This window comes from Tetrao urogallus (assembly GCF_951394365.1).
Source record: "Tetrao urogallus genome assembly, chromosome: 1".
Lineage (NCBI taxonomy): Eukaryota > Metazoa > Chordata > Aves > Galliformes > Phasianidae > Tetrao > Tetrao urogallus.
This window is the reverse complement of record NC_136813.1, coordinates 162,010,764-162,082,852: the sequence shown is the minus strand read 5'-3', so window position 1 is coordinate 162,082,852 and position 72,089 is coordinate 162,010,764. Positions and strand designations below refer to the sequence as shown.

Genomic DNA, 72,089 nt, shown 5'->3' with positions numbered 1-72,089 from the left:
TAGTATCTTTGCTCACTGTGTCACACAGGGCTCCTAACTCCTAGTCTTCCATTATGCATACTCTCTTCCACTCTCAACTGCTACTAAAGGTGAATAAGGGGACTCAGTAGCCCATGAAGTCACAACACCAGGTTTTGGCAAAAAATGATAAAAACTTGCATATTTTGAGACCTCTGGGTTGTATATTTGGGGAAAATGAGAAAAGAATATGCCATAATAGTCAGTAATGACAAAGCATGAACCATATATTGAAGCATAGAGACATAAAGGCTTTATTCTCATGTTTTTCTGATGTAGTTATCCAAACGGAGATGTTTTGATGTTATTATACTGGATATATGAGTGCTTTATTTCAATTTAGGTTAATTCTTTATTCATACATAACAACATTGCAGCGGCCATAAATGGCCTCTTTTGGTTTTAGCTCTATTAGAACAGTGAAAGAGGTTTATAAGTGAAGTTAGTGAATGTAAGGTCCAACGTCTCATATAAGGCTGAGAAATCAGGGAAGGACATTTAAAACTGACATCTGAACATCCTGTGGTGTTTTCTGTCAATTATGTTCAGAGATGCACTCAAAGAATATGACAGTACTGCTAATTGGCATTTCTGTTTCTGTGACTCCAGTTCTGTATTTCATCTCCATACCCTCATGTAATTCACTGGCTTGCTCTTTGTTTACATACATTAAGGGCTGAGTACACTCTTTTGATTGCTTTCAAAGACTTTTGAATCACTGTCTTTGACTTGCCTGATTAGTTCAAATGAAAATTATTTCTCTTAATCATTATCAAAATGATTTCTGTTTTGAAACAAATACTCTCATGTGTCCTTCTATGTACTTTATTTCCCCTCAGTTCTTTCCATGAGAGCATTTTCCACCTTTATTAGAACAGGGGGAGATATCGAGGTAAATATTCTGCTCTGCTCATCTAACCGGTATGCTGTATTTTCCGTGCTAAAACTGGAAACTGTTATACATCCTCACTTGTAAGATAGCTTCTATATAGAGTAGATGATGCTCCTCCATAGTAATCAGTATGTATGTTACCTTTAGACTTGCAAGTGTTTACATTCTTTACCCCTAGTGTTTTATCTATCTATCTATCTATCTATCTATCTATCTATCTATTTACTATTTCTGCTTTTCAGATCTCAGGGGAAAGGAAAATATGTAGCGTTAGAAGAATGATAAACTGAAGAGGTGAAAACAGATTAGAAGTGCAAGAGATGTCATTATTTTGAGGGATTTCACAAAGGCTAATGCCTTCAAGCCACCAGAAGCAGAATGATGGATCGTATTTTCACAGTAGTTTTTAGTTGTCTTTAGATTTTTATTTATTTAGTTAGTTAGTTCTGAGAAAGTGGTAGAAAGAGTGTTGTCTTTAGCTTTTATTATATCTGTGTGCTAACTGTACGCCTTAGTAACATTTTTGTTGTTGATGAATTGCGTTATCTGATCACAAAATGTTACACTTTTCTATAACAGAATTTCTTCCAAACATGATGCTTATAAAAGAATAAATACCAAATATGTTATGAGGAAAACTAACCATTAAATAATACCATTCTAAAACCTTAGTACTACAGTCTAGAAAGTAAAAGTTAGACGTTGAATCTTACAGTCATTGTTTAGCCCGTGGTTGAGAATATCTTGAGTTCCAGAAGTAGTTTGCAAAAAGACATGTTCAGAACCATTTAACTTAACATTACACTTAGTGCTTTAATCTATTAAAGATTATACCTTTTGGATTTCCTTGAGTAAATACAGCCTGTGACTTCAAGAGAGGAAGACATGGACTCTGCAGTATAGATTAGTTCCAGAAGTTGCTCCCCACTTACTGATTGTACAGCAGTGTGAACTCATCCTTCAGTGCTTTCTTGCAAAGTTCATCTAGACAAGCATAGATGAATTCCTCTCACTTGGATCATTAAAAAGGCACTTTGACATAAGAAATGAATATGTCATGTGTACATTTCCACGTTTGGTACTGTCCAAATGCATAAGGATGTTTTGATTCACCTGTAGCTTTCCAACTTAGAATTATTTTTGTGATTAAAAAAAAAAAAAGATAAATTGTTTCCACCATTCTGTTTAATAGTAAAGCTGATTGTTTTATGCAACCTGCAAAAATACGTTCATGTATGATCAGATTTAAAGGCCTGTTCTTTCCACAACTAATACAAGTTCTTTTTCTGACTCTGACAGCATAAATAGCTGATAATGTAACAAGACATTCTTTCTTAACTAGGTAATCAGCTTGCACTTCTAGATGTATTTAAGTATTGCTGAAATGGCTGTATATTGAAAATAATGATTTTAATCCTGTTCTTGCTCATTAATGTGTTTCAGCTGCAACACTATTTTTTTTTTCTTACACCAATTTCCTGAAAAAAGTAGCAGAATTAGTTGATATGTGCAAGTTTATTTTTAAAGTATTACGTGGAAATTGCTAGTCTAGTAAAATAGAATTCTGAAAGAATACTGAACAATACTTTTCATTGAGGACGGAGAATATATCTTTAGCCCTAATAAGTTAGTTAAGGATTTTTTTTCCTTTTTTTTTTTTTTTTTTTTTTTTTCATTTACCAGCTTTATCTCAGGTGAAGAAATACTTGAGTTTAAATCCTACTTCTCAATCAATCCTCTCATCTAACCAACAATCTTACAGGATAAAATCAGAAATTACAACATTAATCTGAACAGCATATAAGTGCATTGAACTACAGATACAGAGGTTTTATAAGCAGAGAACCTTGCATCTTGATGTAGTCTCAAAAAGCATCTTCTTGTTTTTCATAGAGGCAACTGAATCTATGTAAGTCAGGAGATTATACTTTTCTAATAGAAATAATGTTGCATATATACAAATAGCAGTTGACAGGAAAAAGTTGGAAGAAATATGCAGCATGCTGTGTACCAGGAGATGAATGAACAACATAGGAAAGCACTGAAAAAAGAGATGTGAATAAAGTTGCTTGAAGTTTCAGGATGCTTGGGTGTTTCGATAAAGTTTAGAACCTATATTGATCCACTGCAAGTGTCAAATATACAGAGGAAAGTGTTTTCCTTAAGATTTTTTTTATTTCTTTGGACCATTTCTATGACCAGGTTTATAGGAGGAATAGTATATACTTATGGATAGAAAAGGAAGACTATTTCTTACAAGAGCAGTGTGAGAGATGGTATGGGGGTGATGGAGGGGAACTTGCATGCTGGCAGTACCAGAGAGTGAGGAAGTGTAGATTCCGGACCCAGTAAGAATGCAAAAGCATTGAATACTTTAAGACGTTTTACTGCCATTACTTTGCCTTAGCCCACAAACTGCCAGAACAGAACAGATGATCTTTTAGATAGTAAATTTAGCCTCCTAAAGACTGAAGAACTTCAGTAATGAAGGAAATTTTTATTTATCCTACCAAAGCAGAGCAGATTCTGTTTTTCAGTGCAAAGTGGCTAGTGTTACTTCATGTGTTCTCACTGCTCCAAAGGGGAGGTTGAACTGTTTGGTGCGTCTCTGCTGGGTTCATTAATTTTATGTTTGTTTCTGTTACCCCAGTTGAGAGGAGAATGGTTTGCATTTATGTTACTAAAAGGCTGGACCTGAATTATTTAACCAAACCCCACAGAGCACAGAACCTTTTGTATTAGGTCAAACTTGTGCTCCCAGGGTCATTTTTATCTGCCCCTCTGACCTTGCCAGAGGGAATCGTTGTTTGTTTCTTCGCATGGTAGACAATTTTATCTGAGTCCTGCTAAGGAGAAATGGGCTACCTACTTTCTACTGCAGAAGGAAATCAAGAGAAACTGTTCTCTTTCTTTAGTCCAAAAGAGAAAAAAGCTTATGTAGGACTTCTATTTTTTTTTTTTTTTTTTTTTGTCTTGGAGATTGTTGCAGATACTTCAAATAGGGGTAGAAGACTGGTGACAGTAATGAGAAGATGCAAAGTTTTGAAAGTAGAGAAAGGGAGGAATGGTATAATCCATTATAACCTGCTATAATCCATTAGGCTGCTAGATTTTCACTCTCTGGCAGTCCAGAAATTCGTCGACAGACTCATTTGCTGCCCTGCTCTTAAGGAAAGCCACTGTAGCCCAAGATACCTAAAAAAATCCATGCCTCAAAGGGAAGGGATGAACAGTACTGTCAGAGCACTGGCTTTAATTTAAACTCTAAAATGCAGCAGTATAAATAGAGACCAGATTGAGCGTGGTTGTGAACCAGGGTTGACTTTTGAGAGGCTGTGCTAAGTTTACCATCTTTAAAAAAGACAAAACAGCTGCTGTAGATCCACAGCAAACTAGTACAGTGATTTGAATCTTATACCTGTGGAAGTTAAAGCTGTTAAATTTCTCTCGAATAGACATACTCAAGGTGGCTGATTAGTTGAGAGAGGAAAAAAACTGAAAGAGAAAAAAAGTGAACTGTGAGGGAAAGGTGCTGCTGAAGTGGCATTCAGGCCAGCTGGGAGCTGCATAAAATTTGTATCTCTCTTGAGGTGTCTGTTGGCAGGATTTGTGTGGATTTTTGCCCATAAAAATAAACCGGCTTTATGTTGGTAGAAACTGCAGCCAAGAGTTATCCCTTGGGGGTGAATGCTTCTGCCAGAACAGCTGCCCCTCTAGGCAAAGGAAAAAGATACTACACTACACCCCTTAATCACTACAGGGTATGTCTCCTTGTCTTTAAAGAAAATTATTTCATCACTTTCTGGATATTTTTGTCACTGTGCTTGTGTATTGAAGTACTGTGTACCCAAGCACAGCTGTCATGTTGCCACTTTAATCTATGCCTGAACTTATTGCTTATTTGTTTTAAATGCCTCCCTTAATCATTTGATGAAATGGATGAAAACCAAGTGAAATTCCAACAAAGATAACACATGTTTAAAGTTTTGTGTGTGTAAATCATAACCTAAAAGCTGGAGACTTTCTTACAGGCAGGAAACAAACATTTTTTGCTTAGCATAGCTATGAAACGACAGATATTTAATACGTTAAAACTAAGAGTTACAGGAGACTTTCAGAAGACTGATGCCATTAGATACCAGAAAAGGTAGCAGTACCACTCCATCGAAGCTCGTTCTCCTTTTCCCTTATATTTTGCAATGTCCTCACAGCATCCTGTCTCCTCTGGAGAACACCCTTTCTTTTCTAAAACTCACTGAGTTTCATGCACACACACTTATTTCTACAGAATTGATCTCACAGACATGATCTGATATGACTACAGAAATGTATTTTTTTACTTGTCTGCAAACACAGAAGTTCATGAAAGAGAAATGAAGGAATTTGGTATCAGAATTAAAATTGACCTAAGTAAAACAGAAAATTTGCAGGCATATGTTAGTGATTTGAGCATATTTTGTCCCTCATGAGCTACAGTTTTTTTTTTTTTTTTTTTTTTTTTTTTAAACCAAGGAAGTTAGCCACTAGGTTCATATGACTTTCTTTAAGGCATTAAGTTATATTCAGATAACCACAGCCGCTACTTCTGCCTTCATAGAGTTACAGTCATCTGTAGCTATAATAATAATAATTTTAAAGATAATAACTCTTTTGTGTGTGATGGTTCATACAGCAAAATGTAAGATAATGAGGAAGACTGAGGGGAAATTCAGGTACTGGAGAAGCATGAAACATCACTCCTGTGGCAAACAAGCCTCAGATCAGCTGTGAGGTTTTTCCTTACCTTGGACTTTGTATCCTGGTGTGTGCTTGAACTGTTTGAGCTGTAACAGTGAGAGGGTAAGCTTGGCAGTCTTGGAGGCTGGTGGATTAGGGAGGCAGAGTGGACATAGGGCTATCAGCAAGGGGCAGGCAGGCACTGCTGGGAAGGGCTGGTAGACTAGTGGGAAGCATGTGTTTTTGCAGCACTGCCATTGCAGTCAGTGCCAAATTACAGGTAGCAAGAAGGAAACTACTGATATTTTTCTTTAGCCTGAGATTCGCAGCTTGTGCACAGGCACTCACAGTCGTCTGTGCTTGCTGCGGCTTGTAAGTCACCAGTGTGTCTGGCTCATTCTGAAGGATGGTGAACAAGAGGGAAACATTACTGCTGCCTCTTTCCCATCGCTCACCTTGGGGCAGATAAAAAATCTTAATGCCCAAGGACATCAGGTCAGTCTCTTGTTACTGTTGTCTCTTCATGATTCCTTGTGTTATTTTCCTTTGAGTCCTTAATGTTAGCCACTGCCAATGAGTGCCTACAGGAGAATCAAACAAGAGCCAGCCCCAAAGGTTGCAAGTTCACACAGTGTTAGGTAATGTGATGTGCAATATAACTTTCATATTTGCATGTTCTTCATACCTAACACACTGAAACTTGTTTTTAATAGGCACTGTCATGCCTTATGACATGTCTTATTACTCAAGCTCTTGCGTATATGCAGTTATCTAAGCCAACATTATCATTCAGGCCTGAATGATAACACCTTTTACATAATTCACGGAAAAAAATTTTAAATGAATATTATACTTTTTTTTCTGCAAATAGATTTACTAGGAAATTCTTGAGCTTATTTGAAAAGTCTTGTTACCGTATCTGGCAAACAGTTGTTGTCCTGGTTAGTAGTAAGCCATCCCTGATACATATCCTAACTATATCATCAGGATCAGCCTTAGCTATTTTGTTGCCTTGAGCAAAATATATTCTTCTGCCTATCCTCCAACATTTGTAAGAAATCATTTTTAATACCACTCCTTTTTTATAGACTTTTAGAATGCTACGTATTCAGCTATTACAAAGTATAGTCTCAGAAAGTTCCAGAAAAAAATACGAGACAAAGTGTCTATACCTTATAAGAATTAATGCCTTATTAGCAATTTAATTAGTGCAGTCACAAATTGGCTCTGAAAATGCTGCATCTCCAATTCTGCAGCTCTGGGCAACTGTCCAGTCTTTACATAAGGTAAGCTGCCCTCTGCATTGTTCTGTAAGGCACTGAACATCATTTCAAGTTTTAATTGGTGTTTGGATGGTTTATGCAATGATTTGGTTGAGTAAATTGTGAATTAATACTGCACATATGAAATCTGCCACTGTTTTCTTTTTATAAAACGATGGCAAGAGATTTGCTTTTACTATATAAGACTTGAAGATTTACTTTCAAAATGGATAGTATTAGTTGCCTATGGTACGCACATAAGGCATGAGATAGTTTATCTTCCATAAATTTTCCTCTACACTGCCATGATAGCCACAAAAATGTTAGTAATACAGTATTTCAGTGTTACACGTTTTACAAACACAGCAAAAGAAAATCCTGTACAAAATATGAGTATTGCAGCACATGCTGTTCAGAGACTCGTTGCTCAGCAAAAATGAGCTTATTTTTCACAGCAATAAAGAAAAGATTGCAAAATTTCAGATTTCAACACTGTGCTGTTGAGTTGTGGATCTCTTTCAAGGAAGATCACAAGAACCATTTTTTTGGAATTCAGAAAATATATTTTTCAATTTCATATTTTATTTCGGGTTAAATAAACAAAAAGAAAAGTCTCTTCCTACTCAAATAAAACTTTAGATTGAACAGGAAGAGGCATCTGAGTCATTAATGTACTATTCCATACTGAGAAAATGCATTCTGGACATACAGAGGTGGATTAACCTGACCAAATGCAGAGCTTGGCAGCATAGATATGTATAATTGAGCTAGTTATCTGTCTATGTTATATAATGGATGGATATAGCCACGTTTATGTTTGAGATCATTTAACTGTAATTCAGACATGTGTAAAGGTGATATAGATCTCAGAAGTTTATTTCTGACCACTGACAATAAATGGAACCAAGATACTGAAATCACATGTAGATGCCAGTACTCTCAGTGTCAAAAGATGGCTGTGATGAATCCCTCCTTTAAATCAGAATGAATCACAAATGGTCTATAAACCAAAGAATACACTGAAGGCTTTACACAAACCTTAATATTTCCTAAAATGTGAAAAGCTAAAATTACATAGTAGGAGGAGAAGCAGGAGATACAGAGATTCTCCCCTAATATCTGAGATGATGAGCCAAAAAAAATATTCATGCCAACAGAAAAAACAGTGACCAAATTCTAAAGCAATGTTTAGCTTAAAACAGTTGCCACTGCTAATGTAAAGCATTCTTTCAAGAAAGAAAACATCCTTAGACTGTGATCAAAGGACAACTTGTTCTGGAGTGTTAAATATGGCGCTTGGCTGTATGCAAAAGAGATTATTTTTTAGGTGTCTGTTAATAAGCAGATGTGCTGAAACAGACATTAGTGAGTAGCAAACCTGAGCTGGAGTTCTGGTGATCATCCAAAGTAAATGATTATTGTGAACCTACCTCAATTTTTTCAGTTTAAGCTTATGATCTGAGAAGAAATTCTCAGCCTGTTTCTGGTGTCTGGCTCTCTTCCAGGAGTCAGTGGTTAAATTTAATGAGCATGTGCCTGCGTATGAGTGGGCAGCAATGTGCAGTAAAGAAGCTACATCTAGGCATCCATTTCAGAGAAGTTCTCAAGGAGCTAGATCTGTATTATACTTAAAAATCTACTGCTGCTATTGGTCACAAAATATGCTGGTAGATTAGTCTTGTATACTGAGCTGTGTAGTAGCCCCTGGTATTTCTGAATTTTTGTAGACAATAGACCGAAACAGCATTAACTTTATTTTTGTGAAGTTTAAGCTGACAGTGAACTGCAGGCCAGGTGCCTGCCACCTGCGTGCCCTGCACCAATTAGCTCTGTCACTCAGAAGTGCACTTTAATGTGAGCTCTGACCTTTTACTTCATGCTCAGTTCCCTGTATTTAGAAAGTTAGCCTCAGTGTAGGCACAGATTTAAGCTCTTCTGTTTTGCTATCTGAATTGTGTGGACGCGCTCCGGCTCTGATCCACTACCATGATGCCCAGTTAGAGCTGTTCTGGGCTTGCTGGTGTTCACTCCATGCACTGTCCCCAGAGGACAACTATGGATGCACCTTCTAGGGTGTTTCTGCTATCCTGCTGTTATCCTCTTTCTACAGTTGCTGTTTGTGGATGCAGAAATCTTGAGGCCACAGCTGATCTATCTTCCCCTGCCCCTCCCCGGGTGGGACAGGAGCCTGTGAAAGGAAGGGCCTCTCCTGAAGGCCACAGCGGGGGGAACATCTTTGCTGACACAAGTGAGAAGCTGCACCCACAACTACGTACAAGTTGTCAAAATCTAACAGAGCGTGCCCAACACAAACAATAGCTCGCTTCCTATTTTTTCCCAATAAAAGGAAACGTGCTATTGTTGTTACCGCATGCTCTCTGTCAGAGTTCAACAACCCGTGTTTACTTCCTTTTTTTGCTCTTCTTATGTGCATATGTCAGCAAACTTGTTCCCTTCCTGTCGTTGTACTGGGACAGACGCCCCTTGCAAAGAGCCCTCCCTGCAGTTCTACATCAGAGGCTCACCTATTCCTGCTACATATTATCTCCACTATATTTCATCCTTTCTGAAGGAGCCATTTCAGCTTCAAATTAAAGTTTTAGACAGTACAGAGATCAATTAAATGATAATATTTTCTCATGATTAGGTTGGTATTTTTCTTCAAGCAGTGCTCACACTGGGCGTGCTTATAGGAGTTCTAAAATTCATCTCACTTTCCGTGAGAGATTGTCACAGCTTTTTTAAATGCTGATCACCATTGGCATCACTTTTTTTTTTTTTTTTCTTTTCTTTTTTCCCAGATAAATAATAAAAAATTGTGGGAATTGCTTCTTTCCCTGTGAATATTCCAAGTGCTGGACTGTGAAGCAACAGCCATTTTCTCATGAAAACCTGCCACAGAGACTGTCTGATATTCCCGAACAATGCACTTCTAAGACCATTAAGGCTTTAATATCAGTTACACAGTGGACAGGGAGAAGTTTCAGTTGTTTTAATATGAGTTGGCAGAATGTTTTTCCATTTCATTTGGTCATGCGGTTTCATCCCTTCCAGCCTTTATTGGGTCAAGGGAAGTATGGTAAATGAAGCTGGTGAAAAATGACAACTGTAAGAACACATACACTTTGCTTCTCCAACAATATAGTTAATGTCTTTTTTGCCTTTAAAAAGGTAGGGGTTCTGATGTTAAAAAAATAATGTGCATTTTGCTCAGAATTCCTGAGGGAAGTTATGATTTGATCTAAGGTACAACTTGCCTTCTATACATATATGCATTTATTTTATCATCAGTATTGCAAATAATTAGATTCTTTTTCCTATACAAAAATGGTGAATTTTTGTATAGTTAAAGAAATAATGTAAAATAAATTCTGGAGTTCTGAAGCAAATTCTACATTATTGTCAGAAAAACACAGCTTTTTGATTAATATAGTAACTAGCACTGCTTATTAATTCAAAGAATTTTCTATTTACTATACAAAGACTAATATGGAATTTTACTATGTCTGTAATTGGAACAATCTGAAAAAGTCTACATTCATTGCATGTTCATGGTTAATTGCTGGACAATTTTCTTCAAATGAGAAAAAATATTAGACTTCTGGAACTTGTTAGTTGGCTGAGTGTCTACATTTCGCTTTTAGGCTTCTGCGTGTGATTGCCAGATCATTTTGTACAAAATTTTATTTTGTTGAACAAAATCATATTAATGCTCAATATTTTAGAAGGCAAGTTCACACCCACCATCTCTATAAATGCTGAATTCCTGTAGTATTAGGCATACACTATGCTCAGATGTCCCAGATATGTAGCATTTAAATGCTCTTTTGAGTGTATACATTTCTACAGGCAATGATAAAAAAAAGTCCTGTATGACAGACAAAGAAACAGAAAGAAACCCCATGCACTGTTCATAAACGAAGGATGACCTTCTGTGGGATCACGTTCTGAGCCTTGAGCTTCACCATAACCTCTCTTGCCTCAGCAATTTGAGATGCTTGTTGATTTGGCAATTGGTCACATACAATAAACAATCCAAACATCATGTGTGATCAACATCCAATCGGGTCTCCAAAGAGTCTTTAAATGTTCAAGCTGAACAAAGGCTCTATATCTATCAAGTTCAGATAATTGTCTTGGACAGCAGCTCCCTGACAGGTAATATGCTGTTTTTCTATTTCCTTTTGTCCTTGCTTAATGTAAATAGATAGTTTCAGATTACTGTGTTAATCCATACAAAACTAGCTGACTAATTAAATGCAAGATAAGTCAATGCACCAGCACAAGTTGCACAATATTTGCTATTGGCTTTTTAATGATTTTGTAGTATATATTGACAAAATAGTGTGAAATGCTTTCAAAAAGAAATCTTACACTTTTTCTATATCTGAAGAGTTTTAGCAAGGATTAATGTGAATAAATGGTGACACTCTTGACTCTTGACAGGCTTTTTAGATTCGATTGGCGTTTTTTGTCTTGTATTTTGCCAACATTTCTGACAAAATTAAGAATTCAAAGATGAGACTTGTGAAAAGGAACTTAAAAAAGAGGGGAGTATCAGTGAAGCTCAGGTCAGAGTGTAGAATTGGTGCACATGGAATATAAATGTTAGAGTGAAGAATGTGGTGGAAGTTATTTGGTTTTGGATTGAAATAGGGGCACGATAAGACAGTGATAAAGAGCACAAGCAAAATGTTTGGCAGAAGCACAACTTTGAGGAAGCTCAAGAACCTCACAGCTGATGTGGGAAAAGATGAGTGAGAGCAGGGAGTAGATTTGAAGACAAATTGAATGTGGCTAAGGCAACAGGCAAAGTAGATTATCTCTGTGACAGTAGGCATAGGTGACAGGGGGAGTTAATTTCATGTGTTCTGAAGTAACACACAATTTATAAACGCAATATCAATTTTACTTACAAGACAAGTCTGCATGATATGCATCTTATTTTCATAAAGATTTGGGAAGGCAGCAAAACCATAATACTTCTGCATGAAAGCAAGCAATGGAGTGAAGTCTATTCCACCTTGCTGAATGCTTACATGATTCTTCTGCCGTACCAGGGGTTTTTATAATAAAGAATGATGGACTGCTTTTAAAGCAAGCACTGTAGGTGTATATATCATTGAAACAAGTAGCTCTGTTTCAGTCTTTTGCAACCTCAGAACTCAATGTGCTATGACTGGTTTTAGCTGTAGGCACTTTAAAATCATTAGATTCCTTTGACTGAAACAAATGCAAGAGTAATTTCCAATTCTGTTTTTCATATACAGCAAGTCCCTCTTTCCCTCCAACTTCCAACCAACTTTTGCCAGTGGTTAATACTTCTAAAAATTTTTACAGGGGCTGTTTATACCTCATTGTAAACAAATATTTATTGAGCTTATTTCATGGAGATAACCTGGTGATTTTTAGTGCTGATTTTGTGTCACCTCTGCTATCAGAGTTTACAGCCTTAAGGTCTAATTCTGTCCTTACTGAGCTCAAAATACAGTTCAAAACTGTCACTGATTTCAATAGAGTGAGTTAATGGTTTAGAGATCATAGTTTTTCTTAATCATGTTCATGATTCTTATGATATCAGAAGTACTCTGATGGCTTACCACATATTAAGACAAAGTAGGTCAAACTACAAAATCAAAAATGACAAAACTACTCAACTGTTACTGTTTTCACACTTCCACTGAGCATTTTTATACCTTTTTAATATGTTTTTTATTTGCATTTTTTCACTAATTCTCATTAAATCTACATGAAATACTATACATAAACTGTTGATGAAAAAAAGAAAATATTGAGAAGATTAGAAAAAAATTGTTTTTCAGCAGGCAGTGGAACTCAAGTGTTTATTCACATAGTTCCACCCTGATGTACAACAGAGGTACTGTATATCTCCAGAGTAAAATCAGCCACTTGCTGTTAGTAAAAATAGAAGCAGATAACAGAAAGGTATTCTGTATATAGAGAGTATAAAGGTAGAGGGAACATTGAATCCTTACATAAAGGAGTCATGTTTGAGCAAGCATGATGCAATGTACAACCTTAGCCAAATTTGAATATGATAATTACTTCTGCTTTAATTTACCTCCCCAAATGCTTTTTTTTTTTTTTTTCAGATTATCACACAAAATTGATTTACGAGTAACCCTCCCTGTTCCCTTAAACAATTAAAAGATGTAAAGAAATGGAGCACTATAAAAATCTGTTTGTCTTTTCTTCCAAAATTCATGGAGAAGGAAGTACTGTGATCAACTCACATAACAAAAGGAAGTAAAAGAATGAAAAAGATGTGTGCAATGTAGTTACAGACATAAAACAATCACTGCTTGATGCTTAAACATCACTTTATGGTATTTCCACTGATATTCCATGTGATGGTAATAAATCATGATTGTAATTTACTGAGAATTCTTGCCTTGACTGCATACTTCTCTTAATTTTTTTTTTTTTTTTTTTTTTTTTTTGTTCCTGTGGATTGCACATGGAAAAAAAGGGAGAGAAATAACTTGAAAAGATAACCAAAATAGAAGCAGCAAAATTACAGTGGTGCTTAAAAGCAGACAAACTTTTCAACACCATTTTATTTCAATTTGTCAATATTGCTTTATTCAAGTGCAGCTTTAAATATAACTTTTTTAGGAAATGAGAAAGAATGCCTCTAAAAAATGGCCCCAGGGAGTACATACATGTGGATTAAAGTGTTTGTTTGTTTCTTCCGATTTTCCATTTCTGTAGACATAGCTTGTCTACATCAACTAATTTGAGAAAGAATATTCTGAACTAAAGAGGGAGATTGAGATATGTGGTTGGTTTTTTTTTTTTTTGTTTTTGTTTTGTTTTTCTGGTAAAGTACTCAAGTTCTATAAAGAATTTCAGTTCTAACTCCTACATACTCAGATGGTGAGTCTTTAGAGCAGAGAAAATGCCATCTGGTGATTCAAAACAGTACAACACTGATGGAATCAAGTTTGTGCAGATGACGAATGGAAATGACCATCAATCTGAAATAAAATTGCAATATGTGATTCATGGTACTGAAGATTCTGAAAGCTAGCAAAACACTCAACTATCTCCATCATCATGATTCTCTTTAAAATTCTGTACATTCATTATAGTGCAACAAATTACTATTGCAGGTTTAGCAACAGTGAATCATCATAGATGCTTTTCCTTGATCATAAAAGTGTCAGTGTATGTGATATACACTGCTACAAAAGCTATGAACCATACATACCACAATTAAATAAGGTACGAGAATTATAAACTATGTAATTTCATCTATACTTGTGATTTTATATTACACTTTGAACTCTGATATGGGGATTGTGATTTGCATGGATATTACATAATATATGCGTGTAAAACTAGCAATAATGTCTGGTATATGAAGAAACTAGAGCAGCAATTTAAGCTATTTAAGTAGTAATAACAGTGAATTGGTAGCTAGTAAGCTGGTAGTGGGTAAATTGAAGGCTTCGAAGTGTAGAAAGATCAAAACAAAGAGAAAGGGTGCACTATGACTTTGAAGAGAAAGAAAAGAGATAGAAAAGGCAAAACTTTGTTCCATAAATTAAGTTCTCTCTATTTGAGCTATGTTCTGGTTTGTGATGAGATAGATTAATCAGCAAAGGGAGTAAGGTAAACTTAACTGTAGCTCACTGCATTTGTTTAGAGGCTCCCATGTGTAAACATTTAGTCTGAATATTAATTTTATTCATATTCAGTTGTTTCTTATAGAGCTTATATTGTGAAATTCTGGAATTTTTTATCAGGACTCCTGATGAAAATGTGTAACACTATGTGTAAGCACTCACTAAAACTGCTCCTTTAGTTCTAAAACTTAAATATTTCTTGATAAATGCTGTAAAACATGTATCTCTGTTTGGCAGAGTCCCTTTGAAATCAGTAGGCATTCCCATGAACCAAAAGGGTCAGACTGCATATATGTTTGTGTAAACTGATTCTTCATTAATAAATAAATAAATGAATAAATAATACAGAAATAACATTTAATGACTACTATGCAATGTTTTCTAATTTTTTATTTGTGTGTTTAAAAATAATTTACTGTTTATACATTGCTATTGATAAAGATCTTTTTTACTTGAAAGTCATTTTATGAGAGGAAAAAGCATAAAGAAAAAAATGTCCCACTGAACACTTGTGGATCTGCATGTGATCAGTTGCATAAAATTTCTAAAATCTACTAAATATGAGCTTAAGATGTCTTGTCATATGCTGTGAAGTTATAACACTTTTTGTACAAAGACTCAGCGCTGCAGACAGTAATGCAACAAAGCAATATTTCTCAGCCAAATCCTGTTTTGCAGACCCTTTTGACTTGCTTGTTACATGTTATGTATTCTCATCTTTTCCATTAGTATATATCAGCGTCTGGTAATTTAAACCTTGGTGTAATTCTGTCTTTATGAAGGATTACTGTGCTCCAATATTGTGTATATGACTTGTACAGGTAACTTCTTCCATAATAGACAGTATCTACATTTTAAGGCAATAAGACAAGGTGGTGATTCTTTAAATTGGCATTCAATGACTGGTTGGGTCAGAGTGAGTTTCCATGGAGTAAGAACCCACAGTTCACCCTGATAAAGAGAACAGACATAGATGTTTAATTTATTCATTTCTTTTTGCTTGGAGGGTCAGAATGAACTGGTATCTTCATTTCTGCTTCTATGAGTTTTCAAATGAGTTTCGCTTTTTGGTTTTCAAATAATATTTAATTTGAAGTATCAAAAGAACAAAATTAAACCCTAGGTGTCTATACAAAGTTGAGAATGAATAAAAGATAAATTCTGTTCATTGTAAATTTCAATAACAACAGTCTAATTTGAATGCAGCTTAACTATTTCAGAAGTCAGTTGACGGTCAAAGCCAGTATAACTATGAAGTCTGAAGTGAAAGCAATCATCTTTGTTGTAACTAGGATAGATGATGACCTTTTTGCATTTCTTGTGATTAGAAGAGCAAAGAACTTTCTTCTCAAAGGCAAGTAATCTTAAACCAGATGTAGCAAGTCCTGTTAACAGAACGGGAGAATTCTATGGTATGCTTTCACCTTGTCTTGAACCAAAAGGCATTTCAAGATCTGATTGATTAATTTCCAGCACAAATAGCGGACCTAAACTTTGCCTGACTGGAACTATTTAAGGAGTGAATAGGAAATTTAGGGAGAAATTCTAGGACTCAGTGATCATTTAAAGCCAGGTCCTCTTTGGAAAACCCATACTTCATTAGTTAGGATTCCTTCTGGATAGCATGTCCTGCAACAGGAGCTGTACCAACCTATGAGATGAAACAGCATATCCCATCTGTTGCTGGCCAGCTATCCTGTGCATCCTCCTCCTTTTCCTGAGATTAGCCTGACAGCAGTATTTATGCTCTCGAGCTATCATGCAGTTGAGCTGCAAATGGTAAACGAAAAGGGGAAGATGCTCTTCTTAGCAGTCATTTGTCCAGAAATCAGTGTCTGGGTGTGTTTGGCTTTCTAGCTCTGGTCCAGAAAGAATAATTAGCTTGTGTCTGTGTCCCACAACAGCTAAATAGTCTTTTCCTTGAGGCAAGAATACAGCATGAATACAGCCCTTGTTGGAAGAGATAATGGCATTGTTTATTGAGCATTTTTATAGGGAATATTTTCTGAAGAAATTAGTATTTTCCTGGTAACCACTATTTTGCAGTGCTTAGTAGCAAACTATTTTAGATTTAGTTAAATTTGCTATTGCCTACTCTCAATGAATTTCTTATCACTTAGCCTCCAAAGACTAACTCCTGCATTTAATAATAATAATACTCTCTTTTTCAAAATAGTTAATTTTTGCAATTTATTCAGGAAATACTTAAACCACTGAGAGTGGCTGCAAAATATTGCAGTCCACAAGGTGTCCTCTGAAATCTAGATCTGTGGGAGAAAGATAAAAAGCTTAAAACACACCTCTTTTAGTGCCTGTCTTAAGAAAAGGAATACTGGCATGGCTGCAGGCCAGTTTGAGGAATAGGACTTTTTTCCCCCTATTTTTTCTACCTTTCAGATGGTGTTCAAAGTGCATTGCAGGAAAGTACACTCTTTTTGGATTTGCATTGAAAATTCATCATTAAAGAAAAGAAGAAACTTTATCCTTAGATGCACAGAAAAGGAAGAATTAAAATGTAGGAAATTCTTATAACTTATCTTCTGGAACAAATTATTGTTAATTTTGGTGTAATTACTTTTTCCCTTGAAACCTTCTCAAAGGAGCAGGACTAGTCAGTAATTAGTAATATGTTATTATTTTAAATACATGCAGAGGTCATTAAGAGAAATACTCTCTAAAACTCTGATAATTGCATTGGTCATGCAATCTAGAATTCTTCAATCTGGCTGGTTTCACTGGTCTGACACCATGTTTTATAGTCTGTGTCCCTTGCAAGAACATGAAAGCTGACAAAGCACGTCAGAGCTGATACACAATCTCAAATTAATGTCCCAATCAGCTCAATATACCATTCCCAAAAGAAGTTGACTGGATGTGTGTAGTCTGTAAAAAAAAAAAGAAAAAAAAGGAAATGTCTATTATGGTCCATCATGTCCTGTGACAAGGAGCTCCTCTATGTGAAATTGAGAAGTGTTTGCACGAAGCGTTACGTCATTTTTCTGTTCTTTTCCACTGCTGCCACATTCATTGAAGCTGAAATTCTTGCTCTTATTGACAGTAAACTTCAGGTATTTGTGAAAAAATACATATATATTTGATAATATGTTGTGAAAATTTTGGCTTGCTCTTTTTGTTTGTTTTGCAGCCTGCACTTCCTTGGGAATGCAGACCTGGGGAAATGCTGGTGCAGCCTGGCCAGTCAGGGTGATGCTGGAAGAGAACCTGTCCTGGCAGGCGACACAGAGTGGCAAGCGCTCTCAGGAAAACAGTTAGAAGGTTTATCACACACGTGCCTATGCTGTTGGCTGGCACTTGCCGGAAGACATCTGAGTTAGGGCTCAAGAAGGAAAGCTTAATCTACATTTCAACTGTCAGGTTGATGCAAATTAATCTTGAGGTCGTTGTAGCAGGAAGGCGGTGCCTCACTCAAGTGAGCTGTGTTGCTGGTGGGCTAGGTGGAGGAGAGACAGAAAAGCAAAAATAAAACAGTTCATCTATGGGGATAAAAGTCTCTTTGACACACTTTGGTTTTGTCCCTTCGTGCTGTGGGAACTGCGTCAGTCAAGAAGTGAATGTGAGACCCTGAGACATACAGTAGAAAGGTAAAGGACTAAGGAGGTAATTAAGATAATATGATTTCAACTGAGTGAACAAAATTGGTAAGACTCCATGAGTGGCAGCCAGAAAACCCTTTAGTTCGTTGGGTTTTGGATACAATTGAGATAAGGTTATAAGAAGGTGAATCAGCATGGTGACCTGAGATTAGCTACTCAAGCGCAGAAGTTAAACTGTGAAACAGAAAGCCTTTTCCCCAAATAGTTTTATAACAACCATTCAATTCAAGAGTTGACATCATTAACATTTGAAAAGATCTGTTTCAGTGAAGGCAAAATTACACCCTCTGCAAATCAGAAGACAAAGGAAGAAGCAATTTTTCCTTTTATGCACCCTCATCTCCTCAAAACAGGCACTTCAAAAATATATTGAATAGTGAAATAAAGAAAGATGGAAAAAGAAGAAGAAATTCTGCTTAGTGACAAACCAAGAATCGATTAAAAAAAAGAAGTGGTTTAACCAAGTTTGACACTATGAACGCTTTAACTTACTAGTCATGTGTAGAACATCACTAAGTGACCAGCAAAATGAAAAAAAAAAACAAAAAAACATTTAAGTGCCCTGGAGTGTTTATTTCCATATCTTAAGTGACTTGGGTTATCTATCTATCTATCTAGCTAGCTAGTTATTTATCTGTCTGTTTAGTAAGATGTGATTCTTAGAGTTTATGAACTGAGTTTTAAGTTCATTACAATTCATAAAATTACTGTTATGTCCTTGATCTTAAATTCAAAATGACTCACTTTTAGCTCAGAAATAGGAAAAGATATAGGAAGGAAGGTAATTCTGTAGATTAGGAATTTTTCTATTAGTAATGAACTCTCTTCATGTGCTATTAGGAAACTCATTTGTATCAGTAAGTATGAAATGCACCATTGAAGCAAACCTTAATGTTCTTTGTTTAGTAATTCATCTCTGACTCACAAGGAAGACTTGCTAAGATGTATGAAAATATTGAAGAGTTAATTACTGTCTATTGAAAAGCCTTGTGGGATGTATTTCATCCTTCACAGAAAAGACATTGTTTCCTGTCCCACAGTAAGTACTTTATGTGTTCAAAATGATCCCATGGTATTCATTTCTGACTTGGCAAAAAGAATTTAGAATTAGATCAACAGTATGTAGTAACATCTGGCTGCATAGTGCAGCTGAATTACTTGTGTGATAACAGTAAGAAAAGAAAATGGCAAGCAAATATACATAATTTTAGGCTTAAGGACCCAGTATTCTTGTGCAACACTGGTTAAACAGACTGTTTGAGGCAGTTTGAGATGTGTTAATATGGGAAAATATAATTAGGTCCAAAATAAAAGTTACTATAATTCAAGCAGCAGATGTAAACAATAAAATTCTGCTAGGCCTGCGTGTAATCAAATCATACTGTAAGACTGGTGATGTGCTGAGTATTGTACAGTTGAACTGAAAGTTTTGAAAAGAAATTACAGAAGCAAACCCTTCAAAGCTAGATGTATTATGCATTATCACAATTAAATACATCAATTACAAAAAAGTGACTTCATTGGTTATTGCAGCTCTCCTATCAGCCAAGTCACAACATTGAATCTAAAGACTGAAGTATAACAATTGATATCTGTTTTTCACTTCAGACAGCAAGGTGGCTAAAGGACAAGTTAACCTCAAATTCATTTATGCTTGAATTTCTGTGTCTCACAGGGGAGGTGCTCTTTAGCTAAATAATAAATTCCTCATCTCTCCTTCTCTGCTAACTGTAAGAGTGTACAAGTTGAATTTTTTTCTTTTCTGTGAATAATGAAGAAGACCAATTAATTTTTTTTTCTCTCGTGTATTCATCCATTCATCCCTCTGTTTTCCCCATCCCCTTTCTCCCCATTCATCTACATCCAAGATACTCCTGAAGCTTTGTAGCATCCCTCAAGTTTTAAAAAGAAACTCAGGATGGCAGTGATATTGAGATTCTAAACACTGATGATGACATCTTCCCAAAGTGTTTATCTGTAGAAATTTTTTAGACTTTGTTATGATTTTTAGTTCTTTAGCCCCAAATTTGTCACGATCAAATGACAATGCAGCTAGTGTAAGATCTGCCAGTTTACTCTGTCTAGTTATCTGTATATCACCTAGGGCCTTCTTTCTGTGCACAGGTATTAGAGAAATTAAGGGATATCTTGTACATTTTAGAGGCCCAGAGCACATTTTTTTGTTGCAGGCATCTACAGTTCCTGATGGAGGGGCTAGGGATGTAAAGGTAGATCTGCATCACTTAGGCATCAACATAGTACGTGTCTCAGATGTTCTCTCTGTTGGCATGCAATAGGTGTTTATCCAGGTGCAAGATGGATGTAATGTCTGGCTAGTTCTGTGAAGACATGTATGTTGGTGGCTTCTTCTATGAAACTTGAGACAGCCGAAAGTCAATACTGGCTTAATGACCACATGTACAGAGTATCAGAGGAAAAAGCATTGGCTGATGCTTCTGTGGGTAATTTCAAACTGGTGACCTGGATTTTGGCCTCTCAAAAATAATCTCAGAGTCTAAAATGGCAGGTTAGAGAGGTGCACTCTTGAAAGAAGGAGTACTTCTGCTGTTTCCTCATTTCTTATGAAGATAATGTCTGAGCATGTTTCCAGAGCATGGATTGCTTTGTGAGTATTGCATGTGTAGTGAAGCTAAAACAGAATTTTTTCTGAACTTGCGGCATGAGTCATAAGTGCCTAGCTGCACATTTTTGGCAACTTCTTGATCTTTGCACTGTAAAATGGTACAAATGTGATTCTGCCTACTCAGAACTGAAAAGATTTATCCAACATTAAGAAATTCTGGGTTTCCAGAAGTCATGTCATCACGGAAACGGAGGAGATATCTTACATCATTACAGATTATAAAAATTGCTTTGCGTTATTTTAATGTTTCTCCAAACTTTACACATTTCCTGCATTTCTTTTAAATGCTGAATTTTATATGTTAAAATCCTATGCTTTTTTCTTTTCTTCACAGTGATTTCTTCTCCTTCTTGAAATTTATATTAGTAACCAGAAATACCCAATTTATTTAAACTACCATCAGGATAAAATCCAATTTTATTTCACAAATGTTTCAAAGACACATCCACCTTTCATTGTTTTGTGAGTTCCTAACATCTCTGTGAACAGAGAAGCAGCTTTATTTATTTCTTATACCCTAAAAGTGAGGAAGAAGTCTGCTACAAATAATAAATTGATGCCACCAGGTTATAACAATCAAAAATCAATAGATTCTGATGGCCTAAGGCCTGCTTTACAAAATTCTCTTTTCAGCATCTAGTGTCATCTGCATATCTGTAGTACTGATAAATAATCATTTGTCTGTGAAATTCATGTAATTCACAGACTACCAAATAGTTTTAGAAGTACTTGAAAGAACAAAGCACGAACACAGTTCGGATTTCTGGGAAGCAGTCGTTTACCAAGGCTTTCCTCTCAACTTTTGTCATGTGTGACTTTCACGAGGTTTCTTTTATTACCCTGTGCAGTTGCCATAATAACAGCAGGTCTGTTGTTGGAAACCTCAAGCTGTATTTGTAGCAGGCATACCATGCAAGTAGGAAAATTGTACTTGAGCTTTGACATAGTGCAGCATGACTTGGTTCGTTTATCTAGATTCAGCCAGCTGCGGGTAGTTCAGCAATTTACTCTGTTAGTATGAATTTACTTCCTTGTCATTTTTGATGGACCATAGTAGCATGTCAAATAGTAGCAGGGGAATTTATAGTTTGAGTCCTGAAAAAAATGTAAGATTATTTCCAAGAGGCTGTGTATGGAGTAAAACTGAGACTGGTTTTGTTTTGCTTGAGTTTGGCTTTTTTCCTTTTGGCATAGTTTCCAGTGCTGGTCATTGTGTTTTAGTTGCGTTATGGCTTGTATTTCATAAAGTATTATATATATGTGACATGCTTACCTGTATTTTGCTAGTTATGTCATATAAATCTTTCTCTTGGATATGAAATAGTTTGATCCCCTTCTTCATTTTTGTTATTGGTAGGAAGTTTCACATATTTCCACAGAATTAAAATTTCAATTTTGAAAAAGAATAACATTTATAGTTGAATAATTTGAATTACTCATTCTCTTAGTTTAAGTCCCTGGGAATTTTTCCTTCAGCTGTTTGGTCCTCAGAGCTGTAAAATTTGACAGGGTAAACCTTCAAGGATGTGGAAGTATTGTCTGTTTCGTTTTTTATATTGCTAACTGATTGTTCTCAGTCATTGCTAGTAAAGCTGAAACTTTCTTATAACGTTTTTAGAAAAACGTAATTTTTGTCACAGGAATTTGAAGTGTCAATGGAAAATAGTTTCCATTGCTGCTTGACTACTTACTGAACTCTGAATTTAAAACTCATTTATAAATAAGATTGTTCTAGCTATTCAATAAATAATAATAATAATAAAAGTAAGGAATTAAAAATATTATAAATCAATAAAATTAAATGCTATTTGATTTTTGTATGAAAAAAAAACTGGTGAAAAAAGAATGAATGGTGGGAAATGGGATTACCAAGTGTAAGTTAAAATGCAGATGATAACATGAAACATATAAATATTATCCAGAATATTAAATTAACGGACAAAGGATTAATCTTTGTATTTCTTTGCAATTGAATTATAGGCTATGACTTCATTTATTATATATAACAGATATTTGTACCCCGATGTGCAGATCATTGTTTTTCATCTGGAAATATTTTCAGGTCATAATTTTAGGACTTCTGGCAATTGTCCAGAAATCTCAGATATGTCTTTTGTGTCTGTACTGTGGTCTCTTGCAGCTCCGTTGTCTGAGACTGACTGTTTCTTTGTCATACAAAAGAGATGTTCATATTTTTTTCCCAGAAAATCACAGGCAGAAATATGAGAGGCACAGGCAACATTAATCTGAAGTCTGGATAGTCAATCCAAAGTTAAAAGTTTTTTATAATTCTACAGCTCCTATAAATTTGGAATCTGATGAGGTGGAAGCTATACGAATGCAAGTGATTTTGCTTTCAAAATACATTGCATTTTGTTAGTTTCCCAATGAGAAACTTGCTCAGTACCTTGCATACACAGAACAGAGTTCCTATTGCCTTGCACCCTGAATTACTCCTATGTTACTCATACTAAGTTGTCGAGCACAGCATAAGATTTCTGCATTTTCTGAAAATGGATCTTTGCTTTGTCGTGACATAAGTGATTACTCAGACACTGAAATTCATGAAATGGTTGATCAGTTTAAAAATATTTCTGAGTCCTTGCTTAAAGCTTACCTGTTAAGAGTGTTGTGTTGTTGTTGTTTGTTTGTTTAAATTGCATGCACAAGTAAGACAGACATGACCAAGAGAAGATGAATGGAAAATTAACTGCTAAGGTTATAGAATGATGTGAATTTTTTTTACTCACCTATCTCAGTCAATCTCTTTTTCTTCAACTACTCTGGCACCAGTATTAACTTTTCATATGACTTTTGTCTAAGATATATTGGGGAAAACTAAACCCCATAGTTTCATGCACATTCGACTGTTGGAAACTTTAAAGAAGACTGTGAAAACTTTTACTTAATTTAGTTCCAATAATAGATGTCCTTTTTTCTTCATCCTTCCCTCCACCTCCCCATTTGTAAAAAGTTCTGAAGTTGAGGGGAAAAAAGTTTCTGGAAGATATTCCTTATCCACTGAGTCTGGTTGTAAGTTCCCTGTCCTTCCTCTCTAACTTGATTCAGGATTTGATTGCTCGTAGATAAAAAATACATGACAGGAAATAATAAGTGATCATTCCAAAGAAACAATTGGATGTGTGCTGGATGCCTCACCACAGGGCACAAGCTAAAGAAAATAGAAATCACGCTATATTTGCTTCTTAAAATGCTGCTTAATCAGTTCACCTGCTGAAGAAGATAAAAACTTGTATTTTCTTATAAACATGTAGGAAATTCTGTGTTGATGATTTGTAGTTTGTAACACTCAGCAGCTTGGCCCAGATGTACCTCATTTCCAAAATCTGTTGTATGATTTCACTGTTGAAAGCTATTTGGCATGCCAGATCTCCAGAAATGCTGTGGTATTCAGTGACGGTCAGATGAGGCCAGAGTAGCTATTGGAAAATGTGCTGCAGGGTGATAGCAAGCAGGGTGATAGTAAGCCATAAGGTTGTGGGTTTTTTTGTTTGTTTTTTTTTGGTTTTTTTGTTGTTGTTGTTGTTGTTTGTTTTGTTTTTATGCTTGAGACTGTGCTATATAATGCAAAAGAAAAATTTGTGTGAAAATACAGATTTTTTTTTCCACTGGATTTACTAGAAAAGAACAGGAATAAGAAATTGAAAACATGACTGGAAGCAAATTCCAGTGGTAGGGGAGAGTTGAGTGTACCGGATCTGCCTACATTTTCTTGCATAATTCTCCCCAACTCCATGCATGACTTAATACAGAATATGGTACAAACAGGGTCAATGGTGGTGAACCAAAACCTCCAGTCATTAGGCTAAAAGGTGACCTTGTGCTGTGTTGTCAACTATTTTATCTGAAATCTGAACTGAATCTTCTTGCTATATCTGTGTGAGCATAGCTTCTGAAATATTGAAAAAGTAAAAAATGGTTTAAATAAGATGAGTGAGACAATACAGAAAATAAAATGAATGATGAAAATGTACAATCAAGGATTCAAAAAATATTATACATGGCATTCTATTTTGCCTTGAATTAATGTATTTTGTTCATAGCAAATATATATATATATATATTAATGAGTGAGAAAGTTACTCTGGCACAGAAAATAGTCTGTTCTGCTCTTCTTCTTCTATCTTTTAATAACTGTTTTCTCATACTGCAAAATAGAAAGGTTGCTCTGATAGTAATGCCTCTTATTTCCACTCTACATTAGTCACAAAGAGCACAGTTACAATATTTGAAAGTACAAGTTCTCAGCTTCAAAACACTATTTTTCAACATAGTTACCACCATTCGCTATGCATTTTTGCTAGTGATGAAAAAGAGCCCGCATGTCATGCTCGTCAAAAGCTGCTTAGCTATCTGGAACATGTCTTGTCTTTCTTGTCACCACTGCTGAAACACACCACCCACTGCCTCAGTGATCTCACATCCACTGTTAGGTCTCCATAAATGTTCAGCAAGCATCAATGAATGTCAGTGGGTACAATTTTTTCTGCATGGAGGAGTTCATTGACACACCCTTTCTTCATACATACTTCCATGTCAGATGCCATTGTGTCATACTGCCCCTCTGTTGCCATCTGTCACACGGCAACAACATGTAATGGGATTTTGGTGGGAAGGTTCAACCTCTTCTACCACAACACCAACATCCACCTCTTATGTCATGGGCCAAAAAATAAAATAGGAAATGCTATTTTCAGAGCAGCTCTCATACAAAAGAGAATTATTTTGTTAGTGCAGAATTTATCAGACTTGTATTTAGGATTTCATATAGGTCACGTATAATGCAAAGCCAATGTTGACTTTTTCTATTAAATCTGTACATTTGGGGATGAGTACTGTGTCTTTCAAGGATTGACATTTTCATTTGCAACAAGCAAAAAGAGAAGGTTACTGCTACATCATCACTTCACATTTTCAAAATCGAGATTTCAAACTTTTCCAGTAGAAGATCTTGGAAATTAGATTCTCACTTGGCCTGCTAGAGATAGAATTTGTTAAATTCAGAATAATAAAATGATACATGTCTTTGCCAAGGAGAGAGAAACAATCTAAGATGAACCATGGAGAGACTGTTGTTATCATATAATCAACAAATTAAATATGCTACAAGGCTTCATTCACTCTCAATTAAAAATATTATTGGCACTGAACTTGTTAGGTTTACAGTGAAGAGAAAGGGAAATATTTGCAAAATAAATGCATTCATAAATTTTGAATATGTGTTAGACAAATAAGGAAGTTGCATTTAAAAATGAAAAAAATGAAAGATTATTTCAGAAACATTCTTCCTCCTGTTGAATTCAGGATTTTTTTTTTAATGTCTGGTATGTTTTTACTAACTATGATCTAAACTGCTAAAAAGAATATTGTTATTTTTATCATTTTACTTTTAAAGTTAGTTGCATAAACAAACTTTTGACGCAGTCACAAGAATCTGGGGAGTGGGCGGGAGGGGTTAAAAGCTTTTTGAAATCGAGTTCAACCCCAATACCACTCTGATTTCAGAAAGTTTTGTGCAGTGCCTTGTCCTTTTCTGTGTGCTATGATTGTTTCTCTGAATTGCTTCAGAGAAACAATCATGGTGTCACAGCTCTCAAAATACACAGATGCCACTGCCTACCTGCAGGTAGCCTGCCTGTTGCATTTTAATATTTGTACGTAACTCAGAGTACTGCGCCATGGCAGTAAACACTTAAAATATACAGATAGATTAAATAGGTTGTGACATTGGATTGCAAAAAAGGCAGTTTTCAAGGACAACAATATTGCAGTGTTAAAGACCTTGACATCAAGAATGCATATTCTGTCTCTAAAGACTGAAAGAAGCCAATAAACAAAATATTCTACAGCAGTAGAATCAATGAATTTCTGTAATGGACCAAATAAAAATAACGGAGCTGATCATACACAAACACTTTCACTGATAACTGTTCTTATCCTTAGAAAATGGTTGTCACTGGTTTTCATTGCTTTTTGTCTTGTAGGAATGTATTTGGTTTGATATGATAATCCCTTAATTCAGAGAATAAATATGAAAAGAAGTAGGAACTTAATACATAAGCTTTATATTAAAGTTTCAGGATAATAAGTATAAGCTTATATATAAACGTTAGTAATCAAAATCTTGAACAGCTGCTGAATGACTGAAAGTCCTTAAATTCCTAGTTGCTTCAGGGTTCTAAAATTCTGTGCTTAGCATGGTCAGAAATGTCCAGTCTTGATTGTGCTAGGTGTCATGCTGCCTTTTGGTCTGTTAAGTAAACGACATGAGGTTGTTTGATGGGTCAGGACTATTTGACGTTTGACACCTAGTCAATAGGGTGTCACAGTGTTGGCTCTGTTAGGTGAACTTGTCAATTCCTTGAGCTGCTTGTGCAAGGATCAGAACAGAACCTAACATCCAAATTAATTTTCTATCTAGAAAAAAATTCTACCTGTCATCTTTTCTGTTTTAAGAGATTTCATCTTATGAGACGTTTCTGGAGAACATTGCTGCTCTATATTATATATATATATATATATATTTGTTTTGGAGGAAATAATCTCATATTCTTTGGCTGCTGAAAAGTAATTATAAACAAAATTTAGCTTGAGCTAGAGAAGTTGCTGCTTTAGAGGTAGGTAAAGTTTAGGTTTACGTGGAATGACTCTTTTCACTATAGACCAGTTAGACACATTTAACCTGCAATCAATTTGCAAATGTCTTAAGGATAATTGTTTTATTTGAAATAATAAGAAATCTATGCAGATTCTCAAGCACGTTATTGAATTGAGACATGTAAGTATTTCTTGAAATTACAGGAAGAATTTAATGCAGAATGGGAGAATGGGTCCAGGTCACCTGAAGTCATTGCCTCGACTGGAAGAATTATGCAGGAAGCTAAAAGATAGTCAGGTGTATACTTATAATTATTGGTACACTCATCAGGTAAATGTAGATCATGGTAAAATTGTCATTAAGATGGAAAAATGAATACAATGGAACCAAGTAAAAACATGAAATTTCAAAGAAGGAATTAAATGTGTCAGTCAACTTGACACATACAATCAACTCATACTGGTGTGAAAGCACATCTCAGAGTGAGAGAACTAATGTATGCCTTCAAAGATTTAATGCACCTTTCTGCTTTGTGTTCTCTTTCCTAGCTACATCTACCTATTTGCAAAATAAGCATAATATTTCATAAAGACTGCATATTTTTCACAGTCAGCTGGTTGGACAACATTGTTACCCAGAAGAAATAGAAAACCTGTAACCAGTTATTACATTCAAAGTCATTTATAGGCAGCATTTTTTTTCTCTAAAATGTAATACCCTGGAATGCACACAATAATGCTATTTTGGATAGTAGTTTCTTGATAAAGTAAGTCTTTCTTTCTAACAGAGCAGGACAGAGACTCCATGTGAACAGTAGCCATTTTATGTCAGTCCAAATATGCTCTAGAGCCGTCTTTGCTTTGCTTAAATAAGCACTTTATTTCAAGTACTTTATTGGCAGTTAATGATGATCTTGTCACTACATGACAGTATAAGTTGGATTAATATTATATTGTTTCACATCAAAGCAGGTATTTATGATGTATTAGAGCAAATAAATCTATGAACTTCTCTGTTAAGAGACAAACCATTTTTCCAAAATGAGGTACAGCTATGCAGATATCTTCAATAGAAAGAGCTGGGACTATACCACGTACATGAGGTACATAAATATATTTTTCTTACATGTAGTTATGTAGGAGGCACGAATATAACCTTGTTTTCTGGCTCATGACAACATCATTAGTGTTTTTAAGTTTTCAGAATCTGAACGATTTTGTGGAATATTAGGTAGCCATTATTCACAAAGGTAGCCATTGCTCGGTCTTATTTCAATTTCTTTGGTTTTTAGAGAAGGGTAATTTATAATCCTTGTATTTCAAAGTTTTTTAACCTGAAAACAATTGTGCATTTGTTGCATTAAAAACAAACAAACAAAAACAAACAAAAAACAACACAAACAGAACAAAACCTAAATAATGCCTGACTAGTTTTATTGAACTATTTGCCTACCATAATGAACCTTGGAGATGTTCCATATACAGAAGCAAGGTTACAGTGAGTTTCACTGAGTGATATAAAAGCTTTAAGGAGAGTTAAAATGGATGATTCAGCACTTAGAAAACCTGTAACCAGTTATTACATTCAAAGTCATTTATAGGCAGCATTTTTTTTCTCTAAAATGCAATACCCTGGAATGCACACAATAATGCTATTTTGGATAGTTGTTTCTTGATAAAGTAAGTCTTTCACAACACTTACTTGGGAGCGACCCATAGCAATATTTGGCCACTATAGCAATACAAGTTCATTATAACTGCATCAAGCGCTCTGTTTGCAAAATTTCAATCTGTTCATTTTATATTCACAAATTAGAGCACCTGATATATTTCAAAGAGGTTTCAGCTTTTATTATTCTCGGACCATGTTGGTGCACCAGTTTTCCAGCTCATTATTAGTTATCAAACCCAACCAAAGTTTGGGGAAGCCTTTTTTTCTCCATTAATTCTGTGAGCTTAAGTTTGCAGGACATATATAGAAGTCCATTTGTCAGAAATCACCACCTGCATGTCCAGATGTGGTGCGTGAGAAACGACTAAAGTAAATAAAAGTCTTCCAATAACAAACTTTTGCATTCTTTTTTTTTTTCCTTTATTTTTTATTGTTAATAATGTCTGAAACAGCTTATGAAAAAAAAATACAATATTGTTATTTAAGGAGCTTGCTTGAAAAGATTTCCCTTTCTTTGAAGCAGAATTAAACAGTTCTTTTTGTTAGTTTGCTACTAAATTGTGCTTAGCAATCATAGGTAGTAAGAATAGGTATTTGTTATGTATCTGCACTATATATACAGCTAACCCTATAAAGCAACTTTATGTTTGATGCATAGCAGAAAGAAGCTGGAGCCAACTGGAAAAGTCAAAAATGGCAGAGCATTCCATATGCTTCTCCTAAAAGTCCTATTTTATTTTGTTAAGAAGATGAGTCATAGCTTTATTTACACTTTGATGATGAATGCAACACTATTTACTTCACCCTTTTGTGCTCTTGATTATTTCCTCAGGAAAACGATACAGATGAATTGAGTCACTGAGTCCCTGTTCACTTTCCCACAGTGTTGGTAAATTAAAGGTCAATACTGAAGTTTATCAGTACTGCATTTTGCAGCATTCAGGTCTGTTCTTCACAGGAAAATGAAACATTTCCCTGCAAAGGACAAGTGAAATATTCTGTGTCTTCCAATTTCATTTCATACCTAGAGTCACCTACATATGTAGCACCATTTTCTGAGATGTACATAAATATAACTTAGGTATGTTTTTCCATTAGATTATCCACTTTATTGTTTACATGATACAGTAAATGTGTGTAGCCTTTTACAGGTATATTTTTAGAATGAGTAAATTGTGCTAGGCAGTAGATCAAAAACCAGTCCATGCTCTTTCCACATGTGACAACCATACAAATTTATTTGGAGCTAATTAGAACAGAGTTCATTTTACACTACTGCCATCTCTTAGTAAAAACATTTTGTTGATCAGTGAGATGAATCTCACCTTACCTAACTTAGAAATTAAATCAAAACCGAAGGAAATAAAGGAAAACAAAAGATATTATGGAAAGGGAATAATAAACAGAACAAAGTTTTTTGGCTTAAGTCAAACCAGTTAACAGCAGTCTAATGTTCCCTCAAAAATATTAGGCAGCACATCCAGTAATGTACTGAGAGAGTTGTGAAATACTGAAAAATGTGTTAAGCGAAGAACCTCTGAATGAAAAGAGAAGCTAGTCATCCCAGAATGGGGCAGTTGTTTCATCTGCAGCTGTCAACTGAGGAAGGATCTAGCTAAATCACAATTAAAAATATGGTATTTTTCATATGTGAAGTGCATAGTTAGTGTGTGCATAAGTCTATGCATTCTTCTGCACAGGTAAGATGATTGTTTAAGACCAGCAGAAATGAATCAAAGATATGTGCTTAAGGTTTTAAGAGAAAAATATATACTCCAGAGACAGACACTTTGTTTACAAAGGAAAGTGTTATTGTCTTGAAAATTGAAGGAGGACTTCAGAGAATTATAATAATAGACTGTGAATCACAGCATTATAGTACTTTCTGAAGGAGAAACCTTCAGATTTAAAAATCTGCACTACCACTTCCTTGTCTTGTTATCAAGACAAAGTGAAAAGATATGCAAAGTGTGCTGTAGATGTAGATGCTGAAGATGCGTCTTCTCCAAGGCAACGAGCAGGACACGGGGTAATGGCTGCAAGTTGTATCAGAGGAGGTTTAGGTTGGACGTAAGGAAGAACTTTTTCTCTCAGAGAGTGGTCAGGCACTGGAATGGCTGCCCAGGGAGGTGGTGGAGTCACCGTTCCTGGCAGTGCTCAAGAGGTGTCTGGACGACGTGCTGCGTGATGTGGTTTAGTGCTTGTGGTGGAAATGGTGATGAGACGGTTGGACTAGATGATCTTGTAGGTCGTTTCCAACCTTGTGATTCTATGATTCTATGATTCTATGTTTTTAGAGTTTATGATCAGTTTTACATGTAGAAAGTTAACTAAACTCTTGTTTATATGTAACAGTTGGTATTTAGTATATATCATGTGATGGCAACAGAATGTGTGTGTGTGTCGGTTTGTAATAACAAAAAACACAACTCATAGTTTTTTGCTTCTGATCTAGTTAAACTTCTATCCTGACAGGGACAACAGGATCATTGCAATAGACTGAGGCACTCAAATAGATTGATGTCCTACATTCAATGTTGTTTGGTTTTGATTTATTAAACTTTCAGCTAGATATGATTTACTGGAACTATTCTGTGAATATTTTTACTGTACCCTTTTGATAGTTGGAATCATGCAAATGCCATAGATAACTTTATATTTCTTTTCTCATTTGCTGTATATTTATGTATTTTATGCTTCTTCTATTGCAGCTATTATAAAGAAATTTTGAGGACTACTATTATTCTGATCTAGATTCTCTATAAAGATGAGAGAAATGTGTTTACAATGTTACCAAAAGTCACAGGAGATGATTTATCTAAAGTGACCATATAGAAACGAATCATATAGAAATGAAAAAGCTTATACTTTGGAGTCTAATTACTTGTTTGGTTTTGACAAAGAATGGCTATGTAGAGAAAAGTGCTTGGAATAAGTTTTAATATTATTAGAGCATAGCTTATATCAACAAAAGTGCTTCTAATTTTGAATTTATTGAGTTGCTTTTGACTAATGAAACAATGTTGACTCCTATACATAACCTCTGTCCAAAATGTGTAATTTACTAGCTAAATCAGAACTAGCAGAGTAGCAGAACTCCTGTTTGCAGGACTGCTTACTGGGTTGCAACCCAAACAGTATTGCTTTTGAATTGTCCGTTTTTATTAAGAATTAGCTTTGTATTAAGACTCCTAGTCTTCATTCCTGATGTCAGCACAAGAAAGAAGAGGTTTCATGATTGTATAGCACTTCTCTAGCATCCTTCAGTGGTTGGTCATCTCATCTTATTGGTTTCATCAAGCATGTGTCAATCAATAATTTTATGACACTGTGCCATAGCAGAGCTGCAGTCTTCACACACATATTCTGGACATTCAATGAGAGCAGAATGTAAAAGACAAAATAAAAAACTGCAAATAATACAAGTATAAACAATATGATTAAATTAGATTCTCGATGAATTCTAAAGCTTTCTGCAAATTATTCAAAGATTGTTTTAAGTGCAGCATTGTAGAACTACTCTGTCGGAGGTACAGCTGTATGATGTACATTTTGGACAGCGTGTACTGGGCTAGAAAGTGTCCTACATAGTAGACACAATAGACACAGGTTTTTTGATCTCCTCACGTCCCATTTCTCACAATGGGTGGCAGAGTACACATTAGAAATAGATTAAATTGTCTTGGTCTTTAAAGTTATTTTGTATATATATCAGCAGGTCACCTCATTAACACTTGGACAAAGTACATAGTAAGTTTGTGATTAAACATCCTCTTCCTTCCAATGGAAATCAAATACAATTCCAGCTTCTTCCTTCCCTGTATTTGTTTATGTTAAATATTATCATTGCCTAAATTATATTAGTTTTGGTACATACTTCAAATAAATTTTTATCACCATGTTCCAGGCTGGACAAATAATCACCACACATGCACTTATTTTATGTAGTGCAGTGCCATGATACCTGAGTATAACTAAGTTGTCTAGATGGGATATTGAGCTAAGAAAGCTCTTCTATTAAAAGACAGTGTGAGTACCTCTGTATAATACCACATTGTTCCATGTAAATGTATACCTCCCCTTTTGCTCAGTTGTCTGCTCAATGTAATAACAACATAAATATCAGCATGAGAGGAGCAGTAACTTAACTGTGCTGGACATTGCTATCTACTTTAGTGCTAGGTAGTTAGAGATGTTACTTTCCTCTGTATAGCCCTCAGGGTGCTATTAAAATCTGGTTTCTGTATTAAGAAACAACAAGAGCATCTTCAAGGATGCCCTCCGCATGGGCATCGTGTTAGCCTGTTTATCTATTGCATAGAACTGAGGAACTGGGTGCAGTAGGAGTGAGCGTACCTTGCTCTCATGTTTTACTTTTTTTAGAGTCCTGGAAATCACTGGTCATAGGGTGAATAAAATGGTAACTAATATTTCCACCTTGGGAACACTCTCAGGTAAACTGTGTCTGTAAAAAAAGTGTTGACGTTTTCAGAACTCCTCCACTTTGATTTATGAGCCCACACAGATTCAATTCTCAAATCATTTTTTAATAAATGTATAGAACTTTTCATCTCTGCTAAATTCTGTTAAGGCACATTGATAAAATACTTATTTTCATTATTTCTACTGATCTAATAGGCTTTAGTACTTCTTGAATGATCTCTGAATTAATTTATCTTTTGGTTGTAGCCTGCTTGAAATCACATTTTAATCTTTACTCGCAGAAGGAGCTCACACATCAAGCTTTTATGGGCACAGCTGTATCAATTTGATTTTTCAGTTTAAATTACCCATATGTTTTTAATTTTGTTTCATACAAATAGATGGATTGCTTTCTCTGCTCCCATAAAGCTTTAGAAAATCTGCCTTAACTGAATAGCTTCTTACTTACGTGACCTAAGTTCTTGAGAGGCTGTTAGACTGAATACCTACAAAAAATATTCTGTCTTTTCCAAGATTCAGTAGTTCTCCAATAGTATCTTCCAAAGGCTATTTTCCTTATTGGGAGTTTTTATGATTTTACTCATTTTCTTCTTGCCAGCATATTTTGCATATCTTTCCACAAATTAACTGTAGCTTAACTAATGTATCATTCTTTAGTTTTAGTGGTTCACACTTTTAAAAGCTTCCATCTCATCATTACTAACTTTTCCCATTTTAATTATAATATAGAAAACATTTCTTAAACCAATAACAATTTCCAAACTGGCGAGAATACTAGAAGTGTGAACCCTGCATAAGCTTTTGCAGTCTGGTGATACTTTCCAGCCTTGGACAGTTATTTGATCCCAGTCATATGTCCTTAGGAACAGAATCCAGATCGGTTTACTTCCTATTACATAATCAAAGTAGTTGTCACAGAGACTGAAATATTAGTAACTATTTCCACCCATAGGAGTCATGCGCTGCATGAATGTTGAAGAAAAATATTTTCTCCATATGCTCAAGGTAATACTTTCAGGCCATGATTTAGGTGAGGGATAGGATGTATGCAGAAAATACCCTGGACTGTGATACTGAAGCGGAGAAGACAAACAGCTTGGATTCTAATATCAAGAGACATATGAACTTTGATAGTATTTACAGAAATTTATGGTAGCACAATTTGAATTGGAGTGTATTGCATCTTCATAATATTAAACTGATAGATGGATGTATTATCTTCAGCAAGAAATGAACAAAATATTGCAATTTCTGAAGTATATAATTACATAAAATAATACGAATTCTGATTCTGAACACTTTAGCTAGTTGCTCAGACTAAGAATAAGCTATTTCTTACCATCATCAATATTTTTTTCTCTAGCTTAGTGTAGAATGATATTAAAATGAATATATTTTATTATTGATAATGTAAAATCTGCTGCTTTGCAAAAACTGTGCTATTTATATTTCAAGTAATGTGCAGGAGCAGTACAGATAACACCATTAACACTGTCTTGAAGCCTTAGGTCTTCCATTTATAAAATATTAAAAAAATGAATATTTAACTCTTTTCCCTCCAAACTTCAGAACTCTAAAATATTATCCAACATATAGCTCTAGATTTATGTGAAGCCATTGCTGTTATTCTGGTTATTCTTTTTTATAACTTTAATTCTATTTGAATTGTAAAGACTATGAATGTGCTCATGTACTCAGAGGGCTTTGAGCTTGTGGCTCAAGAGCAGTCTATGAAGTGTTAAAATAATACATGCCTACAACATGTTTTTAGGCTGGTAACCATCATAGTTAAATATGATGGAATACTCACAGAATTTAAAGGATGGTAGGAATGGTTAGAAATAAATGAATAAGCAGATCAATATTCTTTCAGTGCTGATGCTTGGAGCTGTAATGAAGGAGTTTAGCTGAGCTTATTAAAACTTCTTTAATGGAACAACAAAGTTTTGGGGTGTTTGTTTGTTTGTTTTTGAAAAGTTGATTTGTTTGAGGACTTTTTTTTTTCAATTATGCCAAATTTTTCATCGGCCTCAATCAACTTATTGTTAAAGCTGATTAAGTCTTTGGACTGGATCACTGGCATTTTCAATTTAGCCTTCAACATTTCATTTCAGTGTACTCCAATTTGGGTGGGGTGCCAACTTCTCCTTGCTAGATATTTTATTGACTGCTTTTTTGAAGTAATTGAAACAGAATTGCAATCACTGTGGTTGGAATACATTTCACTTAAATTTATTTATCTAGCCATTTAGTAATCCAGAATAAGGTGGTCATTTAGGTTTCCCATAAAGTCAGACAAAAATGGTAATAACAAATGCCTAATGAATGGAAGTTTGACCCAGAATTGTGGAAACTGTGAATGCAGAACAGATTTTAGAAGTTTTAATAATAGTACTCCATGTGAATCTGACAGCAACAATAAATGAATAAATAAATAAGTTAATTCCAAGGAATGATGAATATTAGCAAGACTACATTGTTATCTCATTAATGACTTAGTTGTGCTCGTAATCTGGTCTCAATCATGTAACATTAGTTTCAGTGTAATTTTGTCAGATGGGTATTTCAGTTCAGTAAGAACCTCTTTAGTGATTTAGCAGTAGTAGCCCAGCCTTTGTTTAAACATGGATGAACAAGAGCCCTGGTTTGAATGGGATTTTTACTACGCTCTGTCAGGGTACTTAACACATTTTTGCTTTTCACAGGGCAACATCTTATCACACAACATTCCGTTCTGTCTCAGTAATCCTATACTGAGTCCTCAAATTGAGACAAAAGATGTGCCTTTATTCCAGTCTGGATTAGACCTTTCATCATTCCTGCAAACATCAGGAACTCACAGCTTGTAATTGTGCTTGGTTAACAGTTTTTGTTTCTCCATCCAATTTTCTGCTTAGGTGATGCTGTTACTAGGAATCAGCCCATTGCAACACCAAAGCCTACGAGGAAAGAGAGTTACTGGGATTGTTCATTTATTTTTGACTTACAGCACGTGACTTTCCCTTCATTCTGCCTCTCTTCACAGAGCCTGCCTCTGCTAACCTTCCAGGCATTTGGAACAAAGTTATTCCCATGTGTGCTTTGGAAGTATGAGGGGCTATTACTTTCCCACTTTGCCTTCAGGCATATGCTAGTGTTGGTACTGCTTCAGTGGTATGAAAAATATGTTACAGTATTGATTCTAACTATAAAGTATGGATGGTTGAATTACTGCATGTTTCTTTCATAAGTATGACTGTTTAGATCTACTAATTTGTCTGATGTTGGAGAGAAAAAAATAATTTGTCTTTTTCTCTTTAAGAAGATAAAGCTTGATATTTAAAATAGCTGTGGTAATATATTTTAACATTATTGGTTATTGTGCTACTAAGGATTGAAGTGAAACAGGCTTTAAAATTAAGACCAGTGGTTCTTTTTAAGAAAAGATTTGACCAGATTTTAAACAAAAAAAAAAAAAAAAAGAAAGATAAATCCTAACATAAACCTCATAAATAAAAATTAGTATTGTTTATTATACTTATAGTACAATGTACTTGTTGTTACATTTTGCTATCTGGAAAACACCGTCTTTCAATTTGTGGACTTTGGAGAAACTTTACAAAAACAGCAGCTTTCTAAAATACTTGATAATTTGGGTGCATTTTAGCAGTTTTGTTCTTCACAGAGTGTTTTTATCCTGCAGGTTAGACCCCAATGGAAAAAAGTGCAGTAAAGTCAAGTCAAATTCTGAATGTATCTGTAAGACACTCGGGTTTTATTTGTCATGTAGCCCTCAGTCTCTGCATATGGGCATTCAGACAAAATGCAGCCTATTTTCCTCTTTCAGGAAGATAAGTAGGCTGGCTACCAGTGCTCCTTAGTAGTTACTTTGCCTATTTAAAGCTTATAGTTAGAATAAGGGCAGAGGACAGTCTCTTGGTCCCTTCACTAAGAGTCCTTCTATGTCCTGCCTTTCCCCACAACAAAATCTCAAGTCAGAGCAAAACCATCTCACGAAACTAATAAAGATTTTTTTTTTCAAATAATGAATGTTGCTTAAAGAATAATAGAAAATTGCCAAAGAAGTATCATTTAGTATAACAATAACCCTATAATACTGTCCTGCTTGGAATTAATTGGAGCTACTGATAAAAATAAGAAAAAAAAAAATATTTCCAGCTTTCAAACAGAGATCTTTTATATAAACGTAATTCCTATATGTCTCATTCCTTAGCTAATGCTACCACAAAGTCATTGATTTTAAATAGAACTGTGTCATTAATATTCATTAGGGTTTAGAGCAGCTGACTATCCAAAGCTACAAAACAAAGACTGTACCCCACCTATGCTTCCACTTCAAGTATCAAGCTGTACAATTAATCAGCATTTGTTATGTAATGAGCTTTAAAAATCTCACTCCTAATTGACAGTTTGCTTAGACATTAGTCCGCATCTCAGCTCTGCCGCCCATTTTGGTGTAAAATGCAGTCAAGTTATTTATCCTGCTACTGTATTTGTTTTCGGTTTTCTGGAAGTGAATGAAACTTCTGAATCACCTCACTAGACTATTAGGAAACTGAGTGAACTGAAGTTTGCAAGGCTCTTTGCAGTCCCTGGCTTACTATGTGAAGCTGGAATGCCCTACATATGTGCTAAATATTCCTATCGTGCAAAAAAATAGGGACAGATTTTTCACATACCATCTCTTTTCCTCTGGGACAAATGGCAGACAGAACATAAGTGGAGAATGAAGCAGTTACTTTAATGGTGCAGAAGAGCAAAACTAAAACACACAGTAAAATCTGTGTCTCTGTAAGCATGAGAACAGCACAACCCCTTCTCAGAAGTCTGTGACAAGCTGTTGTACTGAGAGCTGATGCTGGTGCTGGCAACTGCAGAATATTAATGAAGCCCTGGTCTGAACAGGTTGATCGTGACTGACTGAAGTTTGCAGCACTTGGTATCAAGATACATTATTTGTCTGTCATGTTTCTTCTTGGTTTGACCTTGCTGCTTGCTTTCTTGTGTGTTTCTTTCTCTCTCTCTCTCTCTCTCTCACCATTCCTTCCTCCTTTCTCCATTTCCTTCTTTCTTTTCTCCTTCCCTTCCTCTCCCTCCATGTTTCTCTTTTTAATTAACTTGTTCTCATTTGCCCAATTAAATTCTAGTGTGCTGAGATACCTATATAATAACAATGTTGAATATCATATGTTTTAAATGTATCCTTTTGCTCTCGTTCTACTATTTCTTAGTAGGTAGACACATACAGCTCTTTAAGTTAGAGATGTTCTTGTTTGCTGCTTACATAACAGGGATTTATACAGAGGAACTAGAAGAAGCTTAGGATAAAATCCTTGTTCACAGCCTAATTCAAGGTATAGAAAGACTGAGCAGCCTCTGTGTACCTGACAGTGAGAAGAGGGCTGATGGCTTCCCCAGGGACATGCTCCACTCACTGTACCACTGCTGCTTCTTCATGCAGACTATCCCTCACCCACCACTTGCCTATAAAAGGAAGGGGATGAGGAAGTCTAACTGGTGAGCCATTGACACACAATGGAATTTGTGTGACTGCATGTCAGTTCTGCTGGTGACCTTTATTTACTCAAATGTAGCTTTTTCTTTTTTCTTTTTTCTTTTCTTTCTTTCTTTCTTTTTTTTTTTTTTTTTCCCTTGGTACTGTGTTCTTCACATGCACATCATCACAGTTGACTGTTTTTACCTTTTCTACTCCGTATATCTTAATATCCTTCGTAGCCTTTAATAACCTCTGAGAGCTCTGGAAAGACTTTTCCCTTATCATTGCTTCAGTCCTCCCTCTTCTTTTTTTTCCTCTATCAGAATTTGTACCTTCTAATCTAAAATGCTATTTCATTTTGGTTGCTAATGGATTTTGCACTCATCTGTATACTTCTTATACTATCAAAATCTTACCAGTTAAGCTTAAGGGAAGAACTGAGGATATTAATGTGTTAGACTGCTTTAGAAGAAGTTCCGTTTTGTGGATATTAAATTAGATTTTTCCAGGAGGAAGCTGCTTTAGTTCCTGAGAAAGTATGGGATGTTTGAGACATTGGACTTAATATTTCTGACAAAGTGATTACTTTGCTTTTCTTTATGCAACTATGTATGCATTTACTTATGTATTTTCTTTTTACTATTTAAAGTGAGTTAAAAATGGCTATCATGATCATAAAGGAATATCAGGGAAGCTATTATTAACTGACTCTGTGGAATATACAGGAGGTGTAAGATATAATGATCCAGGCTCCTCTTTGTGGCAGGGCAGCATCTGGCATAGGGTGGTAGACAGTCATTCACTGTAGCAATGCTATGAGCTGGCAGTGCAGTGGGCTTTGAAGCATAGGTGGAGGCATAGGAAAGCTACTGCACCTTTGCTCTTTTCCCTGATGTCCTCTTAGTTTACTCCGAAGCTTTCAAAGAGAGGAGCTGCTACCCTGACAAGGCAAATACAATGAGATTTTTCCAAAGAGTTGATACCTTAGAATCGCCTTATTATCTAGGTTGGAAAAGATCTTCAAGTCCAACCATCAGTCCGACCCACCAAATCCACCACTAAACCAGTCCCATAATGCCACATACATTATGCCTTTCCAATGTTTGACTACCCTCTCCATGAATAATTTTTTCCCAGCACCCAATCTCAACCTCTTCTGGCACAACTTGTGTCTGTTTCCTTGCAAACTAATACTTGACACCTGAGGGACAGGATCACCTCCCTTGATCTGCTGACCATGCTTCTTTTGATGCAGTTCAGGATATAATTGGCTTTCTGGGTTGCAAGGGCACCTTCCTGGCTCATATCCAGCTTGCCACCCACCAGTACCCTTGTATTGTTTCTGATGGTGCTATGCTGCAACTTTTCATCTCCCAGTTTGTATTGATAGCTGCAACCCTTGCCTGCTGGCCACCCTATTTCTGATGTACACCAGGACTCTGCTGGCCTTCATCACCTTGGCATACTTCTGGCTTGTATTCAGCTGTCTGCTGACCACTGCCAAACAGTTTTCTAGCCACTCTTTCCCAGGCCTACAGCACTGCACTGGATTGCTATAACACTTCGGCACCACTGGAGTTCTTCTGACCAATGTACTGGCAGTGATTTTGCCAAACACTGGTGTGCTGTTTCTAGGAAAAAGCGTGCTGCCTCAATAAATTGGTTATCACTTTCCATTTTTATGAGGAGCAATTCCTTGATGTTGCACCATATTACTAGAATTCATAAAAGAAGTGCTGTCGTATGAATATGAAATATAAAAATAAATACGTTCAAATTTTGAAGTGTAAGAAAATAATAGTTAACTTTTTTTTTCAGGAAATAACTAAAAGTTTTCTCTAATGAGCAGTACAACAGATTTCTGAGACAGAAAAATGCTATTCCAGGCCATTCAGTTAGGTCATAGAAATGGGATTTTTATTTTCATGCCAATTTATGTGGTTTTCTTTTTCTTTTTTTATTTTTTTCCTGTGGAGGCAATCAGTTACTATGCATGCTCTAGTGTATGATGGACTTTTTGAGATACTTTGCCTTCCAGTGGGTCCTCAATCAGTAAACAGGTGTTTAACTACTTTGCCAAAATTAAATTTCAACAACTGTAATTGTCTCTACTTTTCTAACTTCTAGTGGCAGACCCAGGTTTTTCCTTCTGATTCATGACTAATATTAAGCTGAGACCAGGGTAACCAGAACCAAAGTACATGCCAGGGGTTCTTTCTGGACATGCATATTAACAAAAAAAAAAAAAAAAAAAAAGTCTGTGGAGCAGTAGATGTCTATTGCTGTCAGCAGCAAATCTGTATGACATGATGCAGAAAACAAATTAGCTGGGATATTGCAGCTTTGCATAGAAGCCAGGTGTTTTAGTGGTTGATTTAGCTCCTTTGGAGGTTGGCCAGTATGAAGGTGATGTCTACAACCAGCTGCAGTGAAGAGGAGAATCAGAATTAAAGAGGTTTCTATCACAGAGGTGACCTTATGATAGATAATTTGTAAAGGAACACTTTGCTAATATGTGGCATTTACCCTGACAGCACTCTAGGTACTATACTGGGAATTAATATAAGCTGACACAGTTCATTTTTTGGTTTTGTTAAAGTAATCATATCACTCCCAATGCTAATGCAGTTCACTGTGAGAAATTGGGGTATGATGTAAGCAACACAGAATAAATCTCATGGAGACTCACTGGTAATCATAATCATAATAAAATAAAAAAAAAACTTACATATTGTTATGATCCACAGCTTTCAGTACTGTCTGTTAGGAGACCATTCAAGAGTAAGAAGTCATGTAAATGCCCAAGTAAGAAACATAGAAAAGGGTGGAATGTTCAGGACATGCAGTGTGTGTAGGTTGCATTACACAGATGAAAACAAAGTGAACTCCAACTTTGTTCAGTAAAAAAGAGGATTTAGATTGGAAATATCTCAGAACTACAAAATTAATTCTTGCTGCTACATATTCTTTAGGAATATAATATCAAGATGGTAATATGTAATATCTATAGGAATAAATAATCAAGATGATAATAAAAATATAAAATTAATTTCAGGCCTTAGGAGTTTTAAGTGAATTAGCTATGATTTGTTAAACTCCCTGATTTTTTTTTTTTTTTTTTTTTTTTTTTTTTTTTTTTTTTTTTGTTGCACCTCTAGGAACCTCTGCAAAAATCACTTTGATGCTTTCTATTATGGTAAACTTTAAATTAGAAAATAGCTGTGGGAAGTTTGTGAAGTTATTAGTAAAAGACTTTCTGATGTCTTTAAATGTGTAAATACAGAGCAAAAAAAAAGTACCATCGAGATTGACTTTGCCCCTGCAAGTCATATCAGCAGTTACTAATAAGCAGAATAAAATTTTAAAAACAGTACAGTATGACATTGTAATTTTTGTGTTTATTTTATGGCTACACAAGGAATTTTAAGTCTTTCTTTAAAATACACCCTTAAAATGTTGTCTTGAGTTAAGCGAGAAATATTAACAATGATTAATGACTGGAAAATGAGAGCACATGATAAAGCATTCTATTACACACTTGTTCATTACTGTAATTGCTGATGATTTTGCGAAAGTAATTGCAAGTGTTGCTAACAAAACAGCATTTAGGAATTATTTACTGTAACTTTTTTCCATTTCTTTCTATACAATATTGTTCTTTTTTTTTTCTGTCATATCTATTCTAAGTCCATAGTGTAGATCGAAGAGATAAGGAAATTTACCTACACAAACACATCATTTTCCAAGAAATGAATAATAACAAACACAATTTCAGTCACATAGTTACACATACTAAATGGGATATTTCAAATATTCAAATATTCTTTTCTTTTTTCTTTTTTCTTTTTTTTAAAAGAACAGATTTTTGCTTCTGAAAACAGATTTTTGTATTCTATGTTTGCATGTAAACTGGGAGTTGGTCTCTGCTTTGAGGATTCTGCAGATGATGGTGGAATACTGCAGTATATTAAAAAAAGAAAAAATGTCTGAAACTTTGTTTCTTCTCTTCTTTTTCAGCTTAATTGGAGAAGAGGCAGAGGCTAGAAATGCCACCAGCAATAGGAGCACCACAGTACCCACCTCCAGATGGAGGCTGGGGGTGGGTTGTGGTCTTTGGGGCCTTTATTTCCATTGGATTCTCCTATGCATTCCCCAAAGCCATCACGGTATTCTTCAAGGAAATACAGGAAATCTTCCATACATCATATAGTGAGATAGCTTGGATATCATCAATAATGTTGGCTGTCATGTATGCAGGAGGTAAGATGTTTGTGAAATTTGAAATATACAGCTCACCTGCCCACATGGTCTTAAAGCACTTAAAGTTAATTACTAACTGATTTTACAAGTTACCTAAGAATTTACCTGGTGCTTTTTCTTTGAATGTTATAACTTGGAACATCTCAGACTGTTTAATAATGGGACTATGAAATCTTCAATACATATATTATAAAAAAATATGTACATATGTATAAAAATGTATAGAAACTGAAAAGTTTATATAGAAAAGGAATATAGCATAAAGCATATAGCAACTGAGAACACTGTGCCTATAGCACTTTATTCACTGAAGAGCAGCACTTCTGTATTTTTCAGAAGTGGTTTCTATAATAAAGTATGATATTATCAGATCCCAGCAAACGACCTTGTGAAGAATACACAAAGTCCTGTTTTTACCATGGTATTTTTTTATCACTGATTTCAACCTACCTAAGCCTTGACATTTGAGTGACCATAGCTGCTTTAGCAGTGAAGGAAGAGAAGTAGGTGTCTATAGGAGAGAATTCAGACTAGCTGAGTTGCACTCTTTAAGTACCTTTTTTCTCCTCTGACTATAAAGAAGAGTCTACAGCCAGCATAGCATTATCTGAAGCACCTCAGTTAAATATTTTTCAGTTAATGGAATGGAAAACATAATGGTTGTTTTTTTTTCTTAAAAAGGTAGCAGAGACAGAGACCTAATAAAGTTGATTTGGCAAGTGGTGCCAGTATCAATGCAAACTTGCTTTTCAGATGTTTTGATCTTATATTTATTCATAGGGAGAATTTGAAGGAGTTTATAGGAGCAGCAACAATTCACCAAGCGAAGAAGTAACTTGATTCAGTGCCTTCAAGAGCAGAGTAAAAGAGCATACATGTCCTTGCTATATGTTATGACTTATGACCAGGTTACTCTCAAATCATAACTGGTGGTTATGGATACTGCAAGCCTAAAAATGTGTTTCACTCTGATAATACACCATTTTGTGTGTCCAAGCATGCTTGACTAGCACTGTGCACTCTGCAAGCAGCCCAAAGGCAGTCAGTGTGCATGGTGCTGTGGGAATGGAGAGAATGTCTCATTCAGATTTCCTCTGAAAGTACTTTCTTCAGAAGGCTGTGTATTTACAAATACATATGCTCTTGCACTGCAAAGTGCACAGATGTAACTGTGGAAGCCCCTGTGTGGATCCATCTGGAAGAAGGGAAGTGCACAGATGATAAGAATTGGAATCTGCTTCCATTTTCCTTATGCTGTGACTTCTGAACTGAAGCCTTGTTCACTGTGTTTTCTAATGTTATCTAAATTTTATTAGGGCAGATTTACTTTATAGCACAGTTGTTTGTTGTTTTTTTGTTTGTTTGTTTGTTTTAATCTCTGAATAATATCTAATTTGTGCCATTTCTATCATTCTCAAAGTTCACTCAACTTTTATTAATAGTGCAGACACAAACTGAAAGGCATTTAGCTGTGGTCATGTTTGAACATATGCTGATCTGAAAGCAATGCCCCTATTTTATTGTTTTGGCCCATGATATCAGATGTGAGTGTTGGTGGTTTGGCAGCAGAGGGGCTCACAAAATGGCATCTGACATGAAAGTGCATGTGAAGCAAAGATGTGTTACTGAATTCCTTCCTCCATATGGAAAAAAAAGGCACCCATTGTCATGCATTGACTCTTGCTGAACAGATATGGAGACTAAACTATGGATGTGAGCGCAGTGAGGCAGTGATGGTAGGTTTCAGCAGTGGCAACAGTGACAGTGGGTCACCTCTACTGTTGCAGAATTTATGAGCATGGCATGCTTGTTGATTGCTGGCGAAAAGGCATAGCTAATGGTGGTGACTATTGACAAACAGTATTCTGTAGTTGAAAATTTGCTCTATCAAACAGTGTTATTGTGTTCTTTGCTGTAGATTCCATGGAATTTAATAGGAGGCATTACTTATCTTACTGTGGTTTTGAAATGACGATTCTGCTGGGTATAAACACTCTTTGAAGCCATAGCTTCTCTAGAACCACTTCCTAAAAAATAGAGCATTCAGACAATATCTGGCAGAATATGAAATAGCAATCAGGAAAAACACTTCTGAAGGAAATCACTCCATTGTTTTTACTGTCTGAAGGTGGTTTTATTCCTTAGCATTTGATGTGCTGTAATGTGAAAGACATGAAGACCACAAGTACAGTGTGTAGTGTTTACCATGAAGTATGATATGTCTGCGTGAACACTCTCTTCATCATACTATTAATTAAGGTAACTTGAAAACATCTAAGATCTGTCATTCTCATTAGAGCTTAGCATTCAACCTATTAATCATCACAGTGAGGTCAGTGAATAAGTTAAGAGTCTGTGCTGACACTCTTTGCTTTAGAGGCTCCAGCCTCTTGCTGTAATTAGCTGGCTTCTGTGTTTCAATAACAAGGTATTAACTTACCTTTCAATGCTTTAGGAAAAAAAAACAAAAAACAAAAAACAAAACACGAATACTAATAAACTAATAAATGGCATCCAGTAAGGAACTAAAAGAATGTTAATTATGTTTATCACTTACTTCATACTTAGAATAAATGGCATTAAATTATAGCAGACCATCTGGCAATCCATATGGTCTCTTGCAGTCCTGGTTAATTCCCGCAAATAGGTCAAGCACAGCATTCACTCTGTTAGTAAAGCACTAAGCAGAGGTGACAAATCTGATAAATCTAGTCAATATGAAATTCTTTCCCCCTCTCAATCTAAGATGATAAGCAGTTCCATGTAGTTCTTGTTGGGTTTATTTATTTATTTTTTCTCAAACACGCTCTTTTCCTCCCAACTCTCATCTCCTGGATGTTTATTAGAGCTTACTAAAAAGCCTTCCCAAAATGCAAGATCCTGTAATACGATCAAGGTTACATGTAATAGATGGCCTCTGTGGTTCAGCCTGTGCTTGAAAGAAGTATCCTCTGGAGAAGGGCAATAGTTCAGTCTCCATGGCAACTCCTTCTTCTGCCTCTCTTGAGCAGAGACTGTCAATTGTATTAAATTAGTGGTGATAGCTTTGTGATGGACTCCTACACACAAGGGACTGTGACTGGGATGACCACACTTCTACTACAGGAGGGCCGAATTTGGGGTAAGATGGAATTAGTGGAGCTATCCTGACAGGGCATATTGTGTTTGTGTACACAAATGAAAGCATATATATATATATATAATATGTATGCATGTATGTTTTCTTTAATATATCAACTGTGTGTGCATACTTAAAGAGTCATATGTTTGCTCTGATGCACACAGCTATTAAGGAATTGAAGACCCAAAAGACCAAATATGCTTTACCTCAGATTCTCACCGTTCATTCTTCTCTTTTTCAAAATTTCCATTTTTCCACTTTGCACAGCATTAACCAGCTAAAAGTGGTTAGAAATTTTATTAGAGCTCTATTTGTCTAGAGAAAAATATATGTATTTGTTGTTTTCAGTATAGATTTGATGGGAAACAGTGGTGGTCGTTAGAGCTGTGTGACAGATATGTTGATTTCAGACCTTGGTCTTGGTCAGCTGACCTTGGGTTTTAGACATCCTTGTGGAAGTCTAAAAACTGGAAGAAGCAGGTTACTTAATTGACTTTAACTCTTTTTCTTGTCATTTAGCCAAGAGCAAATTTCACTTTGGTTGTTGTTGTTTCTATTTTCAAAAATAGCTTTTTAGATGTGACACTAGGTTATAAAGATAAGCTTGAAAACTGCTAATTCTTCCAAACTGTGAAATGTGGGATTATCTTGCTATTCTGAAGTTCAAAAAATAAATGTCCATTTAACTTCCAGATAACTTATCCAAATAATAATTTTAAAAGCATTTTGAGACCATTCTCCAAGAAAAATGCTTCAAGTAGTTTGAGTAGTCAAGCAGAGTTTAAGTAGTTACCATTACCATTTTTGAAAACATGCTTACAGTTAAAAAATACAACATCTAATTGATTCACAGAGACACAGAATTGCAGAATTATAGGAGTTGGAAGTGACCTCTAGATATCATCAACTCCAACTTCTCTGCTAAAGCCAATTCCCTACAGTAGGTCACACAAGTGAGCATCCAGGAAGGGCTTGGATATCTCCAAGAAAAGAGACCCTCCCTCTCTGTTTTTCTTCTTCTTTTTTTTTTTTTTGTTTTTCCTATGTTTCTTTCATTATTCAAGTTTGAGCTTAACCATCATGTAGTTGCAAACTCTTAAAAGATTTTTCAGGTGACAACGCAAAAGTAAACTAAAAACAAGTGCTCAATGTGACTTTGTTGAATATTAATTTGGAAAATAAAATATCATATGGTATGTTCAAAATATTTGTGATTTTATCTCAGTGGGTGTTTCAGTGATATTGCTGTGAAGATGGAATGACGTGAACAGTGGAGATGACAGTTGCAAAATGCATGCAACACAAACAACAGATGGTTATGGATTTTTACTTTTGGATAGAACCTAGTCTCCTATACTTTTCTTCCTCCCTGGTAACATTTTCTTATTTTACATTTACGAATACTGGCACAAGGTATTCCATGGCCGTGGATAAGGAGACTGAGAAGCTTTCTTAAATTGACCTATGTCCTTTGTTGTTAGGGACAAACATTTTTCTCCATCAGAATATGAAAAGCATTGAATTTTAATAACCTCATTTAGAGTGTCCTTGAAAGCAGAACTTATCAACTTTCCAAATGCCTCATGGGCATGAGGGAATACTTTACATTTAGCCTAAAATGCATGTAAAGTGTCTATGTCAAGTTAATTTGAGACTCACGTAAAGAAAAGAAGGCGTAATGAGGAGACACAAGAAAAAAACATTTTGAGCCTTACTAACTGAGATAAGTTCTAGAAAGAAATACCAAGTATAACAAAATATTACAAATATACAGTTGTTCTGTTTTTAAAAGAATACCCGAATGCTAAGATGGCCAGATAAAGGCTTTGATAAAGTAGTACAGCTACATTTCACTTTTAGAAGTCTTTGAGTTTTAGTAAAACTACCTTTTAGGGAAGTGTTCTGTTGTAGTAACCTGTGTTTTAAATGCAGAGAGGTTCTCTGTTTCTACAATAAAACACCCCTGAAATTGGACTTGGGAAGAAGGATGATAATGTTTTAGATGGTTTCATACCTTTTTTTTTCTTTTTGGAACAGATTTGTCATTCTAGCCAGTCATTCTAGCCAGCTCTCAGTCTTGCCATTCAGAGACAGTCTCTGAGTTAAGTACACTTAGAAAAATATTTTTTTTGGTCTTTTGAATAATTGTCAGAAGGACATCAACATGACAAAGAATTGCCTCTGTACTTCTACTTAGCATTTTCAGTGTCTGAAACATAGGTTATTAGTAATGATTATCATAGGAATATTTGCCTTAACTTTGATTAAACTAACTCAAGCATCTAATGAAAACAATTTTCATTTATATACAAGCAGGCAACATTGATCTTCATTTCTGTAGATAAATTAATCAATCATGACAGCTTTTTTTTTATTCCTGAAGAAAATACTTTTTTGTCTCCCACTTTATTTAAAATAATGGGTCAAAAACAGAACAAAACAAAATAATAAATAGCATACATCATAAAGTACATTTTCTAAGGGACAAAAATGTGGATTTGTTTAATTTAAAACTTAGGCCTTTGATATGTTCGTTGAGCTTGCGAAACTTTGATGAAGGAATGCTTTTTTTCTGTACACTAATAATGTTGGATTAGTTCCCATATAGTTTTTCATATCACTGGATCATACAATGGTTGCATTTGTGATGTGTGTCACATAATTCAAAGGTAATGAAACAATGGTGTAGCACAACTGGGAATCATGAGATATTTAAGCAGATCCCAGAGAAGTATTATGGGGAAGGAAAAGTCTATCTACTCATGCTGTGTATACCATTGTAATCACATCAGCACTTCAAATGAAATAATAAACCTGGCACTTTACAAAGAACTTATTATAGAATTTTACTGGTCCATTGTTTTGTAATGTCTAAGAACTGTTCCCTTGTTTATTTTGAAAGGGTATAGTCAAGGGAAACAGACCTGAACTGTGATATTTATAAGATATTATAAAGCAGTATCAATTGACTACAGCTGAGATTTTTATTGTGATTCCTAAAGGTATGTAGATACGTATTTGTTAATAGAAGACTTAGTAGCAGGTTTATTCTCCTGCCAGAGTAACTACAGAAATCAAAGAATGAGGTTGTTTTTAATTGTCATTTAATTCATTAGCCAGTTTTGAAGATTTTTGCAGAGATCTGACACACATAGATAAACATATGTACCATATGAAGAGGTTTTTGATCTAGATCCAGAGCTTTTTTATCTAGATTTTTAAGATTGCTATTACTTTTAAGATTAGTTATTAATATTACTATTGAGATTTTTAAGATTACTGTTAAGATCACCCATATCAAAGAGTACAGAACAACTAAAGTTTTCATAGCCAATAAGCGTTTCAGCAATGTGTACAAGAAAAAAAATTTACCTTTATTTTTCACAGATTTTAGCATCTTTATTTAATTCTCAAGAAATTTAAGCATTTCCAGTGCAATTTTACCTGGCTTTTGTTTAGATGAATAAGAACTATGATGAGACAACATAATGACACGTTTAAATATGGAGATTGTGATTAAAATAGGAGACTGTATTGAGAAATAGGTTGTTCATTTACTCATCCAGTTCAAACACTTCCTGCAGCACTTTCACATGGGCAGGTTTTACACTGACTGTGCCCTGCTTTATTTTCTATTTATATTGCTTTGAAACACTTTTCATTAAGTGCTTTGACTCTTAGAAAATTCTGGAAGGAAATAGTGATACCATTAAAGCTTTTTAACAGTAGTAGCTAGAGATTATATCTTCTGTATCGATGGTTGACAGTAGGTTCAAGTGTATCCTCAGCAAGTTTATGGATGACATCAAGCTGTTTGGCACACTTGACACTCCTCAGGAAGGGGATGTGATTCAGAAAGGCTTAGGCTTGATCACTGGGCCAAGGTGAACCTTGTGATGTTCAAGAAAGCCAAGTATAATGTCTTGCACATGGGTTGTGGCAACCCCCATTATCAGTACAAGTTGGGGAATGTAAGGAGCACAGCATCACCAAAATAATGCAAAAATGAAGTGGGTACAAATGGATGTGGTCCTGCCTCTCTACTCTGTGCTGGTGTAGTCTCACCTGTAGTGCTTTGTCTGTGTGTGGAGTACTCAGTACAGAAGAGACATGGACATGTTGGAGCATATCCAGAGGAGAGCCACAAAAATGACCCAAGGGATGGAACACCCAGCTGATAAAGCTGCGACTATTATTTCTGGAGAAGGCTCTGGGAAGACCTGAGAGGGGCCTTTCAGTATCTAAAGGGAGGCTATAAGAAAGAAGGGGACAGATTCTTCAGCAGAGTCAGTTATGGTGGGACAAGGGCAAATGGTTTCACAGTACAAGTGGAGAGATTTAGATAGGATATAAGGAAGAAGTTTTTTACAATAAGTATGATGAGGCACTGGAACAATTTGGGGCTTGTTCTGATAGAGATTTAATTAATATTCTTAGTCTTTCTATATCTCTGGAATGTTGTGTAGGTTGTAGTGCCTCAGAATTTCAATAACAGTTTCAGTTGTACTAGTTTTGATAACTTGGTAATCTTAAAATTATTGTCTTGTAAATGTCAAATCTTTCCTCATACTCCTAATTCACTTGCTTCCATCATTAACTAAATAAAGATAACACATCTGGGGGAATAAGTTATATGTTTAATAATAGGCAGAGTTTGTTTAGTAATTATAGCTGTTTATAAGCTGATAGAAATCTATTGATCTTTTTATGTCTTCGTCTGTTCTGTGAATGGTCTGGAAGTTTAATACATTCCAGTTTATTTGAGGCAAGATCCCTAAACGCTTCCTTGTTGGTATCAACTGACAGTACCAAACCTGTAATGCTGGAAGTCTTGCTTAGCTTGCTCGTCTTTGCAGGATGCCTTTGCTTTTCCATGAACACGAATTATTTGTGATTCCTTTTTTTTTTCTTTTACAGCAGTAAGCTTTGCTGTCCAGCATATGCTGCTGTCTAGATTTACTGCTGTAGCCTACATTTTATCCTCTTGTTATTCAACAGAGTAAAATATAACTTATTCAGAGGAGTGGCTTAGTGTCAGAACTTTCAAGGACTCCTTGCAGTGGCTTTCAGAGTAGGCATAATTTAAGAAGGCAAGTGTCCTATTTGGCCTTCCCTAGAAGATGGAGTCATCTTGTGTCCTTGGATGTCAAATTTCACTCAGAAAAACTTCAAGAACAGTTATGTTTTAAATCATTTGAATTGTTGGCATATACCTGAACAGCAGAATTGATGTATCTTTATTGTATTACTGCTAAGCTTTGAGTGTGTCTAATTAAGTAGCTGAAGCTGCTGTTATTTGTCTAATTAGAATACTTGAAATTTCCAAAGCAGAAAGTAAATAAGCTAAGTACAAGAGGTTTTACTTTTGGATCTTCTACATAAATACTCTCTTTGCAGGAACTGTTTAATCCATAAGAAACTAAGACACTATAACTGTTACCGTGAAGCATTTAATTAAGGAGCATAAAGTTTTAAAGCTGCACACAAGCAGCATGGCATCATTACTTATGGTGAATAAAAATTAATTAGCTAGCATGCCTGAACATCTATCCAGCAAAATACAGTTAAATAAAAGGACTGAAATCAGTAAATAGATACATTATAGATAGATTGTGTGCTACATATGTGAAAATGTGAAAATCTTAATTGAACTTATTGCCAAATATTCTAGAATTGTAGTTTGGATAGTGACACTTGAAAAAAATAACAAAGTCGAAAAGGAAAACCTAAAACAAATCCATTGATACAGATACTGGCAATTGACATGTTTCACTAACAATGTCAGGCTGTTATCAGAGATATGTGAAAGAAGTGCTCGGAACTCTGCTCCAAGTATGGGCAATATGTGCTTAAATTTAAATGCCGAAGAACCAATCAAGTTCAAAGTTGTAATTCTCTCTTGCTTAATGAAAGTCAGCATATAAATGTGTGTTTATATATTTATGTAGAAATCCCTCCTTTCTGTGAACTGTACATCCAGAAAGACTACATATTTCACAATGAAATGGGAATTTATCCAGAGCAAGATCCATTGTGTGTTTCATGACTGTATTTACAATAATGACCAACATAATTCAGCAGCTCATCTTCCACTGAGCTCCAGTTGAAAGACTGTGGATCTGCAGCATTTTAAAAATGATTTAATAACATTTAGAAATGTAAAATAGTACTGTGTGATCTGGAATAAAATGTTTTTTTATTATTATTATTATTCCATAAAGCTAAAGAGTAGGAATTGCACTACTGGATAGCTTTATTTCTAGTTTGTTTATTTGTACCATAGTAGAAGTTTGCAATATTTCAGAATAATGTACTTCAAGAGTTTTGACTCAACCAGAAATTCTGAGATTTTAAACTTTTATTTCAGTTTAGGAATAAAACATGTTAAAGCATAAGGACATTTCATACAATGCTGGTTCTGATTTGTTATCAGTCCTTTACAATAAAATAGCAAGTCACAAAAAGAATACACCTAGGAGTGATTTTTTTTTTGTCTTTCACACCGTGAATTTATATCTGTACAAAGAATGTGCAAGGATGTATAAGCCATTGCCATTCTGATTCAGAAGCTTTTTGTATTCACCTGCTCAAATACAACAGTAACTTAAGCACACAGCATGTGACTCTGTGCTCAGAGGAGCAGATCTGAAGTGGCAAGTGAGATTAAGACACGAACAAATTCGTATCATGAACAATTTCTTCTTGATCGCTTCTCCATATGTTATAAAAAATTTACCTGACAGGGTGTTCAGATATGCATATTGCCTAGATCATTCAACTTTCTAACCAATAGTTTTTAAGCAAGATGTATTAAAATTGATTAGACAAACTTAGTTCCTCCTGCAGGAAGATAATTATTCTTTTATTAGGAAACCTAAGTAATATTCTCCTCACCAGCACATACATTAAATCCTTGCAGAGGCAGATGTATTTCACTGGATCATTTTAATATGTTCTGGCTGAAAAATATTAGCATAACTCCTTAGATGCAAGGTGACTCCAGGAATGCATGATATCTAAACAGCATCTATAATACAAATCATAGGAAGCCTATATTTTAATGGCCACTGATTTATTTAGAATTTATGATGCATTACAATCATTAGAACTAAGCTGCTTTATGTTACGTGGTAGAAAATAAAGTTTCTGGCACTGCTAGGTTGTTATCTCACATCAAGTAAGAAAATATACCTGTTTCAAAAGCTGCATGATTAATATCTTCAAGTGCAATAAGATGGTCCTGAGTGATCAAGCTACTTCTTGTTGCTGCCTACAGGAGAGCTCAGATATTCCTTATGCATATGAACAAAATTGGTATAGACTCCCTTTCACCTCCACCTTTTTCAAGAAGACCTTGTCCGTGGGGATATAATCTCTGATGCCACAACAGAAGGGCATGATTCCTTTATAGTCCAGGCAAAAAACAAATGCAGCAGATAACTTCGCCTGGCTCCCTGGTGATATCTTAGTTTTCCACTTATTAAGTCCCAGGTTTCATTTACTCATTTTTTCATGACTACTACTCATCTTACCTATTCAAATTTTATGACATTTTCTTTTTATTGAGAAAGCATACTTTCCTTCTTGTTGAGGAAAGTCATCATGCTTTAACTGATTGGAGTCTGTGGAATGAGCATGTTCTGAAGTCCACAAAAGAAATGGCATGTGAATACTATATATGGAAAATGTCTAAAGATTTCAAAGACCCAACGTACAAAGCTCTTATTGTAGAAAGAAATCTCAAAGTGCCAATCTGATTACAAACTCAAGTGTAATGAAAAAAATAATATGTAAGGTAGATACTGGAATATGGAAAGATAAAGTGACATCTGCTCATATGTATGGATAAAATATATATGTATGTGATTTCACTTTCACTATCAAATAGAATACTATTCTCGAGCATATGTATTTTGCTTTAAAACATTAAAAGAACTGAAAGAAAAAAGGACTAGGAGAGTAATGATTAGAACTCACTCTTAAGTTACTTATTCACTGGTGAATATTTTCCTAAATATTCCTATTAAAAAAATTTTGGGGTGCCTAAATTGTAAATAAATTGGAAAAAGTTCTAATTTGAACCTCTGAAACACTTCCAAAATTCTGGAATTATTCACTGAGTTGTCTCTACCATAGTTTTTTTGTTTGTCTGAAAACAGAAAACCAACCAAACAAGGAAAACAACATCCCAAGGATGCTCACTTTAAATTGATGGCTGAATGTCATTATGTATCTCCCCCACTCCTAATTGCCCTGGTTGCTCAGATTCCCCTTTTGCAAAATACTGGGAAATATGCAAATTCTACTCATGGAATGATAACCTTTCATATACCAACATCTGCCCCATTTACACTTCAAATATCTTGGGTGTCAAACCCTAGTGGAAGTGCTCAGTTCACACCTTGTAGAATATCTCTGAACAACAATATCTTCCTGTTCACCTTTCCCTCAATACTTTGTGAACTAAATATTATTCAGATACAGTTCTTCATACATGAGCTAGCTTACTTGTCAAGGAGGCTGTTGAGGAGCTTCTGAAATTTCCACTCACAAGTTTTGTCAGTTGTAACTCCTGAAAGTCACCACATGCATTTTATCAGATATTTTTAAGAATGCAATTATAATGAAAATGATTATTTTAGAAAGTTTTTTTTAATACATCATAAGCATAGTGTGAGATGTGTGTTAGACAACAAATGCATTTGGAAATAATCTAACAATATAAATATGATGAGTTCTCAGGACTCCCAGTTATAAATACATCCAGATTTATACTTCTCAGTACTTATATTCTGAATATGTAGATGACATTTAGTGATTAACTCATGATCCATAATTCACAGTAAGTGGTCCACAAAAGCATCATAAGTGGTAGATTGAATATTTTCAATTTGAAGTTTAATTATACAGTTAAAAATTGAGTTGTGAAAGGAATATGATAAAGAAAGACCAAGGAAGAGGAAGCACGCATGTTGTGCTTTTCCTGAAGTAATGTATTATTGTCTGCAATAACTTATAAGGAGTCATTTCTAAGTTGGGTTAGACTTACTATTTTTCTGGAAAACAAACAAACTAACAAACAAAACAAAGCTGTAGGATGATGTGCAATGTAAAAATAGGATGTTATATGATCACTACTACAACAGGCAGTTTGAAGAAGACAGAGAAATCCAAATAGCAATATTAGTCTTAACTGATGAAGTTTTGTTTTTTTCTAGGAAAAGTAGTCAGTGTTTTTTAAGGTATACAAGAAATCATGAATCATAATAGGATATAATAAATAGAAAGTGATGAGTAATGAACATTTGTGAATATTTTGCTCATGTGTACATACACATGCAGAGAGGGAAAAGTATTGTTGTTCAGAAGCAGAAAGAAAAAATCGAGGGAAATATTTATGACTATATATTTGTAAGTTAATAGCATGGTTTAGGAAAATATCCATGAAGAATTTAAATATTAGCAAGAACTGTTTATTTTCTTTTTCAATGAGTAGCTCTGAAGTGAAGAACATGGATTTATTTTCAAATTGCTATAATTGTAGCTGCAGCAGTAGTATAATGCAACTGCTGTCTTTTCATTTTCTGAACTGCAACAATGCTGAAAATCGCTTTGTAGTAGCAGAATATACAGAGCTTGACTGACAGTTCAGTTCACAGAAGCAACAAGCTGTAAGGAAAGTTTTTACTCCCAAAATTGTGATCTGCATTGACAAGACACAAGTCTTCTGCATACAGACTTTTAGTTATTAATTTTCAAATTCTTTTGTCTCACTAATACACTCAGAAGTTTTCAGGTAAAAAGTAAGTACTTTTATAAGTACTTTATAAGTATAAATGGGATGAATACTCTCTGTTACCCCAGGTAGAAACAGTCCATTTGTATCATTTGAAATCTCACAACCAAATGAGGAAAAATGAGTGTTTATATTTCTTTCTTCATATCTTTTTCTTCATAACTTTTGTTATTGTTGTCTCTGTATGGGCATAGGGTTTTTTTTTTTAGTTTTTGTTTGTTTAGAAGAATTATCTTTGAAATAGTACTAGAAATTCTGCATAGCTATAAGTTATTCTTTAATTTCACGTTAGTATTAATTTTCCTTTGTTTCCTGTGAGTAGACAAAAAAAGATAGAGCTTGTTTTGATCTCTTCAGATAAGTAATGCTGCTTCTTGTACAAGCACACAGCTACTATCAAATTAAACTAAGTCCTTCATCTATAAGAATACACAGAGGAAGAAGGAGCACCCTGAGATGAATGAATAATACTTCACAGACAAGATGTCTCCAAGAAAACCATTAAATATGTTCATTGGAGCATTTCTGTACTTGGAGTTATGCATCCCGAAATTCCTGCTGAAACCTTGAAAGGATAGAAATTTAATGAAGCTTATTATTAGTATCTTCATGTAAACTATCTGCTGTAGAGAATTATATTTGTTAATATTTGCCTGGTTTTTATCTCACGTATTTTTGAGCAGAAAAATGAAATAATCCTTGCTTTTTTTTTTTTTCCATTTAAAGTAACCTTTTGTCATATGAGTTCCGTGTGCATGTTATATTATTTAGTTGAAATCTCCAAACACATTTCTAAGTCTGAAAAGACTGTCTTAACTTCAGCTTCACAAAAGTTCATGAGCTCCCGAAGATTGAAGTTGATTACTTTTAAATACTATAATAGAAAATTTCATAATCTTTTCTTCTCCAGGACATTTTCATTATGTCTTCCAAGAGCCTTGCATTTGCAATTGAATTGTCTAATGTTAATACTGATGCACTACATTACACTTGCTGTTTAAGTTACAAGCTGGTTGCATCAGTTTTCTGAGAAAACAAAACAAAACAAACACATTTAATTGTTTAGAAGACGATTTGAGATTCCAATATCATGGTGTTGATTCTATTTGCAGCTGTTCGAATGACAGAAGCATATAGGCCACAGTGTCCACTTAATTTTGAGACAGCATGCTTTCTTATTTGAAAGTAGTAAGTGACCATAAATGTTAGTGATAATGGCTGAGTGTTCAGCAGTTCATAGTCTCACACTCATTTCTGATTAAGTATCATAAGGTTTCTTATTGCTAGTTTCTAAAGAAATGCCATAAATCATCTTCAAATCTTCTGCTTTGTGATTGACTCTTTCATGACAGGCTTTTGTGAAAGAAAGTTCTATAGCAGAGCATACAAGAGATAATTAATATCAAACAAAAATGTGTATCCATTGAAATAATAACCAGCACCACTACACTTTGATTAAAACTGAACAGTTTTCCAACTTTTCAAAATTAACATTTATACAGTAGTTTGCCAACTTGGAGATCAGTTTTCCAAATTGTGTGATCCATAGATCCGTACACCTCAATACCACAACTAATGTACAAAAGAATGCAAGACAAAAAAAAAAGGAAACATAGTTTGAGATGAGGAAGAGATGAGAAAATCTCAGTGCACTGGTGGATGGTTGAGCTGTTGGCTGCTTGCATCCTGACATGCAGTCCTTGAACTGTTGCACAATCTTAACTCGAGTTCAGCTACCCTGATTCAGTCTTAACCGCTTCTTTTTGGTTGCTATTTCTTGCATGTGTTGCCATCCTGCAGACATGATAAAGAATTCAATAATAAAATGTTGCCTGACATTTTAATGTTCTCAAATTCATAGATGCTTTCTTTTTCACCATCTACTCCAACCCCCTCTAAACGCTCATCCAAGAGCGTTGATAGTATTTTATTGGTATATGATAGTATTTAATGGAAGATTTTGGACTAGAGATAAGAATGTCCCAGTATACTCAATATTTTTAGTTAATCCTGGTTGAGAAAAACAAAATATTTTTAAGACATTTTCAGCCTTCATGACTTTCAGTACTGTCAGAAATGAATTTTGATTTGCTTACTCTCTGAATAACTAATGTGACATTCCAACAGTAATACTAAGTACTTGCAGAAAGCACTTGTGGTTGGAGGAGTAGTTTTAAAATGAAAAGTAAGGCTTTGCTGTAGGAAAATACTGGTGACTGCCAAACAAAACAAATCAACTCCTAAAAGTGGGAAAAAAAAAAAAAAAAAAAAAAAAAAAGTCAGAATGATATCAGTATTAGCAAGTAGATTATCCTCATTTTAGTTCTTGGAGTTCCTTTGTATTTTCTGCCTTGTCAGACACACAGATAAAATACAGCCAGACCGAAAATATAGCTGATGTTAAGAGAAAAAAATAATAAAATAAAATAAAAAAGATGAAAAAGAGAGAAGGCAGCAAGAATTCTGTGACCTAGACTTTCTTTCTCTTATAAATTAATGGAGTGTACCTAATACATTTGGACTGATAAATGTTACTTTACCAGAGAGCTGAACAAGATATAGATTTTATGCCAAGTAAATCTTCCTTTATGCTTTTTGGTGGCCTTCAAACAGATCTTCCTGTACTATAACCTTTGGGTATCATGAAATGGAAATACTGTTATCATCTGGTTTGCATCCTTTAAGCTTTCGGAGATATTAGATGTGAAGTTGTTGCATTGTCTCCAGAGTCAGATAATTTTTTGAAGTATATCTTTTTAGGACTGGAAAAAGCAAATAAATACATAGGTATGTGCGTGACTGTGTGTGTATCTCTGACAATGAGACAGAGACTATTAAATTTATAGTCTGTAGTTTGAGCTGTGTTCATTTCCACAAAAACATCCAGCAGTACACTGCTGTAAAAAAAAAAAACAACAACATTTTATTGTTTGAGTTCTTTTTAAACAATATTAGCACATGGGTATCTTTTAAAGGGAAAAAAAAGTGATTGTTTCTTCTAACATCTGCTTTTTAAATCTACTTATTATTCAGTTACCTAGTGTTTTTTATTATCTTTCTTTAACAACAACAGAGCTTAACTGAAGAAGGGAGATTTAAACAGCGGTTGAAACACTGAACTTGGAAGTGAGAGGAAAACATAGCTTATTGCTACTATTGTTATTATAAGAAATAATGTATTTCATTTCTAAACAATGTATTTCTACTAAGAGGTCTGTAAGAGGACTGAAGGCCAGTCAAAGCAGGCTTGTCCTCACATTTTTTGCATACAACTGGTCAAGTAAATGTTCTGCTTAGCTGTCAAAATAAGTGCTTATAAGTGATTATGGGCTTTGTATAAAACAACATTAACAGCTCCCAAACATATAGTTGAACAAGCTATTGCAATCTTTTCATCAATGTATGATGAACATGAAAAGCTTCTTTCTTTCCCTTGTCTTCCTTTAAAACATTTGTGCCCTGCTGTGTAACCCTTCCTGAGTCTGTTCTTCAGTGACACAGTTACTGTCGCTATCTTACTCCTCGATGTCTGGACATTACCTTAGACAGATATAAAACAAAAATACAGCCAGGAGACTATTAGTATATTATGGTCATGGCCTTAAATTTATCTCAGGGAGTGTATAGTCTTTTGTGGCTGATGGTTTGTAGGTGCTAAGGGAGAGATCAGGCTAAATATTCTTGTGGGCTTCCTGAGTTAACATCTGCTAGGTAGTTATTTCAGGGTTCAGGAAAATAGACTCACAGATCCAGCAGTCCTTTAGTGCATTAATATGCATGATTTTGGCAGTGATACGTGACTTAAACAGCTTAATATTGCTTCTCAAAAAAAAAAAAAAAAATCCAAAACAACCTCCCCCCCAAAAAAACAAAATAGAAAAGCATGGAATTTAGGTCCTTTCTGCTGGCATGTGAGCATTGCTTATTTGCAGAAACTATTAAATGTAAAATTAGATTGATGCAGGGCTATAAAAAGTATGATTTCAGACAAACAAACAGCTGGAATTTATGTGGACTCATATACACTGAGATATGATATGCATCATTTTATGAGACTCAGAAACCAAGTATATACACAGATGTCACAAGAGCATATTTAACCTACTCAACAGATTGGGAGGGTTTCTGGATACTAATGGAGGTGTCTTGAACTAACAGTCTCTGATAGAAAGTTTTGTATTTCTCAAATGGACAAATACTAAATTAAAATGCTAGAATACAAAAAAAAAAAAAAAAAAAAAAAAAAAGTGATATCAAGTTTTGGCAGTAAATGCACTTCATTACTTGAGTAAAACACCTCAAAGATAATATAAATTTTAAAAGAATTTTTAATTTATGCAGTCCAAATTTAGGTCATTTGAAAGTTCAGAGCTCTGATATACCAGGTATCTTTGTCTTTTCTCTGGTGTCTTTGCCCACTACCTGCCTAAACTGATACATGCATACTTGACTTTGAGCTAACGCACCTTGTAGGTGAGGATGACATTGCATTCTTTGATCACAAAAGCTGTAAGTCCTTAAGTCCTGGCCCAGCTGCCATAGTTAAGATCCACAGAGATGCAGTTTTCTTTTTTCTGAACTGTTTGCAAAGCTACGTCCCTGAAAGTATTATGCTGTGAAAATGAGTTATTTCCCATTCCCTAAAAGAAAACTTCCAAAAGCAAATATCTTCCCCAGACAACTAAACAAAGAAGAATCTGATGTATTATCCTGTCTTGTAGAAGGAAGGAAGGTTTGATGGAACAATATCAAAGAACATGGATACTATAGTTCAGATTCTTTTACAGTAAATGCTAATGTAGATCATGACTTTTCCCATGGTTATAGTTGGAAAATGTCAACACTGTGCAATGTTGATCCATAGTTTTATTTAAATTAAGTTAGCAATGCAGCAATATTGCACAACAATATTTTTCAATCTATTTCTCTCCAACATTTGATAGTCTGCTATGTGTGCATTTAATTCATCATCTTCACACTGTCTCACACGTATCTTGGCTTTTCACAGTCTTTGTTTAATGAAAAAGACTGTGAAAAGAAACAGATTGCTATCAGGTCTTTTGCTATCTAGATAATTTCTTAAGTTCTTACATACGGGTACAACTCAAGATGCTGCCTGTAGTTAATACGTCTGCAAATACTTTGACCAAATATTGTCCAAAATGCTTCTTTTGTAGTTCTTCCCCTTCCTCCCTCCCTCCTCCCCCAAGGATGATGAAAGGAACATTCTAATATGATTACAGCAAGTCGGCATTTATTGCTGACATAATTTTGGGGAAATTAACAAATATCACATGATTTTTCATGTGGTCAAATTTATAGAAATACTCCTATTTCATAATAAGAAAAATAACTTGAAAATATTAAAATATCCTTGTTTTGGTGTTTGAAGCGAGATGCCATTGTTGTGTTTAGCAATGAGAACCCTTAAGCCTTTTTCTTTCAGAAAAATATCTTAATATTATTTTTAAATAATATAAATATTACTTGATATTGGAATGAAACTTTTTACTTTGAGTTAAAGTTGTGGGTTTTTTGTTTGTCTGTTTGTTTTTACTTTAACCTAAGAAAATATATTGTTCATGTATTTTAAAAGGGCTTTCTTTCTAATCCAGACATGACCCTAACTACTGATTGTTCAGACATATCTGTATTAAAACAATTTGTGATTGAAATTACATATCACTGTAGTTATGAGTGCACAAGTTTATTAAGACAAGAGAGGTACACATGATATATTTAGAAGTGGTTTGAGCATATGTTATCTATCCTTCATGTCTCATGCCTTCTGCTTATGTCCTCAAAAGGGAAACTTCACCTCACCAAGGTTCTGCATGGACTCCCCTCAAGTGTAAATAAAAAAGCTGATTATCTCACAGTGTAAAATGTCTGCTAAATGGTTTAGTGTTTCATGTGTGATTTAAACAATTAAATCTCTGGGCTGTTTTATATTAGGTGGGCCATTCTATTATTGAGTTTTTAAGCCTGGAGGTTTCAGTCCACTTTTGTGATTAATCAGTGAGCAGCAGAGCTAGCAGAGTCCTTTGTCCTGTTTTGTTCATCAGCAAGATGAGCCCTAACACCTTCACTTTGATTACCATTTACCTTACCAGTAAAATAGCAATAATGTTTCTCCTATATTCCACCACCTATCTTCCACTACTCAGCTTCCTGGGAAAAAAAGTATTTTTAGGTCCATTCCATCACTTATACAGAATTGAGCACATTTGCTAATGCCTGGGCTGCCTGGACAAGGAGCTCCTTTTATTGCCAGAAATTTCCCTGGGCTGTTTGGGCCCCAAGCTGTTTCTTAAATACAGATTGTAAGATCCAAGCATCACTGAAATCTTGTAGTAAATTAGAGCCCTAAATATTCAGTCAGTCAACTTGACATGTTTGTCATCAAATAAACTTCAAGCTGACCTTTGGATTCACAAGCTGTTAGAAAAGGTGAGCAGGCACAGAGCAATACTATGGTAAATATTTGTTTCCTTAAGGAAGTAAGCTAAAATTTGGTCATTCAGCATATGCGAAGTATTTTTGTTGTAGGTATTTACCATTTACATTATGTTCATAATACTCATTTAATACATTTAGAGTAATTCAAACAGTGGAGTTCAAAATAACAGTATACACATGAAATATACAGTCTTAAATTTGATAGAATTTTTTTTTTGCATCATGAAAATTCTGGCATTTACTCCTTCTGATATTCAGAGCGAGAGACTTAAAAGAGTTTTGCAATGAAATCAGGTGCAGTGCTTGGCATTCCACTTTCTGCCAAGTGCCTGTTTTGTATTTAAACTTTATTGCTTTTTAATACTGGTGTTTTGTTTTTTTTTTTAATTGAGTAAGTTTAGTTATTGCAAAAACAATGCGATTCATAATGGTTTGGGCCAAATATAGTGCAATCAGACGGTATGCAGTTTTGCCTAAAGAGCTTTGACAACCTCTTAATCTTGATATGTAGCATGCCATCTATTCTAGTCATGGTCGTTTAAGAAGCATATAATGCATGTCATGCTAAATTGCATACTAGCTGTTTGTTTAGTGTGGACATAATTACACCATAAACTGAACTGCAGTTGAAACTGAGAAATGGACTTGTAGTAATATTTTTAAAGTTTCAAAATCTTTATGCTAAACCACATTTTAGATTTTCCCAGACAACCTGTAATCATCCTATTGCCCATTAACTGCCTCTCTGAATCAGGTAAGGGAAAATGATGATTGGGGGCCAAAAATGTACATTCTGATGTGACAGTGTCTATGTGTAGGCTTAAGTCAGTGTCCAAGACATACTGATGTGCTACAGTATCAACAAGATCAGTTGTTGGTTTGCTTGCCTGGATATTTTTCCTGCTCTGTTAAGGTTTTGATATCTGTCTCATACATGAAATTCTTCAGCCCTTGTACTTTCAAAACTTCCACTGTCCAATCTCAGTATTGATTACTTGTGAACTGTAACAATCCTTCTTGCTTGTCTGATGTCTTTAGTCTTTTGATCCATCTCCATGATAAATCGATATTTATATTGTCATGGAGATAGTATATCCACATTCAGGCTCATGTGTCTGCAAACAGAGTGTTTGTCTGACAAATCAGTATAGAAACAGCTAAACATTCTCCTGGATGGAATACCAAGGCATTCCAACATATCCTGAAGAAGAAGACATGTATGATAGAGTTACCTTCTATCTGCTAATACTTTTTCTTTCTTCCAACAGGTCCCATAAGCAGCATTCTGGTGAATAAATATGGTAGCCGACCAGTGATGATAGCAGGGGGTATTCTGTGTTCATTTGGCATGATTGCTTCCTCTTTCTGCAATAGCGTTCTGGAGCTTTATATATGTATTGGTGTTGTTGGAGGTAAGAGTGCTCTTTAAAATGTAATACTGTATTATTTCTAGTACTGTTGTACCAACAACCCGTTACTGAGGAAAAACTCACCATGCAAGGCATTGCACATGCTAAACAAGAAGGTAACAGTATCAGTTCATTTCAGCCACGTAAATGTTTTAATTCTTTAAATTAGCCACTATGATGTTAAATTATTTCATAGAATATTTGAGGAACAGCTGAGAATTTTATTCAATAAATGCTGTATGTATGTACTCTTCCATGCTGCACTGTAATTATGGTATAAAAATTGACAGCATTTATTACAGTAATTTGTGTAGCATTTCACGTTCATTGTTTTAGCTTTCAATCAAGTTACACATCAAGCAGGGCGGCAGAGAGTAACAGAATTATAGTAAAAATGCAGAACTTAATCCCAGCTTTCTGTAGGTTTTCTCCCATAGAAAATATGATAGGTTTCAATTCTAAAGCTTTCTGTGTAAAATCCAAGTCAAAATTTAAACAAAATTTTTCCTGTGTCATTAAAAGCCTAAATATTTCCTAAGACAATGAGATAGTTGTAAAGCCAGTAAATTAGTTATTTACCAAAAGTATCTCTAATAAAATGAATGCCACCAAACAGATCAATAGCTACTTAGCCTTTATTACAGATGTCTTAATATGGACAGAAGGCCAAGAGGTGCAACTCATATTCTTGTGTGAATGTGTGGACTATCTCCGTACTTTTCCTCCTCTTCTGCAACAAGTGGGGACCTCCATACCTGAGGTTGTAGAGCTGAATGTGCTCCAAAATAATTATACCTTTTAATTTCCACTTTTATAAACAATTTCAATCTTAAATAGGACTGGAAATAAAATGGGAGGAGATTTGTTTAAGTTCATCCTATTTTCATTGTAGCTGAGTTGCCATTTAATAACTTTTGTGAAATGAGCCAAGAGAGAATTGTATTACAGCTTGATAATAAAAAATAGAATCATGGTGCTGATACCGTAATTCCTGTGTCATTCCACTGTCTCTATCATTGCTGAAACACAGCGCAGAATTTGGGTTTATATTAAAATGCTACAGGCAGAAATGACAGAATACCACCATGACTTACTGCTGACTTGAAGAGAGACAGAAAGGCGTGAAGCTGTATTTCACTCTCATTCTTGGTGGTTTTCATTTTCATTCAAAATCACTAGATTAGATATTGGTAATTTTAAAAATAACTTGGCTACAGTATAGTGTATGTTCTGTAGTTCATGCTATGCAATAATGCTTTGTACTATTTGTATTTGTATTTTAGGTCTGGGTTTGGCATTCAATTTACAGCCTGCCTTAACAATGATCGGCAAGTATTTCTATAAGAAGCGTCCCATTGCTAATGGATTGGCCATGGCTGGAAGTCCAGTGTTTCTGAGCACATTGGCACCTCTCAATCAATTCCTTTTTAATGCATTTGGTTGGAAAGGAAGCTTTCTCATTCTGGGAGGACTACTTTTGAACTGCTGTGTGGCTGGGTCACTTATGAGGCCTGTTGGACCAAAACCAGTCCCTCCTGTGAAAAAAGATGTTGAAAAAGGCACAGGAGATTCTAGCCTGCACAAAAACAACAAGAAGTCTTTTTGGCAAACTATTAATAAATACCTAGACCTATCCCTCTTCAAACACAGAGGGTTTCTGATCTATTTGTCAGGAAATGTTATTATGTTTATTGGTTTCTTTGCTCCAATAGTTTTTTTGGCTCCTTATGCCAAACACAAGGGAATTGATGAATATTCTGCTGCTTTTTTGCTATCCATCTTAGCCTTTGTAGATATGTTTGCTAGGCCTTCAATGGGACTTGTAGCAAACTCTAAATTTATCCGTCCAAAGATCCAGTACTTTTTTAGTTTTGCTGTCTTCTACAATGGAGTCTGTCATATCTTGTGTCCTCTGGCAACAAATTACACTGGCTTGGTGATATATGCTGTATTTTTTGGGTTTGCATTTGGAATGGTTAGCAGTGTACTTTTTGAGACTCTGATGGACCTTGTTGGTGCTGCCAGATTTTCCAGTGCAGTTGGACTGGTCACCATCGTGGAATGCTGCCCTGTGCTCATAGGCCCTCCTCTAGGAGGTAAGAATCTCTTTTATTCCACTTTTTTTTTTTTCCAGATATGACCTTGCAGTTTACTAATGAATTAATAAAATAATTTTACTTAATGTTATGTCATGTTTTCTCTGTGATTAGGAATGTAATGTAGAAGCACTGCATTGCACCTATTATCTTTGCAATTCACAGTTTCATATCTGCATGAAAATGTAAAGGCATTTGTTGAATGTATTTGCAGTAGATAGATTATGAATGTATCTTGACTAGCCCTTAAATTCAGATAATAAATGTATGATTCCCTGGTAGTACTTAGAGCTAAGTTTGCTGCCTTAATTTACGTATATTCAGTTCCACTTTGCTCTTCACCAGAACAATTCTTACTCCCTTGAATTCATCTGATCCACTGGTCAGTTTTTGAAGATTTTACAGAGTGACTTGTAGTTTCTCCATCTTCATCACAGCGGAAGGAACACGTTCTTACATTTAAAATGACAATCTTAATTTCTCTAAATGGAGACAATTTACATATCTAGATAAAACAAACTGGTAGAGAGGTGCTGGAATGGACAAAGTCAGGCTTAGCAGCTCAGGCAGTACTCCAGCATGGTGTTGCATGGCACTGTGCCCTCATGTGAATGTCACACCACACCTCCACACTCAGCCAATTGTTCAGCCTGTTTCTGTAGGCATTGGATAGGTTTCAGACATTTCACTGTATGAATCATCCTACCTGGACTGAAAGTTGTTAGTGTTACTAACTTCTCTTTTCAACATAAGGGGAGATAAAAAGCAGACTAGTTGATATAGCTTGGGCTATATTTGTAACTTTTGGGAATCAGGTAGCAAAAATGATTAAAAGAGTCTTATAGAAGTTTCTTTAAAAAAAAAATAGATACCCAAATCTTGTTGAAAAGTATATATTAATTGCGTGTGTGTCTTGTACTGTAAGCCCAACAATATAGAAATGCAAAGACTCCTAGCTCTGTGAACATACACTATACCCAAATAAGCAGTGTCACAAAAGTCACCTAGACTATATGTGCCTAAAAGTACATGTCCAAGTTTTTTTAGGATTACCATCAATATTTGTATGAAAAAAGCATTCCTTTATGAAATTTTAAATAAGCCAGAACTGTTCAACTCATTTCATTACAATAACAATTGAACAAGTATATTTTTAACAGACCTCAAGATATTCCATATTTGCCCTATCTTTTATCATATGAGTTCATTTTGGTAATGGCAGAACAAAACGTACAACTCACACAGACTCTTTCTGTGCCACCTAGTGGGGGGAGCCATCTGTGACTGATAGAGTCTAGCTTTTTCAGCCAGACTCTGAAATCAATATTAATATCCCAAAATTTTAAATTTAATATCAGTGGTGCAATGGCATATATGAATATTTATTTTTTAATTCGTCAGGTTTGCACAAGTTTCGAAAGGCTGTGTATAGTGCTATAATCACAAGTATTTGTGGTATAATGATAAGTAATTGGTTGTGCTTGTTTAACAGAGACAACAGAGGGGATGAACACATGAAAAATCTAAATTCCAGTTTTGACTAGTTCTTGTTCTTTTAAATACTATGCTGAAGTAATGTTAGTGCAGAATCTCATTTTTAATCAATTTTATGAGACTGCTTATGAATAAAAAGCGGTAAATTGTACTATATACAATAATAAGTTAATTATACACTTGCAGCACTACTTGAGTTTTTTCTAATGCTAGGCTTGTGAAGTAAAGAAAAGACTAAAATAGTTTGATGGCTTGTAAATGTGTCTCAGGTGAATTAGGGCATTGGGTACAACCCAATAGAAGCATCTAAGTAAGTACTTACTGTGCAGATTATCTTTTGAATTTCAGTGATAGTGTAGCTGTGTTCAAAGCTGAATGCTTGGATAAGTACAAATGTTGATTAGGGAGTTGAAAAAAATCAGAAAGAATGGCTCGTAAAATGGAAGAATGTTGTAGTTGTCATGTCCGAACTAATCTTAGAATTTTGAATATAATTCTTAGGGACAGGCTTCTGAGTTCAAAAATCAACAGTTAAGGATGATGGCTGAAGAAATAAGCCTTTCTATTTCTTTCACCAGTCACAGGAAAATAAAAATGAAAAACAAGCAGTTGGTGCACAGTGACAGCAGTCTGAAAAGGCACATTCCTTCTCATGCTATTGTCTGTGTACAGCCTCCATGAGTGTCAGACAGTCACTCCAAAACAATAGAAAACAAAATCAGGAGCTGAATAAAATAATAAGACAATGAAAGAAAATGAAAGAACTGGAAACTGTCTGTCATTATTCATTAAGCTTTTCTTACTTTGTTCTTCAATATTTTATCATTGTCAGTGATTCCAGTGACAATTGCTAATTTAATCAACACATGTTTTATTAGAGGCCCACTATATATTTTAGACAATTTGAATGTGTTGGAAACACTTTTCTGCTCCAGCTTTGAAAACAGGTCATATATAGATGTTTCTCCTGAAGAAATATTTAGACTGTATTAGGTGTTCTTTTCTAAACATACTTTTGTCTCCTTTTGTTTTTCTATTTCAGGTTGGTTAGTGGATGTTACTGGTGAATATCAATACATGTATTTTGTCTGTGGAGTGATTGTGATTGTGGCCAGCGTCTGGTTGTTCATTGGCAATGCTATTAACTACAGGCTTTTGGCAAAAGAAAAGAAGTTAGAAGATGAGAAACAGAAAGCACAGAAGAACACGGACTTGAAGGAGGCAGAACCACTAACAAACAATGAGAATGAAGATGCTGCTAGCAGAGCTGACAAAACTCTCGAAGATCCTTCAGAAAGAGAAACCAATATTTAATCTGCTATGTAGCCCAGAAGACAACACTTATGACTTCCATTTGAAATATGCCTTCAAGACACAAGCCAGGTTTTGTGTTAATAATGATCAGTTACAATATTGGATGGGAACAGATTTTTGCCCCATGTCAAGACTCCGAGTTAAATTACAATCTACAATTTATTTATTTCAGTGATACAAAATTGAAGTTACAGAGGTAGTGGTTCCATAAATAAGCCCATCCAAACTATGACTCTGGACAGTGAAGAGTCAAGAAAACTAAGTGTAAAGCCTTCACATGACAAAGTTTTGTTTCAAAAATACATCTAATGCAAAAGCGTCTGTTGCTGTTATATGGGGAGATATTTTGTGTTCTTTAATAGAGTACTGTTAATGTCTGTTGAATTAATGTGCCCAAACTGTATTTACTACTAATATATATAAAAAAAAAAAAAACGAGCTCAAAGGTTTGTTTCAAAATTACCTGAATGAAGCACAATGAAAACTTTTTTCTTATTTATATGCCCACTAGATCAAAATATTCACTATATCTATGTAAACAATTACAATAGGAATGTAGAAGTTCAGGTTGGAAGACAAACAATTGGTGGGCACAATTTACAAAATGCAATAAACAGCAGAGGTTGTTTCCTTCTGTAATAGGTGGCTATGTTATACTTCAACAGACATATTTGAACACAAGTACATTCAGACCTCACTAATTCAAAATAAGCTAAATGAAAGTATTTTAAACTAGAATTTATACTGCTAACAAAAGTGGAAATCAGTTTGTTCACTTGCTTCATGGCAATGACATCAGCGTGGATGCTTGAGTTAATTGGCAAGTCATTAACTGGTTGATGACAAGATGTAAGGTCTAACTTCAGGTCCTTGAGGGCAGGTAACTTTATACCAGTTCTCATCTCCCCTTCCCATGTATTTAGTGAAAAGCTACTTCTATTTCATGTTATTGGTTTAATCAAAAATGCTGCAAAGTGCATTGTCAGTACAAATCTGGGAGCTTTGTATTAGCGTATCATTTTTTGTGCAGGATATTTGGTCTTGTTTCACACAGACGCATCAACTGAAATACACACAATTGTTCCTTTAGGTAAAAGCAAAATAAAATAAAACAAAAATTATTAATTAAAAAAATGATTTAGCATTGCACTTGAAATTGAAAAGTGCAAGGTTCTGAAGGTTTTAGATGAAAATATTTCTGTTCTATTCATAGTTGAGGAACTTCATTTTGCAGAATTTCATATATATGCCACAGAAGTTGTGAAAATTAAGGGTCTGATTCATAGAACATTTATACATGTACATTCGATTCAGGAAAAAGTATGTTATTTTTCTTTAGTCCTCAAATACATATCATATAGCTGTAAATACGCTGGACAGACAGGTATGTTAAACACGATTTGAAGTGCCAATAACAAAAGAAATACAATAACAGAAACTAGCAAGTGGAAATGCCAGTTTCTTAAGAGCAGCATTCAATTTGATTATTTTCACTATTTAAAAAAGACAAAAAAAGATACTGCTTGCCTCTGTCTTGCAGGATTATCATCTTATTTGCTACGAACTTCCACAGTAATGCTGAACTTCTCATTAGCACTGTTTTGGAGAAGAAACATCATGAATCCACTAGCAAGATGGTACAGAAATTTGCATCTTCTTTTTACCTAATTAAGCGCAGGAAATCCAGACAGCTTCTACAAGTCCTGTAGGTACTTCAGCAATAAAATAATGCGTATTTCAGAGTTTCAGAAGAAAATAAGGGTTATATGCTCAGATTTGAGCAGTGAACTGTCTAAAGGAAAGTGATATAATCGCCATAAAGTTGAAGTTCAGAGACATAAATACATTATACCTTCTTTCAAAATGTAATCCAGACAACACCCTATGAGATGAAAGCATTACTCTGGCTATGGATGCATGGACATACATGGGGAGTTCCAGGGTCCAGTGTGAAAATGTCCCACATTTCACGAGATGTAGAGTTTCATAATTGGCAAGCTGTCATACAGTTAGGAATATCAGTAATAATGCTGGACTACAAAGGATGAACTGAAACATCAGCTAAAGAGTAGTCATCAGGAGCACCACTTTGCTCATGACAGCAAGTGTCAAAGGCAGAGATTATTTGAAAAGAGTTGAGTACATAGGTAGAACAAAAATGACTGAGGCAAAAATTTGTATGTTTATTATCTCTGCAAAACAAGCAAACAAACAAACATAAACCCAATAAACCAAAATGAAATTAAAAAAAAAAAAAAAAAAAGAACAAGAACAAAAACACAAAATAGCATGATTAAAAATGCAGGGTAAAAGACAGCAAGTATCAACTTTTGATTTAAGCCCATTAAAAATTGATATTGACCTTTAGGACTCAAGTAAGAGGCTCTTGGGAATCATACAGGCAGCTCACCTGTTCTGTAAAGGACTGCAGAATGCAATAAAACATGGCATAGGAAATAAGGGAAAAACAAGTTTCTTTGAGCCATAGACACACCTACAATAGCAACAGTGATGTTACTATCTCAGAGGAAATCGATATTTCTGTATATTCTCTACAGGACTCCTGATCTTTCATCTCCAGTCAATTATTTCAGTAGTAGGAATCAAAGAGCTGCTTTACCACCATTCACCAATGTACAGCTTTTAATCACATAATGAGGTAAAATGATGTATCAGGCAACAGAAACAACATAAGATGTGAACTGAATCTAGAGAAGCATTTCTTTACATTCTTCTCATTTTATCTTCTTAAAACTGGCAACAACTACTACTAGAACAGCAAATCAGAATGCACTTGATATTATTGAGTGTTATGGAATTTTGAATGCAAAGCGTAATGAAGAAGATTGGAGCCATATCTATGCAAAAAAAAAAAAAAAAAAGCCAGAAATTAAAAATTCTTCCAAATAAGAGTCCTAAAGTGGAATTTTAATATGTAGTTCTTATTTTAATATTAATAATAAACTGCCTTCAGTCAATTCTGTGAGCATTAAAGTAGTGAAATGAATATAACTTGCCTATAAAACCTGGAATATCATTCTTACTTGCACTGAGCTGAAATCATTACTGCAAATAAATTCCTTACCATTCTGCTTTTAGAATGAGACCCATGTAT

At 35.0% G+C, this 72,089-nt stretch overlaps 1 protein-coding gene across 1 annotated transcript; it reads left to right on the top strand.

The window, feature by feature from the left end:
• Nucleotides 1-43,071: 43,071 nt before the first annotated feature.
• SLC16A7 (solute carrier family 16 member 7) lies at nucleotides 43,072-68,974 on the top strand (the record flags this gene model as incomplete). The annotated part of the gene is made up of 4 exons (XM_079549121.1): nucleotides 43,072-43,285; nucleotides 63,930-64,073; nucleotides 65,354-66,166; nucleotides 68,703-68,974. 4 exons carry the CDS (start codon nucleotides 43,072-43,074, stop codon nucleotides 68,972-68,974), a joined length of 1,443 nt encoding a protein of 480 aa, XP_079405247.1.
• Nucleotides 68,975-72,089: the final 3,115 nt, after the last annotated feature.